Source organism: Neltuma alba, unplaced genomic scaffold (genome assembly GCF_004799145.2).
Source record: "Neltuma alba isolate B1F8T4 unplaced genomic scaffold, ASM479914v2 tig00011289_pilon, whole genome shotgun sequence".
Taxonomy (NCBI): Eukaryota; Viridiplantae; Streptophyta; class Magnoliopsida; order Fabales; family Fabaceae; genus Neltuma; species Neltuma alba.
In genome coordinates, this window is record NW_021635998.1 from 879,463 (window position 1) to 951,381 (window position 71,919).

Genomic DNA, 71,919 nt, shown 5'->3' on the forward strand with positions numbered 1-71,919 from the left:
ATTTATTACAAATAACTAACTTAATAAATCTTCTTAATCTACTTAAACTAGTCAACTAGTTTTTATATTAAGAACAAGATGAAATATAAACAATTAATTAATGTTTGATGGCTTCCGAAGCCAAAAGATGAGTATTGAAATTGGCAAACACTGTTGATGCATGAAGAGAAACAGTGGGTGTTAGGTTCAGCAACATCAATAGGGTATCAGGGTCCATATGACTGTGACACACACAAACACACACAACTATTTTATATACACACACTACCTCTTCTGGTCTTATTTATAAGATTTTATTTGCAGTTTACAAATAAGTTTTTAAAATTAGGACCGGAAGTAGTATATATATATAATATATATAGCACTTGTTAACTCACCGTCGTAATTGGTTTAATTTGGGATTAGTCAAAATTCTTTCATGTAATGAGGACTGGCTAGCTGTGAATATATGCCTTACGAATGTATGGTCCTAATTAATTACGAGATGTGAAATCACAAGTGAAGGGAATACGCTGTGAAATCAAAAGATTATCCACAATAATGATCGAGGGCCTTTCATCCTCTTCTCACGAGGTGGCTAACCATATATAGAACCATTTGTTCAGTCAAAAGATTATTATTATTATTACTGAAATTAAAGCACCGTCATCGTATCATTTTGATTTTCAATTCACATCATATTTTGAAGAGATGTCGATATTGCAGAATTTGGAGTAATGATTTTGAAAAGGAAAGGTGTGTATGTTAACATGCAAGCACGCATGTTAATAATTAATGATTTTTGTTTAATGCTAAATATAAGATTTTAATTCACTTTGTGTTATAAATTTATAAATTCTTTTCCTAGACGCGTCCTATTGATTGTGTATATATATTAAGAAAGTTTGCACTTTTCATTAAGGAAGTGACATTTATCGCAAACTATTAAAAACTAATTAGTCTTCTAACTCTTATATTTAGAATCAGTGGGAGTAATATATGTAGGTAGATGATGTGATTTCAAGGGGCAAAATGGTTCAAGATTGACGGCAACAAAATTCTCAGTTTCCATGGATCAAGACAGAATCAACGGCTTTTTAATTTGTCAAAGGTGCTTACTTGGGATCACTGTTTTCTCACGTTCTCTTGGTTGGCCACAACGTTGTACATTCAATTCGTTGGCCAGCTGGGACTATCGGCACAATTAGAGGTGGGAACAAGTCAGGCCAGGCCAGGCCAGGCTTTCCTTTTAATAGGCTAGGCCTGTCTTGTAACAAACCAGCTTGAGCCTGGCCTGTGGCCTGTTAAAGGCTTTTTTTTCAGTTTAAGCTTGACCTGTATAAAGACCTGGCCTGGCCTGAAGCCTGTTAAAAAGCTTTTTTTTTTTTCAAAAACTATTAACAAGCTAAAAATAGGCCATATACACATAAATAAATTCAAAATTATCTAAAATACAACACAAAATCTAATATAATCTAATTAATCAACAATATAATACCAAATGAAACAAGGGACCAAGGTTCATCACAATTACAATAATCTTGACCAAATAAAAGTATAGCCGTCCGTCCAGTTTCTTCTTGTTTTTTTTCCCCTGACCAGCGTAGTTGCTTCTTGTTTGAACACCTTGAAAAGAAGAAATGAAATGTATAATATATTGACAATGAATCATAAACTAGCAATGAATCATAAAGCACATATTAGCAATTTAGCATATATCAGTTGAATGACTAAAAACATGCTTCCACCCTCTAGGAAAATGAGTAAGAAACCTGATAAATCAAAAGTTAACAAAATACCAACAACACTAAAATTCCTAATTTTCTGTAGAAAAATTCTGATAAAATCTTGATCCAGTGGCACAATACAAGCTACTGTAGAATCTATAAACAAGGCACGCCTAAAAAAACAAGAAGAAGAACAATGAAAAATTATAAAACATAAGCACAGCACTGTATGATTAAAATTTTGATAAAATCTGTTACTCTCCATATATATTATACATATATTCATGGCGGTGACTTCAGATTTCTCCCACGACTATATATATATATATGTGGGGGAATATACACATGGGACCTTGTGTGTGTGTTCATGGCGGTGACTTCTAATTTCAACGATTTCTTCCATGAATATATATAATCACATTCAGATTTCAAATTTCTGCCATGAATAATGAAATCATGTCACCAGTCGATCGCTTTTATTTATTGGAATACGATGGACGAGAGAAAGTAGTGTTCTAGTTATCAAAGTTTAGTTTGTAACAAAAAGCTTACCCATTGACGACGTACGAGCTAAATGAGGAGTGAAGAGGAGGAGAGATTAGGTCTAGAAATTGGGATAGTGTGCGAATGGCCGACCGCGGGAGCTCGGAGCTGGAGAGTGAACGACGGCAATGCTGTGGCTTGTGAGGTCTGACCGTGTGAGTTGGAACTGGAGATTGTGAACGACACTGGTGAGACTTGGAGAATGGAGAGCTCGACTGCTCGAGTGGCGGCTAGAATGAGCTAAGGAGTTAAAAGATAGATAAGGAAAACCTAACGGACTAGGGCAAAGTAAATGTATTGAGTTTTTTACTTTTTTTTTTGGCGAACTTTGGGTTTAAAATAGTAAATCTTGCACGACACTTCACAAAAACACGCGGCGAGGCAGCGGCAAGGTGATCACCATCTCACCTCCAGGTCACGGGTTCAAGGCGTCTTTTTGACAAACCTGAACATAAATACAAAATATTACAAAGGCATAACAAACCTGAACATAAATACAAAATATTACAAAGGCATAACAGGCTCAGGTCGCCTGACAGGCTTTATAGCCTTTTTATAAGGCCTGAGCCTGGCCTATTAAGTGAAATAGGCTATGAAAGAGGCCTAAGCCTGTGTCTATATATTAACAGGCCTAGCCTGATTAGGCCCAAAACAGGTCAGGTCAGAGGCCTCTGACAGGTCACCTGGCCTATTTCCACCTCTAGGCACAATAACGAAGACAAGCTCGAAGGCTGTATATGGATGAAAAATCTAACTTGGATCGTTCCAAACAGAAAAGAAAAACAATTGGGTCTTTAATTCAAGGCCCACATGCTCAAAGCCCAAAATGCATCATATTATCATCATCGTTGTCCAAGTCGGCTAGACCGCATTTTTTGCGTGCGAGGCAATTGGATAGCTTGCGACTTCTGGTAAGTTTCATATTATGTATAGAATATTGATATAATCATAGTTATATCTTGTCTTATTTTGATTTTTTTTGCCCTAGTCTTATCAATTAGATTTTTTTCCCAAAAAAAAACTCCAAATTAAGATTTCAAAATTGTAAATTGTAGTATCAATATACTACCTTTGGTACTTAATATAAGAGCTAGTTGACTAACTTAAATAAATTGAGAAAATCAGTTATGTTAGTTATTTGTAATCAATAGATATTTTTTTTAAAAATATCTTTACTAATCAAGTGTATTAGTTAGAACTATTACTATTACAAAAATTATCTTGAAAAAATGAATAAATATGAGAAATAAAGCAGATTAGGATTTTGTATTCATGACCAAAATCAAAGTTAAAGAATTCTTATATCACTTTGTATTTTTGCCTTCCAAATTAATTATCACGAACTTCATTAGTAACATCCTTTCTTATTTTATTTTTTTAAGATACTAATACTTGTTTATTGCTACACCCACACCCTATCTCTTTGGTGCCCGATTGTGGTGGCCTTTCTTGAAACAAAAATGCTGTAGGCTCTATTGGCTTTCCTTGACACAGATTTTTAATTCCCAAAACTCAAAGTTTAGATCTTGTTCAATAATCTGATCAAAAAAAAGATCTTGTTCAATAATATTTTTGCTAAAAAAAAAAAGATCTTGTTCAATAATAATAATAACAATAACAAAAAATTTTTTAAAAAAAAAATCTTGTGTACGTGACGAAGCCATTGATAGGAGATAAGAGTGATGACTGATTGACAGACAAGCAGTCGTGATTCTTGTTCTCGGCCTGGCCCCACATCCATTGTTTTCAGGGAGAATTACAATGAGTTCTGGACAAACAAAGAAAATAATTAAAAAATAAGTACTAAAAGTGGTTATTTTTATAATAAAATTTGTCATTATAAACTGTTAAAATTATTATTAAAATTTTTTAATAATTATTTTTTTGTGAGATTTGATTGTAATTCTCTCTTATTTTTATAACTGCTAGGATCCGGTACATTCGCGAACCAAGCGTGTTATTAAACCACTGCCAATATAATATTATAGGCTCTTTCTTTTTAATGAAAAATGTTTGAATCAGCATAAATAGATATTACTATATCTGATTTCTAATATAAGAACTCATTTAATTTTTATTTTAATCTTAAATAGAAAATCCCAATTTACTTTTTTTTGGTTAAAGTATATGTATCTTCTTATTGGAGGCAATCCTATTCGAGGTACTATCAGGTACTAAATATGAGTACCTCTCCCTGCAGGGATTCAAACTTTAGTTCATTATGTTGTAAGGGACTAGTCCTTTATGTTAGACCTGACCCCCTTAGTAAATCCTAATTTACTTTATCTCTCATCTTTATTTATTTTTTCTGAACATAGTCTTTATAGTAATAGTAGTTCTAATTAATATACTTGATTAGTGAAAGTATTTTAGAAAAGACAACACCTATTTATTATAATTAACTAATTTAATTATTTTTTAATATACTTAAATTAATTAATTAGTTCCGGATTGAAGGTAGTATCAATTACGTGAGGTTGTTGGCCAGGAAAAAAAAAAAAAACCTTGCGTGAGAACGCGAAACAAGCATGCACAGTAGCGTGGTCTAAATGGCTTCATCGTTTTGCATGCCATTTGCGTTTCCCCAATTTAACACCTGTCTCACGTGTTGTCTCATTTTATCGGTACCCCTTTCACCAAACACAAACAAATTAATGCGATGGGTTTTGTTAAAATATTTCATCTAACTAATATTATTATCTACAATATAAAATTAATAAACACCAAAGCTATTGATAAATCTTGAATTATATTGGTTTGGTTCTATTTATAAGTCACTTTTAGTATGTTTTATACAAATAAACAAAAAGTAAATTTTATTAACTCTCATTTAAACTTCAACAATTTATTAACTTTATCTCTATTTAATATACATTATATCTTATATAAACAAAATCAACACACTAATAAATGAGAAGTAAAATTATATATCCATATAAAAAATTTCTCTTAATATCGTATAAATAGAACAAAAAATGTCTTTTTTTTTTGTCTTATCAATAGGATTAGAGGAGTATATGCGACTAACCACACTACCGAGAGAATAAAAAAAATTGAATAATAAACGAAATTTAAATTCTCACTCTGTGCAAAATATAGCTCATATATTTTATTTTTTTAAAAAACGCTTATGGCTGGACTAAAATAATAACCTAAGATGGTTGGCCAAAAAAAAAAAAAGAATAATAACAAAAGATGAATTTCTATCCTTAACTAAGATAAAGTAAACTTTTATTTTATTCATGAAAAATTAATTTTGATGTTTGGAAAACAGAATTAAAACAATAAAAAAGGAAAATATTTCAAATTAAAATAAAAAGAAAAGAAAAGACTAATTTAAAGATTATTTTGAAACACAAAAAGTTAATTTTAAAGATCCCACTACAAGGTAACTCGATGAAATGGTTGTTGGTTTGGTCCAGACTTTAGAGTAGAGCCTTGTGTCTGGTCAAAAAAGATAGATTAGAGCCTCGCGGGGTACACGGAATTTGCCATTTTGATGATTTTTTTTTGCCATTGGCGATATATTGTTGAGAAAACATTTTTTTAACATCTCTCTCTGATCTGAAACTTTAGACGTCGAGCATTTGGATTTCTCTAGCGAAGTGACCATATGATCCTTCATCCTAGTTTGGATTAGTATCTATCCACGGGTGTGTTGCTTGTTTAGTTCATACTCTCTTGCTAAAATCGATCATCTAGTTATTGCTTCAATTTGCAACAGTTCCTCGGTCCTCTTCCACCAATAATTTCCATTCTACGCATTACAGATAATCAAGAACGAACGAAATTCTTACCTTTGATTAGATTTCCTCTTCATTGATCCGCAAGACACCACCGTACGTATTGCCGGAGAAGGATGCTGGGCAGCCGGATATGGCAGAGGACGGTTTGGGGCTTCCGCCGGCGATGCTTCTGTCCTTACATCTCCCTTAGCTCATCTCCGCCGAAGCAAAACACTCCGTTTCGGAAGCTCTTCTCTGGGTCTTCTTTTGGCTCCGCTCCAGCGTCATTTACGCGGCCCAGAGCTCTAGATAACATAAATGTGAGTTCTTGATATTGATGTGCTTGTTTCTTCAACTAGATTCCTCGCCCTTGATATACGGCGTCGTTTAAATGCTCACTGTTATCCCCATACTTTCCCAATTTCCACTAAAAAGCTGTTGGAAATCTTACAAGAATCAAAATACTATCTTTTTAGCTTTCTGATTTTCATAAAGTATCACTGCATGAATATTTCCGATGTATCTAATCCATTGGTATCCTTCTCATGTCATACTATTTAAAATCTCGATGTCAGGGTATTCTGTGCTTTGTGAGTTGCTTAAAGTTTCTTTTGACCTGAGTTAAAACTGATGTGTGGTAAAGTTGAACCTTTCTTTTTCTTGGCCGATAAAGTTGATGTGATTAATTACTCGTTAGTTTTGTCAATTACCACCCGACCAACGTTCGGACTAATTTCACTATTCGATTGGTGTTATGCTGTCCTTGTTGAAATTGCTTGTGTTCATTTAATCATGTCACTAAATTCCAACTTTTATTGGCTGCAACTAATGTTTGACTGCATCACTGTTTGTCAAATCTCCACTCTGCAGTTCAATGTTTTGTATATGAAGACATGCTACTTTTCCACTGAAGCCGTGGCAGTTCTTCCTGCGGGTGAGATGGTTGACGTTCCCCTGGCACAAACAGGTGAAGGTATTGCAGAATGTGAGCTTCTCAAGTGGTTTGTTCAAGAGGTGAGTAACCGGTTGGTTCCTTATATCCTCGCTGCTTTGTACAAATGAGCATATTCTCTCATGACTTCTGTCCTCGATTCTATGCTTTTTCAAAAAAAAAAAAAGAACTCCTTTCCGTTTTCCAATACGCACAACGTATTTTGTAGGTGGAAGGTAACCTTCAATAAGTTGAAATTTGCGAGCTCCAGTTTCAATTTGGACTTTTAAACTTCCTCTTCCCATGTGTGGGTGGGGAGTGGGGAGGAAGAGTTGGGGGTGAATGCCAACAACAGAGACTTGCTTCATGTCACCATTCGAGGTTGCCACTTTTTTAAACAAGTTATCTCAAGATTTATTTTTTTCATTTTGGCAGGGGGATCATGTTGAAGAATTTCAACCACTTTGTGAAGTTCAAAGCGATAAAGCAACCATAGAAATTACAAGTCGTTACAAGGGGAAAGTTGCTCATCTTCTCTTTGTTCCTGGTAATATTGTCAAGGTGGGACTTCAGACCTTAAAAGCAGATGATATGATTCGCTAAAATGATGCTTCTAAACGTAGACATTGATTCATGTTAACATTATAACAACCACCAGTTTGAGAATATTACCCTCAGAAGATTGCTTGAAACTATAGGCCTTGTTATGCAATCTCCTTGTCATTTCTCTTTTATGCTTGCTCTTTCCGTTGGGCAGGATCAACCAAGAGCCCTAAGAGGGGTACTTGTATTTGTGTACCGCTTTTAGTGGCTAATTTACTGTTTTTCCTCGACATTATAACACAAGGATATGACGTATGAGAATAATGTACAAGTCATATCGACTTTTGCAATTATCTATGAGGCCTATGAAGCGTTGCATTTCCTTTGGGTGAAGATTGCAGGGGCAGCAATGTTTAGAAGATATAACTTCATTTAATTTTAACCAAAAAAAAATAATTTTTAATTCTGAACAAAAAATTTATCATTTTATATTATGATTGGAGAATGATATTATTAAAGAGTAGGCTGTTTATAAAGCTCAATGGTCATATGATCCATGTAGCCAACTTTCAATTGGTTGTATAAAGCTTCTTGTTGTTGTTGTTGTTGGTGTATTGTGTTTGGAGACTTCAGATGTAATTAAGCTTTTGTTACGCAAAATTGCAGGTTGGGGAAACTCTTGTAAAGTTAATAGTTAATGAGGCTCCACCATCAGGAATCATTTCTAGAAATTCAGAGAATCTAAAGTCACCTAACTCTGATGATGAGAAAGGTAATGAAGGTGGAGTTCTATCAATACCTGACAATGAAAAAGGTAAACGAGGTGGAGTTCTATCAACACCAGCTGTACGGTGCCTAGCAAAAGAACATGGTATAGACATAAATGATGTTTGTGGAACCGGAAAAGATGGTAGGGTTTTAAAAGAGGATGTTCTTAAGTATGCTGTCATGAAAGGAATCATAAAAGATCAATCTGCTTCCTTGAATGCTGATTATGGAAATCAGTCTCAGCCTGTGGCACGAAAGAACTCTGATGCAACAGCTAAATTTGAATGGACTTTTGAAGACAGGATTGTTCCCCTTAGGTAAAATTTTCATGATTTTCAATCATTTTTCTTTTGATCACATGTATCAAATATATTAAACCAGCTAATTCTTACCACCACCATTTATGTTACGTCGAAGAAAAATGTGGTAAACTTAGATGAATTCCAAAGAACTTGCTTAAAAGCTTACTGTTGACTTTGTTTGTTGTCCTCTTTTGCAGGGGATTCCAACGGGCAATGGTGAAAACAATGACTATGGCTTCCAAAGTCCCACATTTCTATTATGTAGATGAGATAACCTGTGATGCCCTAGTGGAGCTTAAAACATCTTTTCAGAATAACAATACTTCTCCTGATGTCAAGCACACTTTCCTTCCCTTATTAATTAAATCTCTCTCAATGGCCATGATAAAATATCCCTTGATGAATAGTTGCTTTAATGAAGAGTCAGTGGAGGTCATACTCAAAGGTTTGTATCATAGACGCTAGTGTGTAAATTATTACTATATTTTTTCTGCTTTTCCTTGAACTTGGAGCTTGATTTTGTTTAGGTTCATATGAGACAAATGTAATGCATTGTTGTTAGGTGGAAGGTATGCATTCAAGGAAATCTATCTGAAGCATTAACTTTTAAATTTAATTAAGATTTATATATAGCAGTGGGTTAGTCTGAGTTTTATCTTGTGCCTTTCTTCTTTGTAAATGAGAATTGTTAAGAGTTTAATTACCAAAATTAAACGAAGAAAAATTGGAGTTATTAAATTTTTATTAACACTTGATCTTTTGCTTGAATATACTTTACAACTTAACCTATTCTCCTCTGATGTTTTGTTAGATATTGTTAAATTTAGGTTAATTCATGAACCTTGCTTGTTTGTCTTCCAGCAACTGATAAGTTCATAATTTAATTTGAGGCAGCGGCATCCCAAAGTTGACACAATGACTTGTTTGCTATAGGTTCGCACAACATTGGAGTTGCCATGGCTACTCCAAATGGTTTAGTTGTACCAAACATAAAAAATGTTCAGTCTCTTTCCATCTTGGAGGTTAGTTTACACTCTTATGGTTGTTTATGTACGTTAGCAACTCTAAAAGTGGTTTGCACTTGAATTCATATCATGATTGAAGTGAAAGTCTGATGCCTCTTTTCTTTCTTTTTTTCTTGTTAATTCATGACTGAAGTACTTGAACAGAGCACTTCTCAACAACATTTGCGGTATTTCTGTCTTTAATGTTAATTTTTGTTTTGCTAAAGGCGGTTCACATTGGAGGAGGGAAATGTGCTTTTTTGTTAGACTCTGTAATTGAAAATGGAAAAAACATATTTCAAAGGCGGCCAACACTATGTCTTTTGGCTGGCTTCTGTTGCTGTTCTATAGTAGCATTACTTGTGCTTTGCAATACTTGATTTTGTTGAAGTGTATATTTTTTACTTCATTTCTTAGTATAAAAACTGCTAATTACACCGAGAGCAATTGGTGCCCATGGCTTCATTAGGTTTACCATTTACCTCTTTACTGTTGAAAAATCAGCGTTTCAAATTTCAATTGTGTGCAGTTGTAGCTGCAGTCATGAGTGTTCCATTAGTAAAAGAGTCCCTGTGTGCTTGCAGCATGTCGAAGTAATGATGATCTTTGCATTCCAATAAATCCCATTGTTCTGCCTCTTTTGTTTATTTTATTAAATTTGTGTATTTAGATAACCAAAGAACTGTCAAGACTGCAACAATTGGCGTTGGATAACAAGCTTAATCCTGAGGATATATGTGGGGGGACAATTACTTTAAGCAACATTGGAGCAATTGGTGGGAAGTTTGGTTCCCCACTTCTCAATCTGCCTGAAGTATCCATTATTGCAATTGGTCGCATTCAGAAAGTTCCGCAATTGGCAGATGACGGGAGTGTGTATCCTTCATCACTCATGACTGTAAGTCCTCCTCTGATTTCCTCAAACATATGCATTTGAAATCTGACTATACAAACTGAGATATTGCTGTGGTTTCAGGTTAATATTGGTGCGGATCATAGAGTGCTGGATGGAGCAACCGTTGCCAGATTTTGCAATGAATGGAAAAACTTAATTGAAAATCCAGAGCTTCTCTTGTTGCACTTAAGATGATACATTATTGAATATTTTTCTCTGCCGTTTGTCTTAAGATCAAGAGTAAGATGATGTTGTTGACATAAAGGAGCGCCGACACTTTCCAGTTACGCAGTTCTGATTAGTTTATAAATATTATGGCCTCTTCTCTCTTTCTCTTTCGCCTTTTCCCCCTCTTAGTAAAAGGGCAGTTCAGTTCTATTTGTCACTCGAGTGGTGGCTCAGAGAATTGCTCGCTGAACAGATCTGTGAGATTCCTAGTCCATTGAAGAGAATAAATTTAATCATTCCGTTTGTAAATGTGGCTAAAAACCGTTGGTATGTTAGGCATATAAAATAGGGAGAATCACAGTTCTAAGAAAAGAAAATAATTACTAAAAAGTGTTAATAACAATCTAAGTAACTTGTAATAATACGTTTTATAATAGCAAATGACAACTTCTTAAACTTGTTTGTAATTATTATTTTTTTCTTAAGATTTAATTGTAATCATATCAAACAAACTCATGATGATTAACATAACTTTCACTTTTTTGTGGCTAATCTTTGTGCTTAAAAGAATTAAAAGAAAGAATATTGAATTCCAAAAATGAATTGCATTGCTCATAAGTTATAATATAAAATAATAAAGTTTGTTACAAATTTTATATTTTACATTTACCTTGAAAAGAAAAGGAACAATGGCAAATAAAGACACCCTAATATGTGAAATTATGATTTGGGATTCTCAATTTGGAAAATGGCAGATAAAAACCCGGTTCCTTATTGCAAATATGAAATCTTAGTAAAATGTCTGAAATGCTCTTTAGCCAAGTTGTGATTTGGTTTACTGAAATTGTCATTCGCTAAAGTGAACTTGTCATTTGGCATACCTTTAATTAAATTATGATTTGGTCTATTGAAGTTATCATTAAGTGAATTTGTCATTTCTTATAATTCACTTGTCATTTGGCCGAGGGACATTTTAGACATTTCATCAAGATTTTATATTTGTAATATGGGACTGAGTCTTTATTTACTATTTTCCAAATTGAGAGTCTCAAATTGCAATTTTACATATTAGGGGTCTTTATTTGCTATTTTTCCAAAAGAAAATATACAAATGATTTTTATCAAGCGTTTCTTAAAACAGTGAAACAAAAAAAAAAGGAGTAAAAACTTTATATATTTTCCTTTTTTCCCCTTGAATTTCGAAGATATTTTACATGTCTTGATATTGATAAATTCAATTTTTATATATATAATACTACTTCCGGTCCTAATTATAAGATCTAGTTGACTAATTTGAAGAGATTAAGAAAAGAAGTTAAGTTAGTTATTTGTAATCAATAGATTTTTTTTCTTTTAAAATATCCTTGCTAATCAAATATATTAGTCAGAACTATTATTGTTAGAAGAACTATATTAGGAAAAAAATACATAAATATGAGAGAAAAAGTTGATTGGAGCTTTATATTTAAGATCAAAATAAAAATTAAACAAGGTCTTATATTAACGACCGGAGGTAGTACAACATATTATATCGAATGGAATGTCTAGTTTAATACATATGGTTGACAGGCGGGTTAAGTTTGTTGATGCGTGCATGACAATAACCGCTTCCCGAGGTAACCGTTAAAACAGCCATCAACCGCCACAATTCAAAACTTTCGCGAACTGCAACTTCCATAGGGCATAACTCAACACCAGCCTCTGGAAGCCTCACAAAAATGGCAGTCCTAACGCTCAGCCACATTGCTCTTTCACTCTCTGCTTTCTCTCTAATCGCAATATGTCGTTCTGAATCTCCATCTTCAGGTTAGCAAAAACCCCGCATTCTTTCATCTGTTCGAACAAAAATTAAGCACACTTTTTGGGCTTTTCTTTTCTATTACCAGTTTGTTGTTCTCATTCGTGACAGATGGAGCCCCTTTGCCTAAATTTGCTTTCAGTTGGTGGGATGATAAGGACACATTTCGGGCCGGTGATACTGCAGCGATCAAGGTCATAGTACTTGAAAATGCTGACAAGATGACAGAATTGCTTTTAAGCCCAGGCTCACTGTGAACGGAAAGTCAGGGAATAGCTCCTACGTATCTACGGTGTTGACAACATTTCGAAGGGACCCAAATAATTGGAGATTATGTTTACTCCTATCAGGATTGGAGTATTTAATGTGCTCATCGACGAGGGCAATTATCAAGTTTATGATTCATCCTGCATTTCCGGGTTGATCCAGGTATTGATGAAACTCTCTTCCCCTAAGTGAGTGGAGATGTAATAGCATAAGTGAGAGTGTTACTAGATTAAGAAACACACAATCATTTTGAAGCAACCATGAGATTGTTATCTGAAACTGAATGATTTATGCATTCTCCATTCTATATTGATCTTATAATTAGTATAAAACCGGATTTGGTCTTCCCAAGATAACTCTTGCATGAATTGGTTCCCTCAGATTATTTTGGCATGACTTTAGTTCAACTGCATAGCACATTGTTCCTCAGTAATATTTATGGAAGGATAAAATAGGCACAAAAATCAAACTTTCAACTTTGAAGTGGACCAATATGGATTTTACTCTTTCATGTGTCTAACACTAGATGCTATTATATTATTGAAGGGAACATGTATCCATCAGTATGTGCTGCTTCATGGAAGGGCCTGAAAAATGAGTTTGAACGGTGTTGACAAATTTCGAAGGTGACCCAAATAATGGAGCATTATGTTTACTCCTATCAGGATTGGAGTATTTAATGTGCTCATCGACGAGGGCCATTATCAAGTTTATGATTCATCCTTGCATTTCCGGGTTGATCCAGGTATTGATGAAACTCTCTTCCATTAAGTGAGTTGATTAATGCATAAGTGATGAGTGTTACTAGATTAAGAACCACAATCATTTTGAAGCAACCATGAGATTGTTATCTGAAACTGAATGATTTTATGCATTCTCCATTCTATATTGATCTTATAATTAGTAAAACCGGATTTTGGTCTTCCCAAGATAACTCTTGCATGAATTGGTTCCCTCAGATTATTTTGGCATGACTTTAGTTCAACTGCATAGCACATTGTTCCTCAGTAATATTTTGGAAGGATAAAATAGGCACAAAAATCAAACTTTCAACTTTGAAGTGGACCAATATGGATTTTACTCTTTCATGTGTCTAACACTAGATGCTATTATATTATTGAAGGGAACATGTATCCATCAGTATGTGCTGCTTCATGGAAGGGCCTGAAAAATGAGTTTGAAGCTGGTGCAAAAGCTACTATTATGATACTCCTCAAAGATGCATTTGGGAACAATATCTCTCGGTCAACAGAAGTTTCCTATTTACCAGACTTTAATTTGTCTGTGCTTTATGAAAATGGTTCCTTTGCTAGCGCACTAAACATCAGCAATATGGGCTGGAACGAGTTTGACTATATGATTTTTGAGTTTATTGTGACAAAAGCTGGTAACTTTTCATTGCTTGTAGAAGGAGGAAATCAAACATTGAACGGTTCTCCATTACCATTGAAGGTGAATCCAGGTTGTGCTCCTTTTGTGCCAATTGTTAGTTTGTGTCATGCATTTGGTAAACCAAACTGTATCAACATGGGATCTTTGTTGCACAAGAGAACATAGTAGTGTTAGAATCTTTGTTACATGTTTGATGCTAAAATAGCTCCTGATAGTTGGCATCTTTTGGATACTAATCCTGTATATAGCTGTAGAGTAATAGTTTATGATGTCCTCATTTTTATTGTCTGTTCTTCAATTATCATTATTCTTTCCCTCTCTACAATACCAGGACCTATAGATGTCTCCAACTGCATGGCCAGATGGAACTTTAAACCAAAAGCATGGCAACTGGCTTCCAAGATGGAAATTCTTATACATCAGCAAGATCAGTATGGCAATCTGGTTCCAGGACTGTACGCATTTGATGCACAAGTTGTTGAAAGGGAGACAAATCTATCAATACCTGTATCAGATCTTCTGTTTGAAGAAGCTGATGCTGGGATTCAATTGTTTTCTTTCAGCAATTCGGAACCGGGGAATTTCTTTCTAACAATATATGATAGCAAGCATAACAAAAGCATTTTTGATATGCCATATGCTTACACCGTTTATGTTGGTAAAATCTACGTGCCAAGTCTCTTTATATAAGTTTTATTTGTTCCACCATCATTTTAGTCCTCTGTCTCTTACTTCTGTTTCTTTAGCTTATCACAGTATGTTTCTCCATACTGTTCAGGTTCTAGTAGAATTTTTCTATCCAGCTTCCCCTCTCTTTTATGAAAACAAAACACGAAGAGGATCTGTCTTCTACTTCTTACATAAATTAAACTCTGAGATTGTTTCTGAATGCAAGTTTCTCTTCATGTTCCTTTCCGAATAGGTTACTGTGATGGGGTGAAGAGTGTTGTCAACGGATCTGGTTTAAATGACTCAGTGGCAGGAGCATTGACAGAATTTTCTGTGTATTTAAATGACATATATCAATATCCTTCCCCTGTTGAAGCAGAATTATTTCAAGTTCTGATTTCAAGAGTAAACGACTCATACAGTATTTCACCAACTATATATCCCGTGCTAAACACCTCTGGTATGTGCCATTATAAACCATCCAATATGTTACTCTATATGTAAATATTTATAATGATGTATTGATGTGTGCATTTTTGTGGTAGGAAGCAGTGCAACTACAAGAGTGAAATATGATAGTGTTAGTCACATTGAAATTGCTCCATCACCGTCAACAGAGCTGAGTAACAATGTAAGAAATACAAATTAAAATTCTCGGTAAAGAGTTAATTGAAACTCTAATGATATTGTGTCTTGGTTTCAGTCTAATCAGGGTGAGACCTCTGTCGTCGCCAGTGCTTTTCGAGTGGACTGTACACCCACAAAAAGTGGCACTTACGAGATTTGTATATATTGCGGAAATATTTTATTAAATGGAGGTCATTCGATCAGAAAAGAAGTCCGAGCAGGTATTCCCGAACTGCATAATATCAAGTTATTTTTGTGTTTTAGCTCTATAAAACCCTAATAGAAGAATAAAATTGGAAAGGAGTTTCCATTAGAGTAAAGAATAAAAAGATGATAACTTGTAGGATTTTAGTACTTACTCCCAATCTCCCATGCTAAACCTCCTTAATTTTTCATCAACCAGGAAAAGTAAAGAGAGATATAGCCTCTCCAGGATGCAAGAAATTATGTAGAAGATGGATATGTATTAGTGCTTAGATTAAATGCATAATATCTAGGTTGGTTATGTTGCAATTGTATTGGCAAAGTATATCCTTTTTTATACCATCAATCATTTGAAGCTATACGTGTTCTTTGTCTGCTGCAGGTGAAGTAAATATGTTATTTTCAGGTGTTGTGATGTTTCCTCAAAAGGTACCAAAACTGTCTAAAAATGAAATAGTAGTAAAGCTTGTGGATTCATTTTCAAACCCAGTCCTGTCACAACAATCAAGGTTGAAACTGGAGATTAATTCAATTAATAGTTCTGGATTTTCAACTTGGGACGTTGTGGATTATGAGGATGGTTCATACGGCTGCTATTATATGGCTCAAGATGTTGGCACTTACGAGATCTGTGTTTCCTATGATGACAAGCGTTTCCCTCAATGCCCTTTCAATGTCAATGTTTACAGTAGTAAGTATAAATAGCATGCTTTGGCTTTTGCTTATAGTTTGAAAGCGCACATGCGCCCATGATAAGATTAGTGTTGGATCTTTTAATGCGGACGGGATTTTTGGTTCCTCTATCATGTCAAGTTCTCTCTGTTTCTTTCCTTGTCCTTATAATATTGAAACTTGAACTTCTCGTTGGTTCTTGCCACATTGTTCTGAACTGGAGGAATAGTTACATTTTCTAGTAGATACTACTTTTAGTCCTAAATATAAGATCTCATTTGGTATTTCTGGTTATTTAACTCATTTTGAGATGTTTGGTAACAAATTATGTGTTTTAAACTTGATCATTTGTATATTCAAACAATGAACTTCAAATTTTTAATTTCACTGTGCTATTAAGATTAATAAATTCTGAAGATACTCTTCTGAATTAATTTCAGGTGAATATTTTCCCAAAGCCAACAATGATACAGCATCTCTTGCAATTTGGGCAACCAATGTGGAGAGAACTTACCATTAATACAGGAAACGAAACAGCCAACAATTTAGTGTTGGAAGGTTCTGTGGAATAATCAACTTAGCTCTCCAGTCAATCCAGTATCTGGGGTATATCCTTTTAGTTGTTTGTCTAAAGTTAATTTTGTTTGCCATTTTCTTTTTCATTTTCCCATGGCACCCATGATATCTTTAATGTACAGGCCATATGTTAAAATGAAGAAAAACTGCATTCAGTTTCGGATATTCTTTGAATTTTATATTTTATCTGCTTCTGATTTTTGAAACTTTTGTTCACAAAGGCGACTTCTGCGTTTAATGTCATTCCTAAGGTTACCTGTTTGTTGAACGGAGTAACTTCCAGTTTTTATATATGTAGATGATTTCTAGGAATTTATATGCCATAGATTGGTTAGATCATGCCTTTTGGTGTTTGGTTTCACAAAGATATTTAATTCTTGGTTTTTCTAATATTTACCTTCAGAAATGAGAATTTTTGTGGCAAGGATGCCATTCGAGTGTCTACCAAGAACAAGTATGGAATGAATGCCTTGGACGTTCCAATTTTTGTGGATCCTATCAATGACCCACCATTTATTAGAGTCCCTTACTTTATCATATTGAAGGGTGACAAAGACGAGTCCCTCATCTTTGACAGAGACTCAGACAACTTTGACTTTTTCATTGGAGATCCTGATCTTCTTACCTTCCCTGGTAGGAAGATATGTGTCTTGGATTGATATTTTGCAGCTTCTTCACGAGCTAAGATTGCACAGAACAGATTTAGTTATATGAAACAGATGAATAATCCATTTATGGACAAGCGAAATAGAAGTCAATCAGTACAAAATATAACATGATTAGATAATAACTTTGTTCTTGGGAGTTGACAGTGCTTGCACAGTGAATTTGGAGGCTTGCGTTCTGCTGATGATGGGTGATATTTCAGGGGAAAAGGCTCAATTTCTGGTGACTTTCTCTATGGAAGTAAACGATGGAATATTAATAACAACTCTTCCTTCTTATTTGGTCAACACAACTGAACTGAAGACGGGAGATAGTAACCAATGGCAGCCTCTTCTTACATATGTCACTATCTCAAAGCATTTCATGGTCAGAGCCAATGGAATCAGATTTCAGGGAACAGTCAACGACTGCAACACAGTTATGCAGCAACTTTTCTATCATGTATGCAATCTTCCTATCCTTGAAGCTATTTCGCTTTAATTATGAACATGGGACTATCTTTGAAATATTAGTCCTATAGCCTACACATATAATGTTTGGAACTCGGAAGCATGCGATCAAGTTCTATTCTTCACATTTTAGAAGCATCATTGCTTTATCATCTCTTCCCTCTACGAATACTGGAATGAATACCAAACAAAACGCCACAGTAAACCTTTTTTTGTTTATATCTGCACAGGGAGGAGAGCATGGAGCTGCTTTAACATTGAAATTAAATGATATGGGAAATTATGGATGTTATCCTGATTGTTCTGAAGGGATGTCATTGCCCTTATATGCTGAGGCTATGGTCAACTTGATGAGAGGACGACCCATGACTCCATTCCTTGCTCACAGTAAGTAACGTTTTTTCTTATTTTTATTTCACCTTTTTTGCCCTTGTTTTTAAACATTGGGTAATAACAAGCAACGCATTTTATATGTTGAGTTAGGTGGGATCATCCAACTTCATAGAAGTTGAGCAAAGCGCTGTCGTTTTACCATTGTTAGCTTTCTGTGCTATAATGGCATGCCATTTTATTAGCTTTGCTGTCCAAACTTGATTTTGAGCTTTGAACTAGTTATTACAGTCTCAACTGGAAACATGGCTATTTCTCATGCATGTTTTGCAGGTTTAGTTAGTTTTCAATTCATGGATCTCACTTGATTAGAATATTTTGTTTTCTCAAGCATTAGAGCAACCACAATTTATGAATAAGAATGAGAAAACTTACTGATATATTGTAAATGTGGTTACAGTCTTGGGATCAGCCATCGTCATGGAGTTTGTTATAATCTTTTCTCTTGGGGTGTCGCTTCTATACTTCACTTGCAAATGTGCAGTTCTTCTGGTAAATGAAAGAAGAAACAGAGGAGAAAGACCTCCTGAGGTATCTGCTGTGCAAGGATCGCAGAAGCAAACAGTAAGTATGCATGCTGCAAAACAGTTATAACACCATTATCTATTGCTCAAGAAAACATTGGATGTTCTTAAATGGCTCAAACATATCCTCCTCCTACATACAATGGCATTACTTCATGTTCATGACTCATTCATTTTCGTTTTTGTTTTCTTGGAAATGAAATGCAGTCAAGCGCTGAAATTTCTGAGAATGTTACTCACTTCACTGGTTGCTGTTCAAGTCCTTCGCTGCTTGGTTTTGGCAGGCGATCCTCCAGTGTTCGCCAACGGTCAGTAGTTTGATTGAGAAAATGTTTGGTTTCACAGATTCAGCAATAAGTGACAGGTTAAAGTTGCAGGTCGCGTCGTGCATCTGAAATTGGAGAGTCAAGTATGGCAGCGAATCGGCCATCTCCTTCAACAAGCCAACCCCAACAGAATGCCCTTGTGCCTAGTTTTACTCCGCTCGCCATTGACAAAGATCAGACCTCAGTTGTCTGAACTCTGAACTGGACTGCAAACCATTTGTTTCGTTCCTATGAGGGAGGGACTAGGATCATACAAAATCCTTTCTTGCTTTTTCTAGTTTTTGCATTTTTGGTCAAGGATGAAAGCATAGAGACACGCAAGTTATTGAAACTCCCTGAATATGTAAAATTTGTTACTTTGGATCCGGGCGCCATCTCTTTCAACATACTGGATATAATGGGTATTAGTACTTTGAACCTGGGTTTTGTCGCTTAATTATGCAATGTTTTTTTAGTGATATAATTTTTTTCCCCCTTTTCAAAAGCATTTCATGACAAAAACATGATTTTGTAACTATATCAGGTAGCCAGACGAGCAATAAAAAATTCTTTTGTATATACGTACATTCATGCACATTTCTGTGCATACAGACGTATGAAGAATTATATTGTTTTATGATTTTTGAATAATATAAATTATTGCATAAAATAAATATTGACATGATTATGATATTTTATTGAAAGCAAACCAGAAGTAAATAAATATACTATCGCTGGAAAAAAAAATCACCATAGTATTAATTAATCTATTTTGTGAAGGAACTCAAAACGACATGTCGCTTGTAATGATACATAACGGCGGCCCCGTCCCCGTGCCCGTCCCCGTCCCCGTCGTCTCCTACAGGATACGATCAGCGCAGCCAAAACTGAAATTCCTGAAGGCAAAAGCTTCAGAACAGCAGGTCCAGTTCAGAGCGATGGCAACGACAGCTTACCAGAAGCTGCTGCAAGTTGGCACTAAGATCGTCGCTGTTGGTAGAAACTACGCTGCTCACGCTAAGGAACTCGGCAACGCCGTTCCCAAGGTATCTCGCCCTCCGTTTTCCGTTTGGTTCCTCGGTAAATTCCTGGAACTGGACGCAGTCCCTCCAACTTTTGACCTTCGATCTTCATGTTTTAGACTGTTAATTTCTCTCGATATTCAATCATTCGGTTGTGACTCTTCGCATTTAGAGCTAAATGGCTGGGGCTACTCTGTCAGAAATCTAAGTCCTAATGTTTTTTCAGGAGCCCGTCTTGTTTCTGAAACCAACGTCGTCCTACTTGGAAAATGGAGGAACAATCGAAGTCCCACACAACGTGGATTCTCTGCATCATGAGGTCGAGTTGGCGGTGGTGATCGGGAAGAAGGCTCGTGATGTACCCGAGTCTTCTGCTATGGATTATGTCGGAGGTAATGCTCTTTGGCCCGTGAAATGCCACTTACATTCTTATAACCTTCGGTGTTGGTGTTTTAGAGAGAATTCTGAGGTCATCACTTGTGATCGGGTTCTTTGTCATCAAAGACATCCCTGATGAAAAGGGGAATGGGATTGTTAGTGTTATTCTACACGGCCATGTATGCTTGTTCTTTATCTGTTTGCTATTATATAACAAATCAAATTACATTTTGGTGTATCAGGTTATGCCCTCGCACTAGATATGACAGCGAGGGACCTCCAAGATGTAGCAAAGGTGAGTTTTTTCTTTCTTTCTTTCTTGTTGGGTTTAAATAAAAGTTGTAGATAATGAACTGAGTGGATACCAATTACTTTTTCCAATGTATGAGCATGAGAGAGAGAGAGAGAGAGAGAGATTGGTTATAAGCCCATCTCATTGAAGCTTGAAGTGAATATCAATATGAAAGAATGTTGATTAAGACATCTTGTGGAATTTATCACGCAATAAATTGTTCGTTTGAGTTCTGCAACTTTACAAATCAGTCTTAACATTGATGAATTTTACCCTATTATTTATCAACGAACAAATATAGTTTTCTAGTCTATGATTTTGCGTGACTTTCTTTCTAATTGGTGACATGGTGAGGTTGATGGAGGAAATCATTGTACCAAGCTTGTATTTAAGCCAAGAAGATTGCATTGGACAATGGGAAATTTTTCTATCCATCTTATCCTCTTTTCCCTTTTGCACCCCAAATGTATACATATTCACTTGGCTAGATGCAAAATCTGTTGTTATCTTTATCACCATATAAGATTTACTGAAATATGAAAGTTTGTTGTTCTTTTTATTTAATTATTTATGTGGTTTCTTTTTCTTTTGGCAATTTGTTAGTCTGCAGGTCTTCCATGGGGTTTGGCTAAAGGGCAGGATACTTTCACACCAATTAGTTCTGTTGTAAGAAATAGTATCCTTTTAATGCTTCTTTTATGCCAAAAAGCAGGCAAATAGCAAAAGTTAGTTCGCTTTAGAAGTTTGAGAGTAGGCAGCTTCAAATCTGACAATACGAGATTCAGCCATAAATGGCCTTTATAGTTTAATATACACCTGCACGTGACTTGAGAGTAGCAGATCACTTGTAATGGAGGCTTCCGTGAAAGAAGTAGAATAACTTGCATGCAAGTATTCCATTTAGTTATACACAGCCAATTTCTAGGGGAATCAAAGTAAACTAAAATGCTTCTAATACCCATAGACCTTTTATCTTATCTCATCTACTTGTATATTTAAGCCATATTCTTAAAGCATATCACTGCCCCTCTGATTTGACATATGTTGTATGCAGTTGCCCAAGACTGCAGTGCCAGACCCCCATGATATAGAATTATGGTTAAAGGTTTGAGCTATTTATAATTTATCCGCTCATATTGCTGAATTCTGATCCTTTTACTGTGCAATGGTTACATGACGCATTGGCAACTTCGAAGTGACTGCAGAAAAATGGTTGCTGCAGGTAGATGATGAAATACGGCAGAAAGGCTCAACCAAGGACATGATTTTTAAGATACCATTTCTAATTAGCCACATAAGCTCCATCTTTACCCTCTTTGAAGGAGATGTGATACTTACGGGTACTTCATCTGCCATAGTAATTTTGTGCGATGCATTAGATTATGAAACAGAACAGTGTCTTGAATAGTTTTATAACCCTTGAGGCCATCGGTCGCTTTGTTATGGCCTTGTGGGCGCACCATTGGCCAAATCTTTGAAACCTTAGCTTCGTTAACATAGTTTTGGTCATTTTGCAGGCACTCCCCCCGGTGTTGGTCCTGTGAAGCCAGGTCAGAAGATCACTGCAGGCATTACAGGCCTTTTGGACACAAACTTCAATGTTGAGAAAAGAAAAGGGCCTGGTAATCCTTGATCTGGGGTCATCATTATTCATTAACCCCTTGTGGTTTTGTAGGCCTAGCGCAGCAGGAGTTCTGGTGCTTAGAATAAGAAAAAGAATAGAAAAGCAACCTACAAACTCTTGCATTATTAGGAATTTGTAAGGCAATAAGCCACTTGTCAGTTTGTGTTCTGTTTGGGGATATTGAATCAGTGCAATCAATCGAAGTGGCACTGTTGTTTCCAGTCCAACTTATTTGCATATCTTTCTCTACAAACCGTCTACAGATTAAATTGATGAAAAACTTCTTTTTAGATTTAAATGTAAAATTAAAATATCATTCTCTGTGTTATTTACACAAAAGAAGGATAAATACACACTCAGATTGTCAGGTATTTGTGAGTGTTTGGATTAGCGTTTTTTACGGTGTTTGAGGTAAATATATAAGAAGAGCTTTGTTTCAATTTGTGGAAAAATATATTTTTTTTAATTGTTTCTGGTGTTTTGCCAACGCCCTCTATTTGTCATAAAGCACTTCGTATGATAATGGCAATGACAACTCCTTGAACAGGGAATCCAAGTTGGCCCTCGATACAGGTGTTTCACGAATGATACTCAAGAAGTATTTTTCAAAATCACTTTTCCACCACAACAACAACAAGCCTTATCTAACTAAGTGGGGTCAGCTACATAAATCATATGACGTTACCGTGTTCTGTCAACAATCCAGTCCTTAGATATGTCGTTGACTAGGAGGTCTCGTTAAAATCATTTTTACAAAATGAGACAAATTTCTCTATATATTTATTTCGTATATCGTAAAAACACTTTTAAAACTATAGTTTAGTTTCTATCTAAATACCATCTACTATGATAGCAAATCATGCTTTATAATGTACCAGCGTCAATATTGGTTTAGGCCTTCAGGTTAAGGAATTTACTGAATCAAGAAGTACTAGTATGATTTAGTGGGTATTGGTCAAATAAAAAGAACACTATTATTAAAGTTCCTTCGAACTAGCTGGGAATATACGATATCCGTGGAAGAAAAATGTGTTCACACTCCAACCCACTTCGACGCTGATATATAATCCCTGCTTCTACACGGTGTTGGCTCCATGAAGGCTTCGTACTGTCGATTTGAACTGGTCAAAACACGTTGCAATTCTATAACATCCCCCCCCCCCCCCAAAAAAAAAAAAAAGAGATCATCCCCCCGGGGGCCTACTCCTATGGGGACTTGTTAGTTTTTCCAGATATAATCTTATAATTGGTAGGACTTGAGGCTGGCAAACTTTTTTATTTATTTAAAATAAGAATCATATTTGACAATAAACAAATAATATTAATCATAAGAAAGATATATTTAAAAAAAAGGACGCAATGATGAGACGAGAGGAAGAAAAAGAGAAGTATGAGAAGACTAGACTCACAAAAGAAACGACATCCCCGTGAATACTTCCCTTGTTTGACGCAATGAAGTATTTGTTAGATCAAAGTCATCCTGCCGTGACGCTGACGCACACAGCAAAATCCTACCAAGCCACTGCATAAACAATTTTTTCTTTTCTTTTTTGTAAATAGATTTAGCATTTAAGATGTCATTAATATTGAAGAGAATCACACGAGTTTTAAAGGAAAAAGTTAATTATTAATAAATTTTAATGACAAGTTATTATTTTGATAATTAAATCTCTTTGTTTTTTGAGACCTAATTATAATTCTTTCTTCTTAATTTCCAATTAGTATTGCTTTGACTCTTGCCTTTCCACATTTGAGAGGTTGCAAAGACAAATTAGGTCATTTGAAGCAAACCGCGTTCCTACAGCGTGACTGTGGCAGAGAATCATGTTCATTAAAATCTGCAGAAGCTTCTCCTTCCCCATATAGCTTAACCCCTCACCTCCTTCCCCACATTCCCTTCGAACTCAACAATGGCGCTCGATGACCATGCCAATCCCAATTCCCATCCCTTCGACGCCAAAGGCTACGCTCTCACCACCAACATCCTCCTCACCATCACCTTCTTCTTGTTGTTCCTCATCATCCTACTGATTTTCCTTCACTTCTACGCCCGCTGGTACCTCCGCCGTGCCCGCCTCCGTCACCGCCAGCGCCGCCGTTCATATCTTGTCTTCTACGTCGACGACTCCGTCCCCTCTGACGCCCCAACATCCGTCGGTCTTGACCCCTCAGTGATTCAGTCTCTTCCTGTCTTCATTTATTCCGCCCACTCCGACCCAGTGGAATGCGCTGTGTGCTTGTCCGATTTCGAAGAGAACGAATCGGGTAGGGTTTTGCCCAGATGCAGCCACACTTTTCACGTCGAATGCATCGACATGTGGTTCCAGTCTCACTCGACCTGCCCTCTCTGTAGATCTTTGGTTGAACCTGTTCCGGCCGGTGACCGACCCGGACCGGAGGTGGTGATCAATGTGTGCGAACAGGGTTCGAGTTCAGGATGTCGTCAGGATGGACAAGAAGATAACCGAAGCGGCCGGACGCTCTGTTCTTCGTCGTCTTCAGTTGGGTTGAGGCGGAAGCCGTCGTCCGTTGGTGTAGCAATTGAGGTGAGCAGAAGCTTCGGGAAAGAGGCGGAGGGGTCGACGACGTCGTTTAGGTCACCGGGGGACGTTTGCTATCGTTCCAGCGAGTACTGAGCAGAGAGAAGAAGCCGAGTCCTTCGTCCCCATCGTCGGAAAAGAGTGCCGCTGGATGCGGCTCGATGACCGAGATAGAGACGAGTCAGTGAGTTAACTCGGATACGCAGTGTAGTTATGGAGTGATTATGTTTAGCGGGGCCCGACTCCATAAGTTGTCTGGTGGGACGTATACAAATTTATGCCCCTCACCAAACCTCATGTAAAATTATGAATTTTGTTGGCAAAAAAAAAAAAAATCAGGAATTTTGGAGATGTGGATATGGTGTTAGAAAAATAATATTTTTTAGGTTTTAAAATGAAATAAGTTTATTTACTTTTTTTTTTTTTGAAAAGTAGACTATTCTGGGAACATTAAATTGATTGTACTGTTTTCGTTAATGTGTATGAAGTATTAATCCTTCAAGGAGCAACATTCTCTGAAGGAACAAAGTTGGGGTTCAAATTCCACTCTGATAATGTATAAATAGACATTGAAATTGATGAAAGGCACGTGTTTGTGAATTGTAAATTGTGATCATAAAATGGAGGAAGGTGGGAAGGAACGACGCTCCGACCAAATGGGGATATACGGTCCACACCATACGGTCTCAAACTCGCCACGCCGCAAGTATTCCACGCGCCACTCCACTTTCCTTTCTTTCAGTAATCACATCATTTACGTCCCATCAACTTTTCAGCTCATCAAATGGACCATATGAGCATTCTCACATTTTAACCTATTTACATGTGAGATCTTCATGTTCCACCTCGCACCGTACATCCTGTCAAATCTGGACATAAAACTATTAACTGCAATACCATGCTGCAGCGGGCCCTCAAGTCTTTGGGTGTTTGGGTGATGACCCAGGCTATGATTTGAAAAAAAATCACCCGAACACTAAAAAAAAAGTGAAAATCATGATTTTGGCTTAAAATTCATAGTTTTGGTAGAAACAAAAATTTTCTGTTTTTGGGGGAAAAAAGAAAGTGTGAGAGCCTATAAGATATGTGTTTTTTTTTTTTTTTGCGCAAACGGATATATCCTTCCTAATTATTCATCTCTTTCTCATTGTTTTAGACGCAGTATAAGAGAGCCTGAGAGTAGATCTCAATAATAATATGATCTTAACACCCCTCAATTATTTTTTATAAACATATTTAATCTTATATCTTATAAATATATATACACATATTAATTATTTATTAGTTATATTATCTTATGTGTTATTAATTATGTTGATAAAAAATATATTATTAACAATTTTATTCCTTCAAATTAAAATATATATAAAATCTATTTTATTATATTAACTTATGTTTTTTTAGTAATTTGTATATATAAAAAGTGCTTCTAATAACAACTATTCAAACACTTTCACTTTTCAGAATCACTTCTTCACAAAATCTATTCTTCCCAGAATCTATTTTTCAGAAGCTATTTTTCAAACCATGATTTGGTTTTATCTAAACACCCCTTTTAACGACATGGCCTTACTTATATTTCATTTCTTTTTTGTATAAAAGACTTCATATCTGATATATTCTAAACATGATTTTCTTTATTCCTAAAGGTTGAACACTTAGTTCTTTTTTTTTTTTTTTTACTTGAACAGTATTGAATCACTCTTCAACCCAATTACCATTTATAAGCATGCTTTGGTGTTGATAATGTAAACATATACCTCTTCTAAAAATGACAGGGGGAAACAAGTTTCTGGCCGAATCAAGCTAGCGAGCAAGCATTATCATTTCATTCAAAAGAATACATATGGGGTTACAACTTACAAGATCGTATCAGTACATAGATATATTAATATTCACAGGGATATAGCAATACAAATTGCAGAACGAGAGCTGTTAGTATTTAGTGAAACCCTGGACTGCAATGATTTCATACGCTAATCTACTAAATGACATCCAGTGGATGTCTTGAATGAAAGTCAATGTTGGCCGTGGGGATAAAACTGCAGGTTTAGAGTGTGTCACCCTGCAGAATGTAAGTTAATTGGCTCCACATATTGAGACCTTCGTCTCCTCTTCCCTTCTGGAGTGCACCTTATGGCACTTGCCTTCGCAAGCTTCACAGAGAACTTACAATTTGATGATGGAGGCGACAACCCCCTCTTAGATGAATTGGTGTTGGGAGAATTCAGCCTTGCAGTTTTGTTCCTGTTCCCTTTCGTCAATGCCTTTTTGGTTGGAGACTTTGCTCGCTTTTTTGTCAAACGCAGCTGGGCGTTATCACGTTTCTTCTCATGATTTAGGAGCCTAACATGAAACGGATTCACGCCTGTGTAACACACAGATTCGCCATCATTTCCACTTCTTTCTAAATGCACGTCTCCATTGTTTACCTGAAATTTCATAAAGTTCGAAAAATTCGGATTGGCTTCAATTTAGACAACTCTCAAGGCATCCAACATCACAAAATAGGTAATAGTCAAAGCACAGTAAGCACTGTTGTCAGGGCAAAAAACATACCAGTTGAAGTAAAGCAGAAAAACTTCGAGCCACATCATACTTCTCTTGCCCCTTGACCACATCAGAAAAGGACAAGATACTGTTTTCTTGCTCTTCAAATGAAAGTTTGTCCAGGATATTCTCCCCATAGTCATGGATATCAAATGGCGGGTGTGATTCCTGTCAGGCAAATTAATTCAAATCAACTTGAAGCACCACAAACTTTGAAGAGGGATGTATGATGTCAAACTATTGACCACCATCAATCCCTCCCACTGCCGCCCCGAGGGCATCAAAGAGGATTATTCACCTGTTCTTCCAAGTTGTGCTCAATTCTTTGTTTCCATGTAGAAACCCGAGCTGCCATTTCAGTTTGCTTCTCGGTCTTAGCTATGCTAGCCAGGAGAGAATCCTGCGTGATGCACTACGGGTTATAGGTTCATCTAAGCAAAAATATTGACCGTTTCAGGAAAACAAGCAACTCAGACTTGACCAGACAGTTTCTCTCAAGCCCTTGCATTATTTCACACAAGTTCTTCAACAGAGCCACAAACAGATAGGATGCAACTTTTTTGGGGGAAGAAAAACTCAATACTGAGTGAAAAATAACTGGCACTCTTACCAAGTGAGAGCGACAGAGATCTTCCAGACTTGACTGAGAATTTGGATATTCATTACCTATAGCCTCATCAACGTCAACATAAGCATCGCCATTGTCATACTGTAAAAAATCAAGTAGATAAGCTTATTCAGAAATTTCCATTTGGTCTGGAGCATGTGACAATAAAATTACTGGTCTCCAAACCTCTTTACTGCAAGCAGGCATATCTTCATCCATATTGACATTCTCTGGAACTTCTAGATCAGGGTTCTCACTATCATATAAGTTGTCATCATTGCAATTTTCAGGGTTCGGAAATGTGCCATTAATTTCATCCCCACCATTAACAAGTGATTGCCTTAGCTGTAATTCATTCATCATATATTATAGGCTGTCATAAGATGAAAAAAGATAAACAGAGAATGCACGAGAAAGTACCTTTTCATACAATGGAGGTGATGAGCTATCCTTCTGTTTGTTGGCATAGCGTCGGCTTTCCCATATATTCATGAGCTCTGGATTGATAGGACCATGCAATTTTGCAGGTGGAAATAAGGAACTTATAGATACACGTCTGTTTAAATTGACTCCTTTGCTCTTAAAAGCTTTCACTGCGTAAAGGTAATAGTAATGAAGGTGTAATCACGTAATAAGGGTAAGGTAAACTAATAAAGGGATAAACGAGGAGAAGAAACCTTTTCTAAAGGGCTTCACTCTCAGATTGCCTGGCTCATGAGGATTTAAAGGTTTCCATGGATCATCTTCATCATCGCTTGAACTGTTTGAGGGATATGCATCACATCCTTCATCCACATGAAGTCCATTGTTGCAGTTATCAAAACCAGCAGAAGCAGGAGAATTTATTGGAATGTTATCAGCATCAAATCTGCAATTATGTTGAGGAGTAAAGCTGGGATTAGCATGCTGACTCTTTGCAGCAGAATTTTTGTGTGCACTTCCAGTAGAACGTCCTCTGGGAGAATGAAAGCTTTTACGATTTGAGCTCCCTCTGTAGGCACCATTTTGCTCTGTCCCTACTTTGTTTCCCCTCAGATACTCATTAAGTGCAACAGCATCAGAAGTGTCCAAAAGAATAAAATCATGATACAAGTTTGTGGTGGCCAACTGCAAACACGCATCATATCATCAGTGAACAAAATGAAGTATAGCAATGCTTCCTTTTGTAAACAACTGGAAGCAATCATGGTACCAGATAAGACTCCAATTCCCCACCACGACCGGTAGCATCCAAGCAGTCACCCTCAAGAACAACGAGATTTGCAGGAGGCTTTACAAAGTGATTCAAATTGACTTCTTTTCCTGGTGTACTATCCAAGGAAATATTTTCTTCCACTGTAATACAACAATAATTTACAGATGATATAGTAAGACATAGCAACTTCAATATAGAATATAACTGTTTTGATGCTATTGATGCGGGATGTTAAAGATATAGACATCAAAGAATACAGAAAAAGAGATGACAAGAGAGAAGAAGCAGCTTGAATTGTGGACACCCTCAATAATTCTTTGTTCTCAAGAAATTATGAAACCCAAAAGCTATTCAAATCATATACCAGGAATCCCATGTTCAGTTGCAATATCATTTTGTCTACCTCTTGGTTAATGCTACAAATCTGACATAGCAAAAAATTCATCATAAAAATAACAATCCCTTTCTGCCATGTTCACGTTTGATAATTTCTCAATATTCTACATTAAAAAGGTCACCTGGGATGTCATCTAAACACCAAAATTGATCATTTTCTTCATCGGCAACGGCTGGGGCACCACTTTCTTCAGGCTGGACTGATGGCCCTGGCCCATCTAATTGTTCCTGCAATCTGCCCAAAAAGTACATTTGTCAGATCAGATAGTATACATTTTGCACAAAATAAAACATAGTACAGTCAAGCCAATAGGTATAGTGATAGGGATGCAGGATTGGAGGCAATTACTAAGAGGCCTCAGGTTCAAATCTTTATTCAAATATGCACACACAAAAATAAAAAAAAAGACAGCTCGGCCATATAGAAGGGCATAGATATTATCTTATGTCATTTAAAATCTGTTCATGGTTCAATCAAAAGGATATTTTTATTATATCTAAATTAACCAACTGAATACATAACCCAATTTAAACTCAAAATCTCTTTTCCACTGTTATTTCAGCAAAAAATAACTCCACCAAAGGATTTGTTACTGAATAATCAAATGCTTGTTGGCGTTTCAGTAAACTCTTTCACTTTCACTCGTCCGCTTAGTTTTTAATATCCAGAATCCACTTTTCATAGAAGTTTGAAGGAGTCAAGTTCACTTTGCCCATGATTTCAACAAAAGCATCAACTATATGATGTCTAAGCACCACGGATTGACAGAAGAATAGAACGGGACAGAAAAGGAAGGCTAATACAAAATGGTGCTTCTAGAATTTAAATAAGGTCGTAAATTTCCAAGATTGAAGCAATAATTTTCTTTTCTTTTGGCCTTCAGTTAGGGGTATAGGTAAAGCTGAAGTTTAATTAAGAAGCAGGAGCAAACCCGACACTTTAATTAAAAAAAATCAAACCTTTTCTGAGAAAGAAACTCTAAAGCACGTAATACCAATGTGTAAAGATATTCCACCTTCCGACTGTACACCTGTATAGAACCCTGAAGCAGCAGAGCAGCTACAATTACCGAGAAACAACCAATTCAGATGAGCATATGCAAGAAAAGGAGGGAAACAAAATTTGAACGAGATAGGCCAAACCTTCAGCAAAATTTACGGAAATGTGACCTTCCTCTTCTACCCCGGTGATCTCACCGGAGCAAATTTTCAGTAAATACTCCTCAAGTTTCTTGGCGAGGTTGACTTCCCAATTAGATTCAAGGTCACGCTCTGCGTGAACCGAGTGGAACCCACCACCACTACTTCCCGGTTCCAACGTTTCCTTGTTCATATCCTCCTGAATGAAAACCTAGGGTTTCAAATTTCCGGTGAGAAATTGTAGGCACTGATAAAAGTAAAGTCGGGGTTTCGAGTTTCCCAGAAATGGGAAGTGGGTATTGTGTGTTCACAAATCTGAAGCTGCTGTTATCCACGGTGCTCTGCAGCAAGGCAGGAGGAGGGCACGAGAGAGAGGGGGAGAGAGAGGATTCAAAAAGTGCCCATCACCATTTTCCCGCTTGTTTTGATAATATTCAGAAATCAACGAGTCTATTATGAGTTAGGCCGAACACAAGGTCATGGTTTGGGCCTTCTTCTTAATTGGGCCATTTGTTCCCAAGAGCCATTGGGCTTGACCCAAAAGTCTACATTTGTTTTCTTTCGGCCATGAAAAATGAGTAACGCTTCTTATTATTATTGGGAATGTGAGGGATTTGTTATGAATTTTATTATATATCGTAATATTAATGTTGATGGTTACATCAAGCATGGATAATAACCAAGGATGAAACTTCATTTGGGTTCCATAAATTTATATAATTTTTATTTTAAATATTAAAACAATATCGATATAAAATATTAACTTTATATCAAATCACACTATTATAACACTATTCATATAATTCATCAGTAGTTTGAATCATCATGGACCATATGTAGGGTATGTTTGGATTAGCGTTGGGCAAAACTGACTTCTAACTCAATTGACTTTTGTAACTGAAGTTAGAGTAAAAGTCAGTTAGTGTAATGCAATTTATGTTTGGATAGATGCTTTTAAAAAGTCAGTTAAAAAAGTTAAAAGTTATTTGGATAATTAATAGAAAAGTTAGTTTAATTATAAAATGACTGAAAATAATATGGAGTAGTGTTTGAAATTTTATATTTTTAATGTGATAATAATTTAAAGAAACACGTAAAATTATTATGATAAAATATAAATAGTTTGTTTGTAAAATTATAAAATAAAAATATTTGTTACGGAGAAAAATTTGAAAATATATTGTAGATAATTAATTAAATATACATAATGAACAAATATGAATATAAATTAAAATTTATTTGGTCTCTAATTAAAGTAAATAGAATCACATAACTAATTAAATCATAAGCTTTGCACAATTTTTCCATAAGTCAGTTAGAAAAGTTGATCCAGATTGCGTTGGATAAGTCAGTTAGAAAAGTTACTTTTTTTCATAAGTCAGTTAGAAACGAAGCTCAATCCAAACAATCTTCTGAGCTGCAATAAGCCATAAACTTCAATTTCACGCTTTCCTGTGTGCTTTTGGCATTCCATACGGCAATCCAAACGAGTCCGTAATCTTTTTTCAATATTTGTCATACATTTATTAACTTCTATGAAACTTCCTTTTCTTTTTCTTTTTTATGTTTTTCTTCCTAATTTAGAAAGCTTAAATGTTGGGAAAATGGGCACAATTTTTTTAAATTCTGAAAATATCATCTACTTAATTTTCCCCAAAAAGACCCAAAAAAAAAAAAAAGAAAAGGCTGCGAATGGTGTAAATCAGTTCGACGTCTCCCTCTTATGCTGATGAGTTTTCATAAGAAAGGGATGACCACTATGTTGAATAGGAACAAACAGGAATGGGATTACTAAATATTACTACCTCCGGTCCTTATTATAAGACCTCGTTTGACTTTTTGTTTGGTCCTAATTATAAGACCCCAGTCCATTTTGTCTCTCATATTTATGCATTTTTTTCCAAAATAATCTTTTTAATAATGATAGTTCTAGCCAATACACTTAATTAGCAAGGATATTTTAGGAATGACAACATTTATTTATTACAAATAACTAACTTAACTTACTTCCTTAATCTCCTCAAATAAGTTAACTGGGTCTTATAATTAGGACCGTAGGTAGTAACTCATAATAATTTGTAGGTCACCAAAATAATTCCTTTTGATGAAATAATCAGTTACAAAAAAAAAAATCCAACAAAATAATGAACTCAAGAATTTAACCAAGGAGCTAGTATGCACCACTAGTCAAATTGGATATCACAGCATAACAGATGGCTCCGACGCCTACTTAGCCTCTAGACACATATATGAATAAAAAGTTGAATATATATTAATTATATGCTTTGAAGATCCCGGCGAAAAGCGATCAGATCAATCAATTTGGTACGGCCATTGGGCCAACGGAGTAGGGAATCCCGGAGGCGGAGATCCAGGAATCGTCATCAGTGGTAGTTGCATTTCGGAATTCATAGAACTTGCGAGGGTAGAAATTTGCGGCTTGAGCGGCAGTGATCACCTTCACGCCGGGCCACTTCACTCTGTGAGAGGTATCGGCGCCAGGACCTTTGTTGTTGTACTCATTGAAGATGCTGGTCAAGTGATAGATGCTACCCATCCACGACATGTAACCTTCGGGAGCGAAGATTCCGTCGATCAGAGAATCCATGATGATCACCTTGGCGTATGCTCTCCATGGACGTCCGAGGTATGCCGGTTTCTTTGCCGGGTCGGAGAGGTAGAGTGGGTCGGCGGTGAAGTGGCAGCTCTGGAACACCATCGCGCTGGGACTGTTGATCACGTTGCGGCCACTGGCGGAGACGATGCAGTTCTGGTTGTTTAAAGGTGGCCTGACGACCAATGTGCAATTCTGGAAGACCATGTCGGCGTCACCGAAGATGAAGTCAATTGTACCGGAGATGACACAGTCGCGGTAGAACTGGCGGTGGGACTGAGCGTAGAGGGTGTCTTGGTACCCATCCATGTGGCAGTTGTAGAAGACGGCTTTATCAGCGGTTACTCGGAGAGCCACGGCCTGGTGCTTAATTGCTCCGGCTGTGTTCTCGAACCCTACGTGCATGGCCGTGAAGTAAGGAGCATTCACGCCTGCAAATTCACAAGTCATCAGTTTTAGATCATTCTAAGCAAGAGTAATTTTATTGGATGACTCGAATCTTGTGGATCAGGAAATTATTAATACAACATACCGAATGTTGCGGTGTTGTAAGTTTGGACGCCGTCAGCAAAGTTGAGACTGCCGGTGAATCTGGTGACGGTGGGACCATCTCCGACGATTGTGATATGACTGGATTGCTTGGGTATGTTCACAGTCTCCTTATATACTCCGGCCTTCACGTAAATCACATAGGGTTTCATGTTATTCTTGGGAACAGTTTTGAGAGCGTCGGTGAGTGTTTTGAACTGCCCGGATCCATCTTGAGCCACAACAGCATTGGGCTTAACGTTGGCGGCACCGGCTGCGGCTGCGGCGAGGAGGTGACGGTGTTGGTTATCACTTACCCAAGACGGCAAGCTCTCGAGAAGCTTCCGACTGGAGGTGTTGTTATTATCACCATGAGCTTGACCGGAGGTGTTGTTATCACCATGGGCTTGATCGGAGATGATGCTATCAGCATGAGCTTGCAGGCTGCCGGCGAGGCCAGCGAAGTCGAAGGTTTGGGCGACGTCAGATAGGCCAGAGATAATATCCAAAGCGTTCATGCTGAGCTCCAGGGAAGTGTTCAACACCCTGGCCATGGTCTCGGCGGCGTGTGTGGTGGTGTTCTCGAAGCCGTCCAAACAGGTCCGTTGGTGGGAGATAGTGCCTCCGAGCCACACCTTAACGTCATAGGCGTATTCACCGAGCTTGTTTATATCGAACTGATCCACGCTATTGATCGAGTTTTTAATGTCGTCAATGGCGTAGTCTAACACCTCGTGGCAGATCTCCATAGCCTGTAGAATTTAAAACACATAAACACACACACACACACATTGATGTTCTAGGATTATTCATTAGTTATATATGTTAAATTACCCAGGAAATATACAATATAGTACCTGTCTGGTCATGTTGTCCTTGGCAAGCTCGTCGAACAGGGTAGAGTTATCAATGAACTTCTTGAACTCCTTGCCGGCGGCGTGGAAGGCCGCTTTGACGAGTTCTTTAACGTCGGTGGTGCCATTGTTCGCTTTTGAGAGGCTGTGCTTGCAGGTTTCCTTGTATTCGGCTGAGCTGCAAAGCACGTCCACGTCCTTTTGAGTCGCAGAAATCTGTTTCTTCTCACCATGATCCTCCCCGGACCCAACCGCATCGTAGGCTGCTTCGCCGGCACCAGATAGACCGACGCCCACGGCGGCCACCATGGCCACCAGGAGGATCCCTGAGACTGAAATAACAGCGATTTTCTTCTTCCTTTCATGATCACCGTTAGCCATATTTATTTTTGCTTATTCTACTATAAAGATGTAGTTTTTTTTTTTTAATTATTATTCGATATGGAAGAGATATACCAACAATAAGAGTAGAAGTTACAATATTATTGTTGGCACTCTCTTTCTGAGCAGCTTGTGAAAGGCCAAAGGTGGTCGTTATTTGTCTGCTGTAGGATCTCGCATTCTGGGGTGATTTATATAAACGCAACGCTTCTCTGAACCTCAGATTTGTTTGTGCAACGAAAGACGAGGAAGGCCTCTTGTGAAACAAGAGTTTCCTCATAATCTGGGAACCTGGTATGTTATATCTAAAGTTAGCACGCAAATAAAACGTTGACTGCACATATATATGGTCATTGACTAATTTTGATCTGTTTGAATGGTTATTCGGGAGATTATATGGTTGTAATAAAATTGAGGGTGACAATTAAATGCACACTTTGAAAAGGTTTTCTATATGTAATTTCTGCGTCCATGTGAAGGCATTTTGCATGTATAATCAGCATATTGAGATGCTAAATTTAGTGATTTACGATCCGTCATCTTTGCGATCATACACTAAAAGCAAATAGAAAACACCAATGAAAAACGACACGTGACGTGAGGAGTGCTATTAAATTTATATTCGCGTGTGTGTCATATAAAAAAATATTGTAATATGTATTATAAGATTGATATGGTCTATATATATGCATGAATTAATGATAGTCTTACAATTGGTAACAACAATAATAACTAACTAATCTCTATAACATTTGGAGGATATTACTTGAATTCTTGGTAAGCATGAACCCAAAATGCTATAACATTTGGAGGGGAAAAATTAAGAACTAATTAACTACTATAAGTGCCAACATTTTTTCCAATATATAGTCTTCTTAGGGATTCAATCATTTCTCTATGTATATACACAACCTCAAGCACAGGTGAAAAGAAGAAAAAGACGAGGCATGATGGGCCCCACTGGATATATGAAATTCACTGAAAAAAAACCTTACTTCTTTCTGTCAATATAATTAACCTGTACGGTTTTAAACGTGGAGAAAATCTCCCCCGTTTTTAATACGCACAGGAAGAAATTTGAATGTAGTAAGACTTAATTATTATAACAAATTAATAATGATGACTTACATTGTTGATTACCATTTTGGATATATCTATATATAATTAATTAATGATGTTCTAGCATTGTTATGTCAACTAATACATTTTTGCATCCATCGTATTTGAACAGTCAAGTAAGTGACCAGAATTAGAATGATACTCATATCCAGGTGGAAATCAACTGTTACTCGATAGGTATTATTTAATTATATATTCAATACTCAGCTTTCCATCTTAATTAAATGGCGAATATGGAAATAGAACAGAACCGCTAACTAAATGTTTGAGGAACCTAGTTAAATGCCAACTGTGTTTTAGGCCTCTTGATTTTGAATAATCATATGTGAACAGTCAAGTAAATGTCTAGAATCAGATTGATACTTACCACTACCCCCCCCCCCAAAAAAGAAAAAAGAAAAAACAACAGTCTATGTCGGGGGATGGGAGAACTAGCTAGTCATGGCATGGCTCATAAGTCACATAAACAACTTTTATCCAGGTGAAAATCAACAGTTAGTCGCCACAGGTTATTCACTTATATATTTAATATTGGATAAATTAAACTAGCTTTCCGTCTTAATTAAATGGAGAATATGGAAATAAAACAGAAGCATAAGCAACGAATCTCCAACGCTGTGCCTTGCCGCCAAATGTATTGGGTACTTGCCAACCCAGCCAAAGTTAGTCAGCCTGGTCTTCATTACTGAAGATCAAAGCTTATATATATACATCCAATCAAGTTCGCCCACGTGTGCCTCTCAGATCAATTAATGAAATGAAGTTCAGATCAATCTTCGTACAATACTGGTTCCCTCTGTATTAACCATAAAAATGCTCTTTCTAGAGGAAGAACCTTAATTATATATTATACGTGTATATATATAGATGTGCGTACATACATATATATATTTTGGGATCCAGGGTATATATAATAAAAAAGCCTAAGAAAGAATCAATGAAAGCAAACCACGTCTTATTCTATACTACTGGTGGGTCCGAGGACAGGCGAAGAGCCACTTCCCGGCTTCACTATAAATAATAGCTAGCGCAGGTTTTTGCAGAACCAAACCAGAAACAAAAAACCAGGTTAATCGTGGTGGCTTGAGATTACTGCCGGGAACATTATGGAATCATCAGATCATCTTGTGAAGATTGGAAGAGAAGGGTTTGATCTGATAGATGCATGTAACAACAACAAGAGACGCTTGGTCCTTCGTGAAAACCTTAATTACTTCACCAAGAATAAGGAAGAGGCTCCTGTAGTGACCATGGATCACAGACAAGCAGCTCTGAAATACCAAGGAGTTACCGTTGAGCAGCGTTATTACTATATGCCTGAGCCAATGCCTGAGCCAAAGCCTAAGCCAAGAGGCCGTTGGAGCGTCTTCTTCCAGGCCTTCAAATTCTGATCCAACCATGTCTTGTTGTAATCGCCCTAAGTAATCACCTCCGCATGCTTCTTGGTGTCGCTTCGTTTCGCTGTTACAGTAAACAGCATATAGTGTCGTTATAGTTGTATACGGTTAACAGCACCGTTAACTACTTTGTGTTAATTAGAGTCTTTGCATGTTATAATGTTTTACTGGTCTAAATACTACTGAGTTATGTACGAATAAGTGAGTAAATCAGTACTCCTTTTAAACGTAAGTGTTATTTGTGAGTTCTATATTCTCTTTCTCATCCTACGTTACATATTTCATAAGCCTGTCTATAATATTATCGTTCATGCACATGTAAAAATGATCTTAATTAAAAGTAAGTTCGGTTTTTGAAATTGTTTTGTCTCCATTTTTTTTACTAAGCACAGTTATCTTTTTATTGAAAACACTGTTCGGTGGTACCAAAAGTAGGCATTTCTGTCAATAAAAAAATATTTCTTGGTCATTGGTTTTACTTTTTCCTTCTCTTTTTCAAATCAGAATCATAGGTCAGAGATAATCAAGCATTGAATATTGTAGCCGCCGCAGCATGGACAAAGACAATCGCTTCAGACAATAATGGCTTCAAAATTTATTGCAACCGGAGCAAATATTATTATGGCCAGCTCATATACGACGTCGTTGTGTGGGCGGGTGTGTCTGAATATGTAGATATCCTCGCGGCGAAAATGATGGAAAATAGGTTAATCGTTAGTTGTTTTTGTGATGGGTTGTATGATCGATGTTAAATTGTTCAGCTCACTGCGCCCATGCTAGGTTTTTAATCAAGTAAGTAAAGAAAAGCAAAGAAAAACATAAATATCCCAGTGTTTTTAAACTAAAACCCATGTATTTAATGCTTAAAATTTTATTTGGGCTAAGACATGGTAGTATCTTCTTGTCGTGGAGCCTAATTAATGTTTGATAGAAACCAAACCATGGTTTCAGAAGTGCTTTACGGATTACGAAGTAAATATGTGGAGGAGATTACTTCGTTTTGCGAAAAGTGCTTCTGAAACCATGATTTTGGGTTTCCCAAACACTAAGCTCCTTTCTTTAGAGATGCTCCTCGTCCTCGGCCCCAACAAATTAAATTCTGATTCATGGATGTGAGAATAGCTTTAATGATTTGATTTTTAAAATTCTGAAAAGTTAAAAATATAAACTGTACATGACACGAAATTTAATGGGATCAATTAGTGCGATTCGAATAAAAACATTAAGAATAAACAGTGATGCATGGACGATACATGCAGCAAAATACATGTGCTCCTAATTAATTATATGCTTTTCCCTCCATTTCATGTTAGTGCAAACTCTAGGCAAATTTTAAATATATTCATAATATTCATCTCGAATCAAGGATGTTGCTCTTGTGTGTATTTTTTGTTCTTTGCCAACGCTCTTTTTATGTGTATTGAAGAATAGAAGTTTCACATCTAGAATAGTGATAATAAAAATAAAGAGAGTATTTAAGTTTGTAGGAATCTTAATCAGCTAAGATATAACTTGAATTATTTTGATATAATGAACAGGTTGAAGCACAATATTCATGTACATACATATATATATATTTATATATATTAACCCGTAGGATATCTAAGTATAGGCGAACTTGAATTGAGGTAAAAAGCCCTGGGACTCAATTCACCTAAATTTTTTGTATAAAAAAAACCTTACATTAAATAAAATTAGGCTTAATTAATAAATAGTACATAATAAATTGTAAGAATATATAAACTTTAAACTACTTAAGATTTTGCGTGAAGATGTGGTCCCCTTCTCGTTGATTAAAATTTGTTTTTCAAGCGCATCTCTACTCGCCTAATTAATTAAAACTTTACAAATACACTAGAACATAATGAATATAGATTCCATATTCAATTCCTCGATAGATCAAACTTTATTTTTTTTCCTCGCACAACCAAAAAAAATAGCCGCCTAGCGCCATATCCCTAACAATAGAGAAAAGAGAGGGGCGTATAATCTCATATCGAAGATTCACATTTCATGATCTAATATTTGAATATATTTTTTATCTTGATTATTACTTTTGCTTGGCTATATATTTTGATCATTCTTTGGTGATAAGTATTTTTTTTCCCAATAATAAGATATTTTCCATGCCATCGTGGACGGAGCGATAACACACCCACTATAAAATTAGTTAATTATATATTGGTCTCATATTTAAGCAGATGTGTTTAAACAAGCTAATATACACACACACACACATATATATCAAATTGCTGGGTGAGCCTTTAATTGGGTGTGAGAGCATTTTGCATTATGATATGCATATCTCTGACCCTGGCGTATTTATTCCAAGCAAAAACATTATTATCTTTTTTTTCCATACGATTTGCTCCCCTCTTTTATCTTTTTCTTTATATCAAAGAACAATACATACATATATATAATATAGAATTTAAGGAGTAGAAATATTTTAGCCCTACGTGGATGAAATATGTGAAGTTAATTAAAGACTGGGTCCGTCCCATGCCTGGTGCAAAATTTTATATCAATTGCACTTTTAAATATTGTGTGTGTCTGTGTGTGTTTTTATATAAATTCTATGTTCTATATAAAATTGGAGTTGAACTAGTTAAGCTGGACTCTCTTCCATGAGTTACTGTGTCCACTCTCTATTTGTCTCTTGCAAAATTTTTGGTGTTATATTTATCCAGAGATAAAAAAGAGTTTCAAAAAAGGTAAAAGATCAAGGGGTATCCTGCTAATTTAGGCCTTAATATATTTTTAATTATACAAGTGCAACCGCCCCATTTGTTATTGTCCCATATTCTGTGATCGATATGCATAACAAAGAGAAAATTTCCCATGGAAAATTTATATTAAATAAAACAGAATATCAATTATGAGCACTTTATATTAAATAAAACAGAATATCAATTATGAGCACTTTTATCAGAATATCTAATAATTATTTGTTCCAATCCTTAATTTATACCAGACTTTTGCCACTGGGCTTAATCAAATCGTTTATATGTTACTTACTTGTGCTTATTAGAAATTAATCATACGACGAAAAGAATAATTAAAAAAAACATAGAATACGAATCATATATTAATTTTTAATTAAGAATAACACAACACGTCACTTATTATTTTAGTATATCTGCCTGCCAGTGCGTACTAGTAATTATTAAAAATATTTAGGTATATCTGCCTGCCAGTGCATATCAGTAATGATCCAAAATATTTTTTATTAGACTCGTTCAAAAGGATGGAGGTTGATAATCATCAAATTGCTTTGTTTAAGAACCTTCTCTTTATTGTGATACCCTCACACATATGTATATTGGACAACTTGCTAAGGAATTCCCCATTATACGATATGTTGTCTAAATTATCTAAAATTTGTTTAAGAAACCAAATATAATTAACCTATCTTTAGCTAGTGTAATTATTCTTCAATTGTGTGTAACTTATTTAAGCAAAATGAAAAATATTTATATATAACTAAAGATATATTGCTCACGTCTAAAGACAAATTGCACCCATCGAATGATTTAAGTCCGAAGTACCTTGATGCAATAAGTATTGTTATGATGGCACTTTCAGCAAATTTTCACACACACACACACATCCTCAACAATTCTTCATACAAGTCACGTCACGGTTGGTAAAGATGGCCGTGGGTCGGCTCGACAAGTTCATTGGAATTTTTTATTTGCATAACTCAGAGTATCTTCACTTTACTTTTAGCTCGAGACTAATTTTTGTCGGGTCGGAAAGGTTATGGTTCAAACTCGCCCAACAAGTATGTTTTTGGGAATTCAAACTTGTATTCTCCTCTTTATGGGAAGAGACTATTTACCATTTTAACTAACAAGCTTGTTAGTAGTTCGTTGGAATCTTTATTTTAATGTCACCAATATATCAAATTATATACCAATGCCAATATTATAAATTTCAACATCAACACGTTACATTGGACACAATTTATTGATCGAGCATTTCATTTTCTAAATTTGATCCAATGCCCAGGGCATTGTATATTTGGAACGACTTGGAATCAATTTATAAGAAAAGCCCCTTGTTGTGATGATCTTTCTTCTGCCTTTAAAACTCAGAAAATTCGAGTTGATGACAAGAAATAAATAAAATAAAATAAAATGATTTCTATCATCGCGGAATATATTTTAACCAGTAAACCACGTAAAATCAAATCTAATTGCCGTTGGGAATTGAAGACGTAGTAAAGCAAATTATAAACTAAACAGAACTTGTATAAATAAATTGATCCATAGAACTTGATCAGGAAAACAAAAATCATCCATATAACATTATTTGGACCATAACACAGGAGTCTCAATCGTACCAGTCCCAACAATTCCATATCTATATATATATTTAAAGGGGGGGGAGAGAGAGAGATACATTTGCAAATATTTTCCTTTAGCTTGCTTAATTTTGCTACAACTCGAAAGTTATAGAATTCTTTGCAATTTAGTTCTTTGACTTTTTATTTTAATCCCTTGAAATTTTGGGCCGTTAATTACAAGTTACAACATCTCTCTTAATAATTCTATAATGTGTGCATTCCAGATTATTGTTTCTGCAAATTTAAAGTTTTCTATCTGGTTTAACACCATGGCAACAAGTACTATTTGTCTACGATCCATTTCTCTGTTTGTGTAGTTAATTAATTAGTTTTCCCCTTCAATAAATAGCAAATAAACTGAGTTAAATCCAATAGTACTCATGAAAAATACCACATAGTGCTCCGTATATTAATTCTTTTAATACAAAATATCGTTGCATTATTTGTTCTTATATTTATTATTGTAAGTGCGTTTTATCCAAATGCCAAAAGTTACATCACTGTGTTTACCTCAGCAAGAAATCGTCACGCTCGAGAGGAAACGTTTATATTTGTTAACATTAGGCACAATTAATAATATTCTAAAGTAGGCCAACCAACTTGATAACTATAAAAGTTAAGATTCTAGAGAGGAGAAAGTGATAAAATAATGCATATAGTGAATCATATTCGTCACCAAAACGAGGCCGATTCAACGTAAATTTTGGAAAGAATCATATTCTCACTCATTGTTGATTTATTTTTTAATTTGGTTAGAGTGAACTACACTAAAGTTCACAAACCACCTAATTGATTCCAACCCATAAAAAATATTCTTGTGTTTCATAGAGGACCCCATAATAGTAAAAATAATTAACAAAGAGAATGCTATAAAATTAACTCGTTGGCCAGAAAAAAAAGTATACTTAACACTATATTGGAAATTTTTTGGGTTAAAAATTTAGTTTTTGTTATTAAATTTTTATACAACAAGTATAAATTCTTTTAAAAATAGTTATTTTTACATGAAGAGTAAAATCATAATTTTGCTTTTTTAGAGTTTAAAGTAAATATAATCTTTTATTGACACATTTAAAATCCATATATAATGTAAAATCTAAACAAATTTGTATTATCTATAAATCACAGATGTTGAATTAAAAATTATGATGTATGTATGTATGTATGTATGTTAAGAATTGAACTTTTTGGACACACAATATATATATATATATATATATATATAAATATATAAAGGTAGGTTACATTATATTGACGAAGTCTCGAGAACAATATTGAAATAGGAAAGGTGTCGCATGTGATTAAATATTATATTTGAAGACGTTGTAGTATAATTTACTTCTTTAACTAAAATTAATTATCAGCTACGGGTAAATTAAGAGTAATCATGTGAGGATTGATTAGAGGACTGAAATAGGCACCAGACTAGCACCTCTCATTTAAGTTAGAAGCTTAATAAAAGAGCTTTATGAGACTACATTAATTTATATCCAACTCCGGCCATTTTGGTGATAAACACGAATATATTCCGTCCCTTATTAATCATGCTTATCAATTAATAGAGAACATAAAAGAATAAAGGAGCTTCTATAAATGGGGCTTCATCTTCTTCGTCCTTCTCAAGCAAAGAAACTACCACATAAGAGAGGGGGAGAAAACTAAAAATCTCAGGCTTAGGCCTTGATCAGCTAGATATCTGCCTAGCCATTAAGATCTCTGCTTCATAGATCGAGCATCGATGGCAGACCTGAGAGAGATTGGTTTAGAAGGGTTCTATCTGATAGAGAAGTGCTACGGCGGCCAAGGTGGTCGTCGAGGACGACGGGGGATTCAAGCGGAAGCAACAGCTCCGAGGAGGCATGGACGGAACAGGGCGGATGAAATGGAAGCAGATCCTTCTTGTATTAACAGCAGAGATGCTGCTTCTATCTATGGCGGTATCAACGTCGTCAACTACACTACTGCTTCTTCTCGCAGAGGCAAATCATATCACTGAAACAAAAACTACGAAACCCTAGCTAGCTTGTGAAACTAAGTGAGTGTGTTTCAACCAGCCGCTCTCATGTAGTTCTATCTACTCTTTGTATTATATGTTATCATGTAGCGAGTAGCTCGAAGACCTGCAAAAATATTTATGTGCCAAAGGTCTTCTGCAGCTTAATTATAGGTTTGATATGTATGTATGCAGTGTACTGTTTGCTAGTTTATGAACGACCTGGAAACTGGGAATAAAGTTTATTTCATCTTTTAGCAATATGGTGTTCTCATTCGCACCAATTCCTACTGTTTAATTCTCTACAAACTCCGTTCCTCTAATACACACCTGTGCATACACGAACCTTGCCCATTTTCCAATGCCTGACCCTGCCCCGGGAATAAGCTTTATCCAAAAATGTTCATTTTTATTCGGGCCTCTGTTTTTTAGGCTGGGCTATGCATTTTTTATGGGCCCGGGCAACTGCCCAACAGGGTAGCCTAGCCTCATGCACACCCTCACTGTCATTTGTACCAGCCGATTCCTCTCGATGATCAGAAGAAGTACCCTGTGTATGCGATAATTTGATTTGCAATCAAGTCAAGGTAAAAACTAATAATTAACCTCGGTGCTCATCACAACAAGTGCTATATACTTATCACTGTAATGCAATTTACACCGTCTAAGATTTGATATGGATAATTTAGATTTAAAATTTACTGTTCATAATCAACTTTACGTCAAAATTCACTATTGAGTATGGCTTCCACAATTTTGTCCATCAAGCTCAAAGAACACAATTTGTCGGACATATATTTATATTTGGCAACAAAAAAATTAATGAAAGCTTGCAAATAAAAGGGACGAAAACAAGTATTTAGGATATACGTGTATCGAATCTAAAACTAAATTGCAAAGTTGAAAGTTTATTTATGCATTAATAAAAGGAAAATAGAAAAAAATATTTGAAGCACGAAAATGTTAATTTCCTTAGCCTTATGTTTGATTTTGATACTCATTATTGTACTTAGACTAATTTTGTTGCCTGAGTATTCTGTTCTCTTCATTATATAGCTAGGAAGCATACAGAGCCACATGGAGTTACCTTAACGAGAGATTACAATTAAGGTCTCATTACTCTCGCAGCAAAAAGAAAAAATCTCAAATAAAAATTGGAGCTTCTAATTAATTAACTAGCTAGTCACTTGGTTCCTTTGTGTTAGACTTATTTCCGTAGCGTTAATATTTTTATTAACAAGGAAAACATATACGGTTGCGATGGATATTTTGATCTTGGGTATTATCTCCAAACTAAATTAAACCAGTATAATCATATGCGGGTATTCAGAAGCGAAAAAATTAACAAAGTTTAGCTAATATGTTGAGACAATCTAGCTATATAAAATTAACTACGTTGGAACTCGAAAATAAATCTACTGAGATTTGAGACACTTTTCTTTTACTAGAACTAATAAAAGAAAACTATAAGAATTGGTAACTTGCAAAGAAAGAATTGGATTCTCTTGCGAATCAGATTCTTTAGTTCATCTTTTTCCTCGTTGAAGACTCGAACAAATTTGAGTTGAAAAGGATTGACATGGAAAGATCAAAGATGGTTCAATAATTGGCAGAATTCATGAATGATGATTATCTTAACCCAAAATTTTTGGACCCCTCATTACTGCGTGACACAGGAACTTAGCCGTTAATTTTGGCAGTTAGGCATATTTCCCCAAAAGGAACCTTCATCTTCAGCCTAATTTAGAAAAAGATAATGTTTTGGGGCATGAATATGAATGCGTTCTTTGTCCTCATCAAGCTTACAATTAGCCTATTGAGAAAACCAAAGGTGTGGTAATTGAAAAAAAGTCGCTACGGACGTATTAATTGATTTTATCTTCCCTCTTTCTGATCAAAATTCTGCACAAAAATATTGATATCTTATACTATATCTCTACTTATAAAATTGATCAGTTAAGAGTTAATTATTCCAGCATGATCTTAATTGCTTTCATTAATTAATATATGTAATGATCCTATGATTGGAGCTTTAGGGAAAAAATTCATATTTTCAGTCATCAATACAAGCATAGGGAAATCAGGTGAACAATAACAACTCCTTTCATTGATAGTACGTTAAATTGAATTAAGTGCATTTTGTGATAACTTTAGAATTTTAAACCTTCAAAAATAATTACTTTTTAATTTTTAGAAACTTGGAAAATGAGTATTTTGAGTGAAAGTAAAGTATTATTTTTCTTTAATCTTAAAAACTTTGAGTGAGGAAATTTAAAAGGTTTTGAGGGACAATGATAAGATTCAAGAATTATTTGGAGCCAGACTACAGCTTTAAAAATATATATAGGAGGGTTTAAAATACAATTTCAAACATTTATTTCAATACAGATTTAATTTGATTCAGAAACGATAAGTACCATACAAAATTATAGACAATTTTTTTCGCTCAAATAATTTGTAGTACAGATTGCTTAACGAACAGAATCTATCATTTTGTTAAGGTACAAGTCAGAGTATCTTCAAGTCACTTTTGGCTTGAGAACGATCTACCTGGCCAGAAGTGTTAAAGTTAAAGCCTTCCCAACAAGTGTATTTTTCTGAATTCAAATTTTTGTTTTCCTCTTTACGGGGTGAGACTGTTTACCATCTCAACTATCAACTAACAGCTTGTAAATAAAATCTATCATCTTATTGATACTAAAATGCACTAACAATTGAAAGAGTCAAATTTTACTTAGCAAAAAGAATGTGTAAAGAAAACAAACATGTATAGAATTCCCTTAAACATTACATAGATTGTATCAAAACTATTGTTATATGCCTGTTTTTCTTTTCTTTTTCAAATGTCACAGAGGGCCAATAATTAAAATTGAAATTACACTTTCGTCCTCTGTTCAATAATTAATACAATGAAAAAGGGCAGGACTTGGAGAACTAATTACTGAATTAATTAGAATCACACCTTTAATACAGTTTGAGTTGAAAAGAATCTCTGACCACACAATTAGTAATAATAATCCACAAGAATCAAGGCTAGCTGAGGATGACCAAACTTGGCCAAGCATAATTGGAAGCTTTCTAGAGGACTAATTAGCTCTTCGTTATGTAATACCCAAATTAATTATTTCTATCCACGTTACTTCTACTTTGAAGATCAATGTGAACTAGCGAATATATTCCCTGGGTTAATTAAGCTTAATAAGAGCTTCATATATCAATAAACCAAACAAATTAACCGAGAGAATAACTAAGATCACCCCACCACGAGTCAAATAAGAGTCTGTTACTTCCCTAAGAATCTTCCTTCTCAAATTCCAATTGATTATGACAATATTATTCAAACAAATAATAATTAACACTACCGTGATCTCTGATTGAGTTGGCACTGAAGAATTGGTTTTTTTTATAAAGGGGACTTAACCAAGCAAGAAGCAAGCACATAAGAAACAGAGCAAGTTAGATAGATATTCGTCTATTGTGTCTTAGTGCCTGTGTGTGTGAATTATCTCTTCTGGTCTATCTTCCATATACATACTTTTTAACCAATACTTAAAAGAAATAAAACTAAAGAGAATAGAACATTCTACCCAAAAGCCTGGGGTCACTACATAAAAGCACGCTTGGATGGAATAATCATGTTCTGATTTTAAATTAAATATATAGACGCACAACCGAAAGATAAGACCACACCAAGAAAAGGCTGAAGTGCTTCTGTACTCAACGTTATTCCTTTTTCCTTTTGACCATATCGTTTGAACAATTTCACCATCAGTTCTCAAGAATGAAGGGAACCAAAAAATTTCAACGTCCCTACGAAGAAGACTGAACTACCATCTAATTTTGCGCTGTAATCACCCATCTTCAAATTTGAGATCACAATAATTGATAATCAAATAAGGACGGTGGATTTGGCTTTCTTTGCCCCCTTTTTCTATTTTGAAAAAATGAGGCAAGATGGTCGCAGAAGTTAAGAACTGATTTTACATATTGTTCTTTTCTGTTTAATTTGGTGTTTTTTTTTTTGGGGGTTATTCCTTTCAGATTGTTTCAAACAAGCATCATTGCTGAGTACGTCATGGGGCTTACGTCAACTAAATAAGAGAAAGCACGAAGGTAGAAGAAAATATGAAGTTTCAGAGCGACTCCATCTGTTCTGCCTATAATTATATTGATTCAACATCCTCGCGGATAAAAATGAATATATTCCGTTCACCGGCCGATCAAGTTTAATTACATATAGGAGTTCAAATAATAATGTTCGATTTTATTTTCTAAATCATTGATATCAAGTCAGGTTACTTTAGACATTTAAATTGCATCCGAAAAGTTCAGACCACTGACATAGAACAGGTATGTGAAAGAAAGAAGAGGAAAATAAAAAAGGGTCAGAGAGATAGAGAGGCTAGAGAGGAGAAAGAAAAACAAGAAAGAGGAGGATGAAACGAATAAAAGGGAATAATAAAAAACTCAAAAATCTGTTTATTTCAATGCATACAGCGTATTGTGTTAAGAGGGCTCAACATAACCTTAATAATTGCTAAATCATCTCATTAATTTTCAAATATCTTTGGTCATCCTTAAATCTTATAGAATTTTTAATTATTCATTTCTTCTTCCTTTTCTATCTCCTTCAACCGCGTATGTAATAAGACTCACAAGTTACAACATACTCTTTCATTTTTAGATTTTGTATGCGGCATTGGAAAAAGCGATGTATAATATAGATGTGAAATGAGGACTGAGAGTGCGATGGGGCGATATATAGAATCTAATATCGTGTTGGGTTTCACCTCAAAATTAGTTAGCCTTGAGTAAATATTTTTACATGATATTAAAACTTAAAAAAGCTAAACATGTATATTATAAGCAGAACTTGGAGTATATAATATTGCTACCTGCCATGACTGATTCCATATGCTTTAAAGAAAAGATTCCTTTAATCCATAATCCAGAAAATCTCGGCCTACCTCCTAGTCCTAAAGAGCTAGTTTCTTCTGTCTATATAAGTGAACTCATACTTCTTCCCTCGAAGCACGAAAAACCAGATAAACACAGACCATATAGCTAGCCCCTTAGCTCTCTTCTCTGTTTCACTCCGATATCAGATATGGCGCCACCTTCAGACCAGAGGCTGAAAAAGATAGGCAAGGAGGGTTTTGATCTGGTGGACGAGTTCTTTGGTACAAAGGGAAGGACACGTAATGGCAATGATCCTGCCTTCTTCGTCAGTGTCAGAGATGGCGTTGCTTCCTGTGGTGGAGTCGGTGTTAGGGGTTATCCAAAGCCTAAAACACCAACTCGTTGGTGCAGATTTCACTTCAAACCTAATTAATTAAGCCTACTTCCTGCAAGCACCTTCATCTTCAAGTAGGTCTGTATAAGCTGCTACGTACTCTTGTATTATGGTTTTATAAAAATAAAGTTGTATGTATGAACTATGAAGCCACTAGCGTATATGTAAGCTGTTGCTCTTTATGTTTTTATAGATATAGTTTGTGTCTGTGTCAAGCAGCTCAGAGACTTCCAAATGTGAAGGTTTTCTGTAGCTGATTTGAGGAACGCTGTTATATTAATGTGTGTGTGTGTGTGTGTGTAATCATCAGTACCTTCTAGTTATATATGTAATGATTTTGTTATATATGTCAACTAGCTAGCTAATCATATCGCCATGGTGTTCTTATTTTATGTACCTGTTTTTTATGTTATTGTTTGATTAGTCTGGTAAATCATATTTTATCAATTTGTTTGGTAATAAATTGTAATAATTAAATCATATGGACAAGTTAGCATCATGGAAGTTAATAAATTTTCCTACTCCTCGAGTCCTAAAAGTAAGACTCATTATATAATGTAAATTACACTATAAAATAAGTCTTATATTTATCATTAGAGGGGTTATATATATGTAGAGAGAGAGAGAGAGAGATCGAACATTGTAACTCAAAACCTTAAAGCAATGAATTTAGGCGGTGTTTCATTTATACATCTCTTCTTTAGCCCAACAATAATTAACGTAGAGTTTCTCAATTTCATCCCACATCAAAACAAGTACATTATTCGCAGACGTTTTTCTAGGTGAATCCATTTACTCTATTCTGAAGACGCCAACCCGCGTAGTGAAGCCAGAGAAGAGAATAATAATCTCCTAACTTATTAATGAATCCAGTTTCAAGAGTTGGTGCTTGCCAATTTATTTTGTCGATTATGTTTATCCGTTGGTAATATTTTTTCTTTTTTGTGGAAGCCCTGGCATGTACGTGATGGGGCATATATTATGTGTACATATATCTTCCTTCTTCTGTACGATACTTCCAAGTATTTCTAGATTCTAGTATACACATCCGAAAAGAATCAGAATATATAACATGATAAATTGATAATTGATCCGGGGTTGGAATATATAATTTTTTTAAATAGTCATCTAGGATAACATTATTTTTTATAAAAAAAAACTTGATGCCACCATAAAAGAAATTACAAAGAGCTCAGCTTATAGTACAAGCTTCATTGATTTCGAATTAAAATGATATATAAATAACTTTCGCATATAAACTCTTCTCTAATGCATTAGTATCCTACACTAGATACATAACATACAAAAAAAAAAAATGTAAAGTAGCATCATGTAAAAGTTTCCTTATACCACAATAATTGTATGTGGTATATGTTCCAAGTTAAAGGAAAAAAGTACAAAATACCGTCTCAATTCATCCTATTTCATCAGATCCGGGATGTGATATGGTTCCGAAGGATGAACTGGACAGTTCCAATAAGATTTCATTCTTGAACAAAAATCCATTTTTTGATTTATTTCATCTATTCCATGACCGGAACAGAGGTTCAGTTTTTGGATGGACAAGTGGAGAAAAACGATTCTCTTAACCAATAACCAGGAAATATTCTTGATTATATGCTCAAGAAAAACCATTTAATTGGGTTTCCATAGAAGGGGGGCTTAATCTTCTTAAATACTTATCGAGCCAAAGAATTAAATCCAACCGGATAAGAAAGCTATCAGATTTATTAGATAAGCTTCATGTATAGCGCGGCCTATTTCTTTTAACTTGTAGGCTACTCTTGTATTGTATTTTTATCTACGTGTAGTTTTATGTGAAGACTAATTAAGAATCTCAGAGACTTCACATGAAGTTTTAATTATATATATATGCCGCTGAGAACTGTCATATCAGCAGCATCTTGGAGTAGTTATGTGCTATAATCAACTTATTAGGTGAAAGTATAAAGGAAAATTAAATCCGTTTGATGGGTTGGTTCTCTCATTTCATGACTTCTTTTTAGTCATGTATACAATTTTAAATTATCAGTGAGAGAAGCCCTTCTAATTTTGTCATGAACGTAACCCAGGAAGCTAATATAAATAACTACACTTCATTCTCCACTTCGTTTTTACTTCTCATGTATAACAATACCCAGTTTCCAAAGTCATAAATGTCACATAATTATGTGAACATGGAGATTAAGTTTCGGCCGGCGGGCATCAAATCTATTCAGATTAAAATTAATTAGATGATCTAGATTTAATGTTACCTTATATTTTAACAATTTTTTTTTAATTTAGTAGGCATAAAATTCAAAATTAAAAATAATATTTTAAGTGTCACTCCCTAAAAAAATGAATTTTTTTATTTATAAAATTAAAAATTAAAACCTTTGTATCAATAACATCTAAATCTAATTTGAATAGTCAAAGTCTCATTCATGGCGATAAAATGCATACCACCATACCATGTACTATCTCCGGTCTTAATTATAAAACCTTATTTATAGACTAAAAATAAGGCCTTATAATTAGGACCAGAGGAAGCACTATCTTTCATATAAAATATATATATACACGCGTGCAGGTACACCAACTTGGGTATGCATTTCAATAATCATTAGGTGATTAAGTTTACTATTTTCATTTAGGTGCCGGTAATATTATAGCTTAATTAGCACTAGTTACCAACTAACAGTTTTTAACTAGTTGGCAAAAAAAAAAATCTAACGGTTTTTTTTAATTGTTCCTTACGTTTGAAGCAAATCACTAGTCAAATAAGGAGGGCTGAGACTGGTGACATGGTGGTAAGAGAACTGATTTATTGTTCCTTTTGCTCTTTTATGTTTCAGAAACTTATTCCTTTCAGATTATATCAAACATGCATGCATGCTAACTACTATACGTCATGCCACTAACGTAAGATTAGACAACTCAATAATGATGTTGGATGAAATACACATGATAAATCAACAGAAAGTTATTATACACACACACACACACACACATATATATATGTGAATGTATGTGTGTATGTATATTGCTGCAAATTATCCACTGATTCATTTTGATGTTATATATGTGCCGAAAGAAGGGGCTCGGTCGCCAAGATAAGATTCTTTTTAATCCATAGACTAGGAATATTCTCGGCTCTCTCCTATAAAGAAGCACCTAGATATACATGTCCATATGAGGTGACTCATGCTTCTTGCTTTGAATCAAGAAACCAGATAACACAGATGTTACAGATCAATCCCTTCCCAGATCTCACCTGAAATATAAGGTGAATATATGCATTATTGGACCTCCTGAAATAGAGATTGATCGAGCTTCATATATACAATTTTGAAGCAAAAAATAAACCAAATAAGAAACGGCGCAAAGCTTCAGTTTAGATTGCTCTGTTGGATCAGTGTCTGATCGAACATAGACATATCTATGGCGGTTCTAGCAGACCTGAGGAAGATGGGTTTCGAAGGATTTAGTCTGATAGATAAGTGCTGCGGCGGGCGGACAAGAAAGTGCAGAGCCGCCATGAAGGAGGCATTCCCTGAAAGGCAGGGACGTTGGGTGGTTCAAGTGCCAAATGATGAAATGGACGAGCCTCCTGTTATCAGTAGCAGAGACCACGACGGAGAATCTCACTGTGGAGGGCATATGAATCTGAACTACTCAACTACTAACAGAAAACCACACGGTCTTGGTCGTCGTTGGTGTAGATTCTAAGTATTTCAATTCAGTCAACACGTTGGGCATATACGTTTAAAAGAAAAAATGTCGGAGACATGAACATATGTGTAGGTATTCTGCGTCTTGTGTAATTGTTGAGTCGAAATCGCGTTTCATCTTCTAGTCTAGTTTAACTATATATGGTTTTCTTTCTTATTGTCGCCCCTTCTCAAAAGTTCTTCCTCTAATTATATGAATGGAGAAATTTGTAATTATTTGTTCTCATTATATAACGAGTAGCTTTGTTTCCAATTGTTAACTTTAGTATATATGTAGTTTGGATGTTTCATTGGAATAGTCCAATGGATTTGAATGATCAAATGATATGGAAACGGAAAATAAATGATAAATGGAATAGAAAATACTCCCCTGGTTCTATTTATAAGTCACTTCTAACATGTTTCACATAGACCAATAAAAACTTTAAATTTTATCAATTCTCATTTAAAATTGAACAATTTTTCAACTCTATCCCTATTTAATATATATTATTCCTCATGTAAACAAAGTCAATATAATAATAAATGAATAGTAAAATTGTATATTCATACAAAAAATTTCCCTCAGTGCCCTATAAATAGAACAAAAAATGTCTCATTTGTCTGCCTTATAAATAGGATCAGAGAAGTATATATATTTTTTTAGTGTGATTCAATATAGAAAGGGATTGCACTTTTAATAGCTTGGTTAGTTGTTCGTATCATTAAAAATGATACAGGAAATAAGTACATGGATAAAAACCCCTGACGTGAAAAAAATTATAAATGCACAAAAATGAAGGGCAATTTTAGCATTTTATTTTTTTCCCGCTTCCCCATTACATGTCAAAACAGATCAACACACACACACACGCCACTCCCTATTTGCCTATTCCTTTCATGAAAAAGGTCTGAAATATGCCAAACAAAATACTGCAAAAGGATTCTTTACGCAATTCCATTTCCGAGCTATCAAACAAGGCCTAAATTATTCTACCTTGAAGATCAAGCAATACTGTCAAGCTCTTCTGAAATTGGGCTCTATACCAAATCCACGTTATTGGGTTTACTCTGGTTTGTTTGTTTGTTTTTTTTTTTTTTCAGTTTATAGATATATTTCTCTTCTATTTAATTATGTGAACTAAAGAAGTGCTCCTTTTTTTTCGCTTTTTTAATTCCATGTAAATGTAACCAAATATACTTTTGTATTATTTCTATTTTATTCTGCTCCAAGTGTATTTTATGTACTCCTCTAATTCTTAATGTAAGACTTAATTAATTAATTTGAGTAGATTAAGGATGTTAGTTAAATTAGTTAATGTGATATGTTTTTTTTAAAACACTCTAATCATTTTTTTTAATTCCCTCCCTTCCTTTCCTATTTGATTACTATTGAGAGAATATCAATAGAATTAATTTGAGAAAAAATTAATAAACATGTGAAATAAGTCTTATATAAATGATCAATATTAACTTTCAAATTAAGTCTGGAGTATATACTTTAAGATATTGGCACATTTCCTTCCCCACTACTATTTCAAGAATTATTTGGCTCCAAGCTACAGCTTTAAAAATATATAGAGGGGGGGTTTAAAATATGATTTCAAACACTTTTCGACAGACTAATTTCAAACATTTGTTTGAATACAAATTTAATTTGATTCAGAAACGACAAGTACCATCCGAAATTAGAGACAATTTATTTCCCTCAAATAATTTGTAGTACAGATTGCTTAACAAACAGAATCTATCCTTTTTTTAAATATAACTCTGAGTATTCTCAAACCACTTTTGGCTTGAAACTAATCTCCATTTAGAGGGAAGCGTTAAGGTTAAAACCCTCCCAATAAGTGCGCTTCACGGAATTTGAATTCGTGTTTTCCTTCTTACAGGGTGAGATCACTTACCATCTCAACTAACAGCTTGTTAGTAAAATCTATCATCTTATTGATACTGAAATGCACTAACAATTGAAAGAGTCAAATTTTACTTAACAAAAAGAATGTGTAAAGAAAACAAACATATATAGAATTCCCTTAAACATTATATAGATGGGATCAAACCTATTATTATATGCTGGTTTTTTTTTTCTTTTCTTTTTTAAATGTCACAGAGGCCAATAATTTCATCCTCTGTTCAATAATTAATATAATGAAAAAGTGTAGGACATGGAGAATTAATTAGAATTTCACCTTTAAGACTGGACAGTTTGAATATAAAAGAATCTCTGACCACACAATTAGTAATAATAATCCACAAGAATCAAGGCTAGCTGAGGATGACCAAACTTGGCCAAGCATAATTGGAAGCTTTCTAGAGGACTAATTAGCTTGACAAACTCAATTATTTTTATATATTTTGATATCTTTTATATGGGACTTTTGTCAACTTAATTGGTCCCTTTTTGCCTTAATTGATTTAATTTATTTTATTTTGAATTATTATTTTATAGGGACAAAATTGTCATATTTTGGTTTAATTATGACTAATTGATTTTTTAGGGCAATTAATGCTACCTTATCATTAAATTTTACTTGCAGGTTCTTGGAAGATTCTAAAATATAAAAAGAAAAAAATAATAAAGGAAAGAAAAATAAAAATAATAATTAGGGGGGCAAAACGTTGCGTTTTGCCCCAACCTAATGATCATCTATTCTTCATCTTCTCCAGGAGGCGGGAGACGCAAGCGAAGGAAACACACACACGAACACGTCGAAAAAAAAAAACAGAGCAAGCTGGGGGCGGCAGAAAAAGCGAAGACCGAAACTGACGGCAAAACCAGCTTGACGGCGCTGGAACAGGAGAGACCGAACGAGCTGGGCGCGGCTGGACAAAGGACCAGAGCCGAACAGAAACGCACGAGCTGAGGGAGAAGACGCTGGGCGGCTTGCGACGGACCTGGAAAAGAACAGAGCACGCCGAACGGAAGCTGGAGGCGCGGCTGGAGTCAACAGAACCAGATCAGAGAACGAACAGCAACGACAGTACGAGCAAGACAGATTCAGCGTGAACAGTATTTTTCCATGGCAGACCGCAACAAAATTCTGAATATGGCATTCCTCATGGAAATCAGTGGCTAAGGTTGTATAATCTTCCAATTCAACAACAATGGCAGGAGCTTGAATCATCAAAGGGGAGTTCTAGTTACTTTAATTTCCTATTCAATAATTGTTTAACAATTCCTAGGATAGTTTTTCTGATTATTGGGATAATTGTATTGCTTAATCTGATTATATTTGGGGATTATTGTGACTGGATTATTGTTTACCATTTGACATTGGGCTGTTTATAGCTTTGATTTCAATTATGATGTTGTGGTTATAACATTCATATTGATTTCAGAGTTAATATATTGTGATTTTTTGAGGTGGCTTGGAATTTTGGATCATATTGTCTCTTGCTAGCTATAATTTTGTTAATTTGGATTTAAGAATTCTAATTAAGCATTGGCTTTTAGCATCCTTAATCTCATTTTACTATTCTGGTTGCAGTTAGTAAGTTGGGATTTTAGGAAAATATTTTGTGACAACTCGAGGTGGCTCGGTTGTTGGATTAAAAGCTTAATTATAATTCTTAATTCATTGTTTTAACTCTCACATCTTTTAGAGTGATGATTGCCTGCGTTGTTGAATTGGAGGATTGATTTTTATCAGCGTTATTTGTGTGTCTCATTTTCATTTCTTTAATCTTCATTCATTTTAATCACTTTTATATAAAAACAAAAAACAAAAATAAAAGTATTTTAATTTCAATTTGATTAGTAGAATTTAATTAACAGTTTTTTTCAAAATCAAAAATCCCTTTTATATAGTTTAGGTTACTTGCGTTTATTTACTAGGATTTAATTTCATTTTCGGCTCCTCAAAGTGAATACGACCCGGGTTGTGCACTATATTGCATTAATTCGGTTAATTTTTGGAGTAACCCCAAAGCGACAATTAAGGGAAGTTAAACTTCATAGCTCTTCATTATGTAATACCCACATTAATTATTTCTGTCCACTTTACTTCTACTTTGAAGATAAATGTGAATTAGCGAATATATTCCCTCGGTTAATTAAGCTTAATAAGAGCTTCATGTATCAATAAACCAAACAAATTAACCGAGAGAATAACTAAGACCACCCCACCACGAGTCAAATAAGAGTCTGTTACTTCATAAGAATCTTCCCTCTCAAATTCCAACAAATAATAATTAACGCTACCTTGATCTCTGATTGGGTTGGCACTGAACAATTGGTTTTCTATAAAGGGGACTTAACCAAGCAAGAAGCAAGCACATAAGAAACAGAGCAAGTTGGACAGATATTCGTCTATTGTGTCTCAGTGCCTGTGTGTGTGAATTATCTCTTCTGGTCTATCTTCCATATACATCCTTTTTAACTAATACTTAAAAAGAAATAAAACTAAAGAGAATAGAACATTCTACCTAAAAGCCTGGGGTCACTACATAAAAGCACGCTTGGATGGAATAATCATGTTCTGATTTTAAATTAAATATATAGATGCACAAGCGAAAGATAAGACCACACCAAGAAAAGGATGAAGTGCTTCTGTATTCAACGTTATTCCTTTTTTCTTTTGACCATATCGTTTGAACAATTTCACCATCATTTCTCAAGAATGAAAGGAACCAAAAAATTTCAACGTCCCTACGAAGAAGACTGACCTGCCATCTAATTTTGCGCTGGTCCAGCTTAGTTAATCACCCATATTCAAATTTGAGATCACAATAATTGATAATCAAATAAGGATGGTGGATTTGGCTTTCTTTGCCCCCTTTTTTACTTTGAAAAAATGAGGCAAGATGGTCGCAGAAGTTAAAAACTGATTTTACATATTGTTCGTTTCTGTTTAATTTGGTGTTTTTTTTGGGTTATTCCGTTCAGATTGTTTCAAACAAGCATCATTGCTGCGTACGTCATGGGGCTTACGTCAACTAATTCAGAGAAAGCACAAAGGTAGATAAAAATATGAACTTTCAGGGCTACTCCATCTGTTCTGCCTATAATTAAATCGATGCAACATCCTCGAGGAAAAAAATGAATATATATTCCGTTCACCGGTCGATCAAGTTTAATTACACATAGGAGTTCAAATAATAATGTTCGATTTTATTTTCTAAATGATTGACATCAAGTGGGGTTACTTTAGATATTTAAATTGCATTCGAAAGGTTCAGAACGCTGACATAGAACAGCTGTGTGAAAGAAAGAAGAGGAAATTAAAAAAGGATCAGAGAGATAGAGACGCTAGAGAGGAGAAAGAAAAACAAGAAAGAGGAGGATGAGACGAATAAAAGGGAATAATAAAAAACTCAATAAGCTGTTTATTTCATTGCGTACAGCCTATTGTGTTAAGAGGGCTCAACATAACCTTAAGAATTAAACGCGAAATATCCTTAAAATCCTAAAATTAAATACGAATAATAATTAATTGATGATAAAAGATAACAATCAAATCAAAATTAAATTAAAACAAATTATTGCCAAATCATCTCATTAATTTTCAGATATATTTGGTCATCTTTAAATCTTATAGAATTTTTAATTATTCATTTCTTCTTCCTTTTCTATCTCCTTCAACCACGTATGCAATAAGACTCACATGTTACAACATACTCCTCCGGTCCTTATTATAAGACCCAATTTGATTTTTTATTTGGTCCTAATTATAAGACCCAATCCATTTTGTCTTTTATATTTATGCATTTTTTTCCAAGATAATCCTTCTAATAATGATAGTTTTAGCCAATATATTTAATTAGCAAGGATATTTTAGGAATAACAACACTTATTTATTATAAATAACCAACTTAACTTGCTTCCTTAATCTCCTCAAATAAGTCAATTGGGTCTTATAATTAGGACCGGAGGAGTATAAATGTGAAATGAGGACTGAGAGTGCGATAGGGCGTTATATAGAATCTAATACCGTGTTGGGTTTCACTTCGAAATTAGTTAGCCTTGAGTAAATCTTGTTACATGATATTAAAACTTAAAAAAGCTAAACATGTATATTATAGCTAGGTAGAACTTGGAATATGTAATATTGCTACCTACCATGACTGATTCCATATGCTTTAAAGAAAAGATTCCATTAATCCATAATCCAGAAAATCTTGGCCTACCTCATAGTCCTAAAGAACCAGTTTCTTCCGTCTATATAAGTAAACTCTTGCTTCTTCCCTCGAAGCACGAAAAACCAGATAAAACACAGATCATATAGCTAACCCCTTAGCTCTCTTCTGTTTTACTCTGATATCAGATATGGCGCCACCTTCAGACCAGAGGCTGAAAAAGATAGGCAAGGAGGGTTTTGATCTGGTAGACCAGTTCTTTGGTACAAACGGAAGGAACAGTAATGGCAATGATCCTGCGTTCTTCGTCAGTATCAGAGATGGCGTTGCTTCCTGTGGCGGAGTCAGTGTTGGAGGTTATCCAAAGCCTAAAGCACCAACTCGTTGGTGCAGATTTCACTTCAAACCTAATTAATGAAGCCTACCTCCTGCAGGCACCTTTATCTTCAACTAGGTCTGTATAAGCTGCTACGTACTCTTGTATTATGGTTTTATAAAATAAAGTTGTATGTACGAACTATGAGGCTACTAGCTAGGTCGTCTGCTTCATATATATGTAAGCTGTTACCCTCGTGTTTTTATAGATGTAGTCTGTGTCTGTGTCAAGCAGCTCAGAGACTTCCAAATGTGAAGGTTTTCTGTAGCTGATTTGAGGAACGCTGTTGTGCGCGCGCGCGCGCACACACATATGGAATGCTTTTGTTATATATGTCAACTAGCTAGTTAATTATATCCCCATGGTGTTCTTATTTTATGTACCTGTTTTTTATGTTATCGTCTGATTAGTCAGGTAAATTATATTTGATCAATAATTGTAATAATTAAATCATATGGACAAGTTAGCATCATGGAAGTTAATAAATTTTACTACTCCTCGAATCCTAAAAGTAAGACTCATTATGTAGCATAAGTTACACTATAAAATAGGTCTTATATTTATGATAAAGGAGATATATATATATATATATATATATAGCGAGAGATATTGAACATTGTAACTCAAAACCTTAAAGCAATGAATTTAGGTGGTGTTTCATTTATGCATCTGTTCTTTAGCCCAACAGTAATAATTAACGTAGAGTTTCTCAATTTCTTCCCATATCAAAACAAGTACATTATTCACATGTTTTTCTAGGTGAATCCATTTCCCCTGTTCTGAAGACGCCAACCTGCGTACGTAGTGAAGCCAGGGAAGAGAATAATAATCTCCTAACTTATGAATGAATCCGGTTTCAAGAGTTGATGCTTGCCAATTTATTTTGTCGATTATGTTTATCCGTTGGTAATATTTTTTTCTTTTTTGGGGAAGCCCTGGCATGTGCGTGATGGGGCATATATTATATGTACATATATCTTCCTTCTTCTGTACGATACTTCCAAGTATTTCTAGTATGCCCATCCGAGAAGAATCAGAATATATAACATGATAAATTGATAATTGATGAGAGGTTGGTATATATAATTTTTTTTAAATAGTCATCTAGGATAACATTATTTTTAAAAATACTTAATGGGCCACCATAAAAATTACAAAGAACTCAGCTTATAGTACAAACTACATTGATTTCTAATTAAAATGATATAAATAAGTTTCGACGTATAAAGTCTTATCTAATGCATTACTATCCCACAGCAGATATACAAAATAACAAAAAAAAAGTTGTAAAGTAACATTGTGTAAAAGTTTCCTTATACCACAATAATTGTATGTGGTATATGTTCCTAGTTAAAGGAAAAAAGTCGGTTCAGTTTTTGGATGGACAAGTGGAGAAAAATGATTCTCTTAACCAATAACCAGGAAATATTCTTGATTATATGCTCAAGAAAAACCATTTAATTGGGTTTCCATAGAAGGGGGGGCTTAATCTTCTTAAATACTTATCGAGCCAAAGAATTAAATCCAACCGGATAAGAAAGCTATCAGATTTATTAGATAAGCTTCATGTATAGCGGGGCCTATTTCTTTTAACTTGTAGGCTACTCTTGTATTGTATATTTATCTACGTGTAGTTTTATGTGAAGACTAATTAAGAATCTCAGAGACTTCAAATTATTGTGAAGTTTTAATTTTATATATATGCTGCTGAGAACTGTCATATCAGCAGCATCTTGGAGTAGTTACGTGCTATAATCAACTTATTAGGTGAAAGTAAAGGAAAATTAAATCCTTTTAATGGGTTGGTTCTCTCATTTCATGACTTCTTTTTAGTCATGCATATAATTTTAAATTATCAGTGAGAGAAGCCCTTATAATTTTGTCATGAACGTAACGCAGGAAGCTAATATAAATAACTACACTTCATTCTCCACTTCGTTTTTACTTCTCATGTATAATAATACCCAGTTTCCAAAGTTATAAATGTCACATAATTATGTGAACATGGAGATTAAGTTTCGGCCGGCGGGCATCAAATCTATTCGGATTAAAATTAATTAGATGTTCTAGATTTAGTGTTAACAATTTTTTTAATTTTAGTAGGCATAAAATTAAAAATTAAAAATAGTATTTTAAGCGTCACTCCCTAAAAAAGGTTTATTTATAAAATTAAAAATTAAAGACTTTGTATCTATAACGTCTAAATCTAATTCTAATTCCAATAATCAAAGTCTCATCCATGGCAATAAAATGAATACCACCATACCATGTACTATCTTTCATATAAACACACACACACATATGCGCGCGCAGGTACACCAACTTGGGTATGCATTTCCATAATCATTAGGTGATTTAATTTACTATTTTCATTTAGGTGCTGGTAATATTATAGCTTAATTAGCACTAGTTACCAACTAACAGTTTTTAACTAGTTGGCAAAAAAAATCTAACGGTTTTTTTTTAGTTGTTTCTTATATGTGAAGCAAAGACACCAGTCAAATAAGGAGGGCTGAGACTGGTGACATGGTGGTAAGAGAACTGATTTGTTGTTCCTTCTGCTCTTTTATGTTTCTGAAACTTATTCCTTTCAGATTATATCAAACATGCATGCATGCTGACTACCATACGTCATGCCACTAACGTAAGATTGGACAACTCAACAATAATGTTGGATGAAATACACATGATAAGTCAAAAGGAAGTTAGTATGTATGCATGTATGTATGTTGCTACAAATTATCTACTGATTCATTTTGATGTTATGTAAGTGCCGAAAGAAGGGGCTCGGTCGCCACGATAAGATTCTTTTTAATCCACAGACTAGGAATATTATTGGCTTTCCCCGATAAAGAAGCACTTCTATGTTCATATAAGGTGACTCATGCTTCTTGCTTTGAATCAAGAAACCAGATAACACGAATGTTACAGATCAATCCTTTCCCAGATCTCACCCGAAGTAAAAGGTGAATACATGCATTATTGGACTGCCTGAACTAGATAGAGATCGATCGAGCTTCATATATACAATTTTGAAGCGAAAAACAAAACAAATAAGAAACAACGCAAGCTTCAATTTAGATTGCTCTGTTGGATCAGTATCTGATCCAACATATATATATATATATATATTTATATATCTATGGCAATTCTAGCAGACCTCAGGAAGATGGGTGACATATATGCATTTTTATATATTTTTGGTGGGTTTTTGTCATTATTATTGGTCCTTAATTGCATTATTTGAGTTTAATTCACATTAGAGTGCTTTAACTTGAATTAGTGCATAATAGAGATAAAATTGTCATAATTATGATTGATTGATTTTTAAGGACAATTAATACTACCTTATTCTTGAATTTTGGTTGCAGGTTTGTTGAAGAATTAAAAATAAAAGGAAAAAAAGGGAAAGAAATATATGAAAAAAAAAATAAATAAATAAAATAATAATAAGAGGGTCAGGTAGTAAAACTGTGCGTTTTACTACCTGCCCTAAATTATTATATTCATCACATTGTATCCATTAAAGAGAACGAAGGAGGCGAGCTGGCGGCAAAAAAGAAAAGAGCGAGAAACAGAGGCATAGTGGTGTGAACTGAGATGCACACGAGCAAACAGCGAACCAGAGGGAGAAAATGAACAGCTCGACGGCGTTCTCTCCATTCACCATTCATCTTCTCTGCGTCTTCTCACTAGTGGCAGAGAGAAGACGGCGAGAAGGATAGCAAGCAGAGGTGGCCGACGGCGCAAAACAGAGGCGAGTGTTCTCCCAGCGTGAACAGTGTTGTTCCATGGCAACCTGCAGCAGAGCATTATTTATGGCATTCCTCATGGCAAACCGTGGCTAAGACTTAATAATTCTCTAATTCAGCAACAATGGCAGGAGTTCGGATCGTGAGAGAGGAGTTTAGTCACTTTAATTTCCTGTCCAATAATTGTTTAACAATTCTCATCTTAGGATAGTTATTCTAATTATTAAAAAAATTTTATTGTTAAATCTGATTATATTTGGAGATTATTGTGGTTGGATTATTGTTTAGGATTTGACATTGGGCTTATAGCTTTGATTTCAATTATGATGTTGTGGTTATGACATTTGTATTGATTTTGGAGTTAATATATTGTGATTTTCTGAGGTGGCTTGGAATCTTGGATCATATTGTCTCTTACTAACTTTAATTATGTTATTTTAGATTTAAGAGTTCTAATTAAGCATTAGGTTTTAGCATCTTTAATCTCATTTTACTATTCTGGTTGCAGTTAGTAAGTTGATATTTTAGAAAAGTATTTTGTGGCAATTCAAGATGGCTCGGTTGTTGGATTAAAAGCTTAATTATAATTCTAAATTCATTGTTTTAATTCTCGTATCTTTTGGAGTGAGAATTGCTCGCGTTGTTGAATTGGAGGATTAATTATTATCATTGTTATTCATGTGTTTCATTTCTATTTCTTTCATCTTCATTCATTTTAATCATTTCTTATATTAAAAAGAAAAAAAGAAATATTTAATTTCAATTTAATTCATGGCATTTAATTAGCAATTTTCAAATTAAAAATCCTTTTTATAGTTTAGGTTACTTGCATTTATTTACTAGGATTTAATTTCGTTTTCGACTCCTCAAAGTGAATACGACTCGGATTGTGCACTATATTGTATTAATTCGGTTAATTTTTAGAGTAACCCCAAAGCGACAAATCAAGGGCATAACTTCAATGGGTTTCGAAGGATTTAGTCTGATAGATAAGTGCTACGGCGGGCAGACAAGAAAGTGCAGATCCGCCATGAAGGAGGCATTCCCTAAAAGGCAAGGACCTTGGGTGGTTCAAGTAGTGCCAAACGATGAATGGACGAGCCTCCTATTATCAGTAGCAGAGAGCCCGACGCAGCATCTCACTGTGGTGGGCTAATGAACCTGAGCTACTCAACTAGCAGAAACCACACGATCTTCGTCGTGGTTGGTGTAGATTTTAGTACTACTACTTGTTCCTATAAGAGACAAATACCGAAGTACGTTGATAAAAAAAACAGTTAAAATTAGTTACGAATAATTAATGTGTAAAAAGTATAATTTTTTTCCAAAATGCCTCATTAATAAGGAGAGAGAGCATGAGAGAGAACAATTAAATTATTAAAAGAAAGAGAAGTGGGAGGGAGAGAGAATGTGAGTTGGAAATAATAAATATGGGTAAATATAGTAAATCAACACAAAAAAGTAGAACAACTTGTAAGTATTTCTTATATATAGAAACATGCCATAAGCATTAAATGTCTCTTATAATAAGGAACGGAGGGAGTATCTTCGGTCCTAATTATAAGAGCTTTGACTAATTCGAGAAGATTAAAGAAATAAATTAAACTCATTATTTGTAACAAATAAGTGTTGTCTTTCCTAAAATATTATTGTTAATCAAGTATATTAGGTAGAACTATCATTATTAAAAGACTATCTTAGGGTTTTATGTTTAAGACCAAAATAAAGATCAAACGAGTTCTTATATTAAGAACCAGAGGTAGTATTTTAATTCAATAAACACGTTGGGCATATATGGGGCAAAAAAAAAGTCGGAGACTCGAAATACGTGTAGGTCTTCTGCGGCTTATGTATAACTGGGCTATTATTGAGTCGAAATTGCGTTTCATCTTCTAGTCTATTTAAATATATATCGTTTTCTGTCTTAGTGTCGCCCCTTCTCAAAAGCTCTTCCTTTAATTATATGAATGGAGACGAGTAGCTTTGTTTCCAATTGTTGCCTTTAGTATCTATGTAGTTTGGATGTTTCATTTCAAGGTTGTGGAATAGTCCAATTGATTTGAATAAACAAATGATATGGAAACGGAAAAGAAATGATAAATGGAATAGAAAATATTTTTTTTGGTGTGGTTCAATATAGAAAGGGAGTGCATTTTTAATAGTTTGGTTAGTTGGTCGTATCATTAAAAACGATGCAGGAAATAAGTACATAGATAAAAATACACCTGACATAGAAAAATTATATTTAACTTCTTCTTAATAACTTCTTTTTTTTGGGTTATTCCTTTCAGATTGTTTCAAACAAGCATCTATCATTGCAACGTCCGTCATGGGGCTTACGTCAGCTAATTAAGAAAAAGCACAAACATAGATAAATATATGAAGTTTCAGAGCTATTCCATCTGTTCTGCCGATAATTAATTTGATTCAACATCCTCGCGGATAAAATGAACATATTCCGTTCACCGGTCGATCAAGTTTAATTTCATATAGGAGTTCAAATAAAATGTTTGATTTTATTTTCTAAATGATTGATATCAAGTGAGGTTACTTTAGATATTTAAATTCCATTCGAAAGAATAAAAAAGGGATAAGAGAGATAGAGAGGCTAGAGAGGAGGAAGAAAAACAAGAAAAAGGAGAATGAGACCAATAAAAGGGGATAAAAAAAAACTCAATAATCTGTTTATTTCAATTCATACAGCGTATTGTGTTAAGATATTATTTATAAGCCTTAACCTAATCTTAAGAATTCGACGCGGAAAATCCTAAAATTAAATGTGAATAATAATTAATTGATGATAAAAGATAACATTCAAATCAAAATTAAAACAAATTATTGCTAAATCATCTCATTAATTTTCAAATCTTTGGTCATCCTTAAATCTTATAGAATTTTTAATTATTCATTTCTTCTTCCTTTTCTATCTCCTTCAACCGCGTATGGAACAGTTACAATATATTTCATTTTTAGATTTTGTACGTGGCATTGGAAAAAGCGATGTATAATATAGATGTGAAATGAGTACTGAGAGTGCAATGGGGCGATAAATAGAATCTAATAGTGTTAGGTTTCACCTCAAAATTAGTTAGCCTTGAGTAAATCTTTTTACACGATATTAAAACTTAAAAAGGCTAGCTAAATATATACATTATAGGTAGAACTTGGAGTATATAACATTGCTACGTACCATGACTGATTCCATATGCTTTAAAGAAAAGATTCCTTTAGTCCATAATCCAAAAAATCTTGGCCCGCCTCCTAGTCCTGAAGAACCAGTTTCTTCTGTCTATAAAAGTGAACTCATACTTCTTCCCTTGAAGCACAAAAAACCAGATAAACACAGACCATATAGCTAGCCCCTTAGCTCTCTTCTCTGTTTCACTCCGATATCAGATATGGCGCCACCTTCAGACCCGAGGCTGAAAAAGATAGGCGAGGAGGGTTTTGATCTGGTAGACCAGTTCTATGGTACAAAGGGAAGGACCGGTAATGGCAATGATCCTGCGTTCTTCGTCAGTATCAGAAATGGTGTTGCTACCTGTGGCGGAGTCAGTGTTAGGGGTTATCCAAAGCCTAAAACACCAACGACAAAGCCTAAAACACCAACTCGTTGGTGCAGATTTCACTTCAAACCTAATTAATGAAGCCTACTTCCTGCAGGCACCTTCACCTTCAACTAGGTCTGTATAAGCTGCTACGTACTCTTGTATTATGGTTTTATAAAAATAAAGTTATGTGTAGGAACTATGAAGCTACTAGCTTGGTCGTCTGCTTCATATATATGTAAGCTGTTACTCTTATGTTTTTATAGATAGAACTTGTGTCTGGGTCAAGCAGCTCAGAGACTTCCAAATGTGAAGGTTTTCTGTAGCTGATTTGAGGAACGCTGTTACACACACACGCACACCCACACATATGTAATCATCAGTATCTTCTAGCTATATACGTAATGCTTTTGTTATATATGTCAACTAGCCAGTTAATTATATCGCCATGGCGTTCTTATTTTATGTACCTGTTTTTTATGTTATCGTTTGATAAGTCTGGTAAATTACATTTTATCAATTTGTTTGGTAATAAATTGTAATAATTAAATCATATGGACAAATTAGTATCATGTAAGTTATAAATTTTCCTACTCCGTGAGTCATAAAAGTATGACTCATTATGTAGCGTAAATTACACTATAAAATGAGTCTTATATTTATAATTAGAGGAGTTACATATATATATATATGTATATAGCGGGAGAGATCGACATTGTAACTCAAAACCTTAAAGCAATGAATTTAGGTGGTGTTTCATTTATACATCGGTTGTTTAGCCCAACAATAATAATTAACGTAGAGTTTCTCAGTTTCCTCCCATGTCAAAACAAGTACATTATTCACAGATGTTTTTCTAGGTGAATCCATTTCCCCTGTTCTGAAGACGCCAGCCTGCGTAGTGAAGCCGGGGAAGAGAATAATAATCTCCTAACTTGTTAGTGAATCCAGTTTCAAGAGTTGATGCTTGTCAATTTATTTGATCGATTATTTTTATCCACTGGTAATATTTTTTCTTTTTTGTGGAAGCCCTGGCATGTACGTCATGAGGCATATATTATATGTACATATATCTTCCTTCTTCCGATCTGTACGATACTTCCAAGTATTTCTGGTATACACATCCGAAAAGAATCAGAATATATAACATGATAAATTGACAATTGATGAGGGGTTGGAATATATAGTTTTTTTAAATAGTCATCTAGGATAAAATTATTTTTTTTAAAAAAAAATAATGCCACCATCAAAGAAATTACAAAGAGCTCAGCTTATAGTATAAATTCGTTGATTTCTAATTAAAATGATATATAAATAACTTTCGCATTTAAACTCTTCTCTAGTGCATTAGTATCCTACACTAGATATACAAAATAACAAAAAAAAAAAAAGGTAAAGTAACATTGTGTAAAAGTTTCCTTATACCCTAATAATTGTATGTGGTATATGTTCCTAGTTAAAGGAAAAAAGTCGGTTCAGTTTATGGATAGCCAAGCGGAGAAATGATTCTCTTAACCAATAATCAGGAAATATTCTTGATTATATGCTCAAGAAAAACCATTTAATTGGGTTTCCATAGAAGGGGGGCTTAATCTTCTTAAATACTTTTCGGGCCAATGAATTAAATCCAACTGGATAAGAAAGCTGTCAGATTTATTAGATAAGCTTCATGTATAGCGGGGCCTATTTCTTGTAACTTGTAGACTACTCTTGTACGTACTGTATATTTATCTACGTGTAGTTTTATGTGAAGACTAATTAAGAATCTCAGAGACTTCAAATTATTGTGAAGTTTTAATTTTATGTATATGCCGCTGAGAACTGCCATATCAGCAGCATCTTGGAGTGGTTATGTGCTATAATCAACTTATTAGGTGAAAGTAAAGGAAAATTAAAGCCTTTTGATGGGTTGGTTCTCTCATGCATTTCCTGGCTTCTTAATTCATGCATATAATTATAAATTATTAGTGAGAGACACCCTTTTAATTGTGTCATGAATGTGACCCAGGAAGCTAAGATAAATAACTACACATCATTCTCCTCTTCGTTTTTACTTCTCATATATAATAATACCCAGTTTCCGAAGTTATAAATGTCACACAATTATGTGAACACGGAGATTAAGTTTCGGCCGGTGGGCGTCAAATCTATTCAGATTAAAATTAACTAGATGATCTAGATTTAATGTTACCTTATATTTTAACAATTTTTTTTATTTTAGTAGGCATAAAATTAAAAATTAAAAATAATATTTTAAGTGTCACTTCCAAAAAAATAAGTGTCACTTCCAAAAAAAATGAATTTTTTATTTATAAAATTAAAAATTAAAAACTTTGTATCCATAACGTCTAAATCTAATTCGAATAATCAAAGTCTCATCCATGGTAATAAAATGAATGCCACCCTGCCATGTACCATCTTTTATATAAATATATACTACCGTCGGTCCTAAATAATATATATATACACACGCGCGCGCGCACAGGTACACCAACTTGGGTACGCATTTCAATAATCATGGGTGATTTAATTTATTAGTCCTCCTGTCCTTAATATAAGACCCAATTGTTAAATTGGTTTTGGTCCTAAATATAAGACCTATTTATCATATTTATCAATTTTCTCTAAATTACCCCTATGGATACTTCCTCAATCATAATCAAGTAGAAGAGAGAGATTGTGATTAAAAAAGGTGATTATGGTGTTTTAGGAAAAACGTGTCACATTTCTTATAATTAACTAACTTACCTAACTTCCTTAATCTAATCAAATTAGTTAAATGTGTCTTATATTAAGGACCGGAGGAGTATTTTCATTTTGGTGCTGGTAATATTATAGCTTAATTAGCACTAGTTACCAACTAACAGTTTTTAACTAGTTGGCAAAAAAAATCTAACGGTTTTTATAATATTGTTCCTAATGTTTGGAGCAAAGACAATAGTCAAATAAGGAGGGCTGAGACTGGTGACATGGTGGTAAGAGAACTGATTTATTGTTCCTTTTGCTCTTTTATGTTTCCGAAACTTATTCCTTTCAGATTATATCAAACATGCATGCATGCTGACTACCATACGTCATGCCACTAACGTAAGATTGGACAACTCAACAATAATGTTGGGTGAAATACACATGATAAATCAGAAAGAAGTTGATATATGTATGTATGTATGTATGTATGTTGCTACAAAGTATCTACTGATTCATTTTGATGTTATATATATGGGCCGAAAGAAGGGGCTCGGTGGCCAAGATAAGATTCTTTTTAATCCATAGACCAGAAATATTCTTGGCTTCCTCCGATATAGAAGCACTTAGATATATATATGTCCATATAAGTTCACTCATGCTTCTTGCTTTGAATCAAGAAACCAGATAACACAGATGTTACAGATCAATCCCTCCCCAGATCTCACCCGAATATATGCATTATTGGACCGTCTGAAATAGAGATTGATCGAACTTCATATATACGATTTTGAAGCCAAAAACAAAACAAATAAGAAACAGCGCAAGCTTCAATTTAGATTGCTGTGTTGGATCAGTGTCTGATCGAACACATATATGTCTATGGCGGTTCTAGCAGACCTGAGGAAGATGGGTTTCGAAGGATTTAGTCTGATAGATAAGTGCTACGGCGGGCAGACAAGAGAGTGCAGAGCCGCCATGAAGGAGGCATTCCCTAAAAGGCAAGGACGTTGGGTGGTTCAAGTGCCAAATGATGAAATGGACGAGCCTCCTATCATCAGTAGCAGAGACCACGACGAAGCATCTCACTGTGGCGGGCTTATGAATCTGATGAACTACTCAACTACTAACACAAAACCACACGGTCTTCGTCGTCGTCGGTGTAGATTTTAAGTTTCTGTATTTCAATTCACTAAACATGTCGGGCATATATGGGGGGAAAAAATCGGAGGCTTGAAAATATGTGAAGGTCTTCTGCGGCTTATGTATAATTAGGCCATTATCCATTGAGTCGAAATTGCGTTTCATCTTCTAGTGTAGTTTAGTTTAACTATATATGGTTTTCTGTCTTATTGTCGCCCCTTCTCAAAATTTCTTCCTTTAATTATATGAATGGAGAAATTTGTAATAATTTGTTCTCATTATATTCACGAGTAGCTTTGTTTCCGATTGCTACCTTTAGTATATATATCTAGTTTGGATGTTTAATTTCAAGGTTGTGGAATCTCATTTCTTATAGAATGGGGTAACTCTAGTCTAATTCGTCCCATTTGTTTGAATAATCAAATGATATGGAAACGGAGAAGAAATGATAAATGGAATAGAAAATATAATTTTTTTTAGTGTGATTCAATATAGAAAGGGAGTGCATTTTTAGTAGTTTGGTTCGTTGGTGGTATCACTAAAAATCATACAGGAAATAAGTACATAGATAAATATAACAGACATTAAAAAAAAGAAAATTATTTTTAACTTCTTGTTATTATAAATGCACAAAAATTAAGGGCAATTTTAGCATTCTATTTTTTCCGCTTCCCCATTATATGTCAAAACACATCATGTGTGCGTGTGTTCCTCTTTCTATACATGCCTATTCCTTTCATGAAAAAGGCCTGAAATATGCCAAACAAAATATTACAAAAGGATTCTTTACGCAATTCCATTTCCAAGCTGTCAAACAAGGCTTAAATTATTCTATCTTGAAGATCAAGCTGAAATTGAATTGAATACTGTCAAGCTCTTCTGAACCCCAAAAAAAAAAAATTGGGCTCTATACCAAATCCAGGTTATTAGGGTTACCTTGGTTTTTTTAATTTATAGATATATTTCTTTTCTATTTAATTATATGAACTAAAGAAGTGTTTCTTTTTCTCCCCTTTTAATTCCATGTAAATGTAACCAAATATACTTTTATATTATTTCTATTTTATTCGGCTCCAAGTGTATTCTTATACTCCTCTTAAGATGTAAGACCTAATTAACTAATTTGAATAGATTAAGAATGTTACTTAAATTACTTTATATGATTTTTTAAAAATATCTTAATCATTTTTTTTTAATTTCCTCCCTCCCTCTCCTACTTGATTATTGTTGAGAGAATATTAATAGGGTTA

The 71,919-nt window shown here is 34.8% G+C and overlaps 5 protein-coding genes, 1 long non-coding RNA gene and 1 pseudogene across 8 annotated transcripts; 4 read left to right on the plus strand and 3 right to left on the minus strand.

Moving 5' to 3' along the window:
• Positions 1-1,428: 1,428 nt before the first annotated feature.
• On the minus strand, positions 1,429-2,437 carry LOC114711299 (uncharacterized). The gene is made up of 2 exons (XR_003737135.1): positions 2,259-2,437; positions 1,429-1,605 (listed from the first exon to the last, which is right to left on the minus strand). It is a non-coding gene; the product is annotated as an uncharacterized LOC114711299 (long non-coding RNA).
• Positions 2,438-5,823: 3,386 nt separating this feature from the next.
• Positions 5,824-10,748, plus strand: LOC114711451 (lipoamide acyltransferase component of branched-chain alpha-keto acid dehydrogenase complex, mitochondrial-like). Of its 3 annotated transcripts, none has more exons than XM_028895858.1 (8): positions 5,824-6,294; positions 6,845-6,988; positions 7,341-7,466; positions 8,115-8,533; positions 8,716-8,963; positions 9,452-9,540; positions 10,193-10,420; positions 10,499-10,748. In XM_028895858.1, exons 1-8 carry the CDS (start codon positions 6,109-6,111, stop codon positions 10,610-10,612), a joined length of 1,554 nt encoding a protein of 517 aa, XP_028751691.1. In that variant the 5' UTR covers positions 5,824-6,108; the 3' UTR covers positions 10,613-10,748. The 3 variants fall into 3 exon arrangements, with proteins under 3 accessions (XP_028751691.1, XP_028751692.1, XP_028751693.1); XM_028895859.1 differs by lacking the exon at positions 5,824-6,294 and adding an exon at positions 6,441-6,493; XM_028895860.1 differs by lacking the exon at positions 5,824-6,294 and adding an exon at positions 6,520-6,611.
• Positions 10,749-12,303: 1,555 nt separating this feature from the next.
• Positions 12,304-19,338, plus strand: LOC114711373 (protein GAMETE EXPRESSED 2-like; annotated as a pseudogene).
• A 611-nt stretch (positions 19,339-19,949) lies between these two features.
• On the plus strand, positions 19,950-22,483 carry LOC114711428 (probable acylpyruvase FAHD1, mitochondrial). Its single transcript, XM_028895828.1, has 7 exons — positions 19,950-20,170; positions 20,373-20,538; positions 20,767-20,819; positions 21,420-21,482; positions 21,871-21,921; positions 22,039-22,156; positions 22,334-22,483. The coding sequence occupies exons 1-7, from the start codon at positions 20,063-20,065 to the stop codon at positions 22,447-22,449; spliced, it is 675 nt and encodes a 224-aa protein (XP_028751661.1). The 5' UTR covers positions 19,950-20,062; the 3' UTR covers positions 22,450-22,483.
• Positions 22,484-24,229: 1,746 nt separating this feature from the next.
• Positions 24,230-24,987, plus strand: LOC114711450 (RING-H2 finger protein ATL2-like). The gene is made up of 2 exons (XM_028895857.1): positions 24,230-24,812; positions 24,842-24,987. Exons 1-2 carry the CDS (start codon positions 24,351-24,353, stop codon positions 24,902-24,904), a joined length of 525 nt encoding a protein of 174 aa, XP_028751690.1. The 5' UTR covers positions 24,230-24,350; the 3' UTR covers positions 24,905-24,987.
• A 1,794-nt stretch (positions 24,988-26,781) lies between these two features.
• On the minus strand, positions 26,782-31,228 carry LOC114711443 (condensin-2 complex subunit H2-like). Its single transcript, XM_028895848.1, has 11 exons — positions 30,872-31,228; positions 30,689-30,788; positions 29,851-29,963; positions 29,330-29,472; positions 28,815-29,244; positions 28,558-28,730; positions 28,324-28,482; positions 28,141-28,239; positions 27,829-27,930; positions 27,540-27,698; positions 26,782-27,412 (listed from the first exon to the last, which is right to left on the minus strand). Exons 1-11 carry the CDS (start codon positions 31,059-31,061, stop codon positions 27,041-27,043), a joined length of 2,040 nt encoding a protein of 679 aa, XP_028751681.1. The 5' UTR covers positions 31,062-31,228; the 3' UTR covers positions 26,782-27,040.
• Positions 31,229-33,185: 1,957 nt separating this feature from the next.
• Positions 33,186-35,245, minus strand: LOC114711374 (pectinesterase/pectinesterase inhibitor-like). The gene is made up of 4 exons (XM_028895765.1): positions 34,868-35,245; positions 34,468-34,762; positions 34,015-34,386; positions 33,186-33,913 (listed from the first exon to the last, which is right to left on the minus strand). Exons 1-4 carry the CDS (start codon positions 35,243-35,245, stop codon positions 33,186-33,188), a joined length of 1,773 nt encoding a protein of 590 aa, XP_028751598.1.
• Between the last annotated feature and the right edge of the window lie 36,674 nt (positions 35,246-71,919).

Bases quoted from the DNA above. Each gene is read 5' to 3' on its own strand.
- LOC114711451 (XM_028895858.1), top strand. From the start codon at position 6,109: ATGCTGGGCAGCCGGATATGGCAGAGGACGGTTTGGGGCTTCCGCCGG. The intron at 6,989-7,340 runs GTGAGTAACCGG...TCATTTTGGCAG, and splicing joins TCAAGTGGTTTGTTCAAGAG to GGGGATCATGTTGAAGAATT. The intron at 8,964-9,451 runs GTTTGTATCATA...TGTTTGCTATAG, and splicing joins AGTGGAGGTCATACTCAAAG to GTTCGCACAACATTGGAGTT.
- LOC114711428 (XM_028895828.1), top strand. From the start codon at position 20,063: ATGGCAACGACAGCTTACCAGAAGCTGCTGCAAGTTGGCACTAAGATC. The intron at 20,171-20,372 runs GTATCTCGCCCT...ATGTTTTTTCAG, and splicing joins TCGGCAACGCCGTTCCCAAG to GAGCCCGTCTTGTTTCTGAA. The intron at 20,820-21,419 runs GTGAGTTTTTTC...GCAATTTGTTAG, and splicing joins ACCTCCAAGATGTAGCAAAG to TCTGCAGGTCTTCCATGGGG.
- LOC114711450 (XM_028895857.1), top strand. From the start codon at position 24,351: ATGGCGCTCGATGACCATGCCAATCCCAATTCCCATCCCTTCGACGCC. The intron at 24,813-24,841 runs CCGGCCGGTGAC...CGGACCGGAGGT, and splicing joins GATCTTTGGTTGAACCTGTT to GGTGATCAATGTGTGCGAAC.
- LOC114711443 (XM_028895848.1), bottom strand. From the start codon at position 31,061: ATGAACAAGGAAACGTTGGAACCGGGAAGTAGTGGTGGTGGGTTCCAC. The intron at 30,789-30,871 runs GTTTGGCCTATC...CGGTAATTGTAG, and splicing joins TTCCGTAAATTTTGCTGAAG to CTGCTCTGCTGCTTCAGGGT. The intron at 27,699-27,828 runs GTGAATAATCCT...TTTGCCTGACAG, and splicing joins AGCACAACTTGGAAGAACAG to GAATCACACCCGCCATTTGA.
- LOC114711374 (XM_028895765.1), bottom strand. From the start codon at position 35,245: ATGGCTAACGGTGATCATGAAAGGAAGAAGAAAATCGCTGTTATTTCA. The intron at 34,387-34,467 runs GCCTCGCCGGCA...CCTCCGGTCAAG, and splicing joins CCAAACCTTCGACTTCGCTG to CTCATGGTGATAATAACAAC. The intron at 33,914-34,014 runs GTATGTTGTATT...GTGAATTTGCAG, and splicing joins TTACAACACCGCAACATTCG to GCGTGAATGCTCCTTACTTC.